Source organism: Anguilla rostrata, chromosome 18 (assembly GCF_018555375.3).
Source record: "Anguilla rostrata isolate EN2019 chromosome 18, ASM1855537v3, whole genome shotgun sequence".
In the NCBI taxonomy this organism is placed as follows: domain Eukaryota; kingdom Metazoa; phylum Chordata; class Actinopteri; order Anguilliformes; family Anguillidae; genus Anguilla; species Anguilla rostrata.
This window is the reverse complement of record NC_057950.1, coordinates 12,830,097-12,902,185: the sequence shown is the minus strand read 5'-3', so window position 1 is coordinate 12,902,185 and position 72,089 is coordinate 12,830,097. Positions and strand designations below refer to the sequence as shown.

Genomic DNA, 72,089 nt, shown 5'->3' with positions numbered 1-72,089 from the left:
GTGCATCTCTAGCAGAGGTTTAGGTTGTGACATCAAGAAGGTGGAACTTAATGGAAAAGCTTGCCAGCTTATGTATAGAGGACTCTTGGGGTGTTCAATCCAGGCTTGACAAAGTGCTGCATACCCTCTAAGCCATTTTGTAAACGACTAGCCTAGATGGGCTAAACTTTCTGGTCTTCACCTGTAATGCTAGCATGTTGTATGCATGCAGTAAAGACAGCCAGTGAGTAGATGCCAGGAATTTTGTATTGGTGTGGGTGACACTTACGTCGCCTCGATGACCACTGCCACTCCAGCCGGCTGCAGTGCCTCGCAGATGGCGTGTGCAATCTGCTTCGTCAGCCGTTCCTGGACTGCGGGGGTAAGACAGAGCCTCTTACTGGGAGGGAGGGGGAACAGCGCTTCCACTAACATAGCAGCACGCTGGCTACAGAAAGACACGAGAGACCAGGGCACTGGCATAGCAAGGAACACAGTGGGGCTAAGCCAGAAACACTGGGGTTCTGTCTTCATAACAGGAGAAAATAACGGAGAAAAGGACTTCTGATCAGACTCCATAAGCCCGGGAGGGGTAGTGCATGATGGGAGGAATTCTGCGGGTGGGGTCTCACTCACCTTGGAGTCTCCGGCTGAAGATTTCAACAATTCTGAAAACAAATAGTGAAATGACAGAAATGAATATGAGGGAATTTACATCCAGGCACAAATCCCACAGCCAAATGGTCGTACATGGTACACGATAACATTTAACTAATTAAGAAGCTCTCCATTAATACTGATATCCATGAAGGCTTGAGGCAAGTGTGCTGCCCCCGGTGAACTTCATAGCAAATCGATGATGTATTCGTGCTTGGGTAAATTCCAGTACACTCTGCCGCCAGTCATTTCAGGTGAATATCACCCAGGCCCCAAACAGAGGATGAAGGCAAACACAGGCCAGGGCTCTCGTGATCTGATCTGGACTCAGGCCATGTGTCTCTAGAGCTGGGTACTTCACAGAACAGGCCTTAGTCACAGTCACCACATTTGGGAGACTCAGCACTACGTAGGTGCGCAGTGTTTCGGGAGGGGCGTGTTCGTGCATGTGCACGTGCTGGCACGTTCAGAACTGCAGAGAGGCCCCTGGGACGCACCCCACTCCGCCCTCCTGACTGCGCCCAGTGAGGAGAGAACGGGGCGTTCACACACACACTGTCCACGCAGAGCGGTGCCCGGGGATTTCCTCAGCTCTGAGAACGGACTCTGCCTGCGTTCACACGTGCACCCAGGATGCTCAGCCAGGTTTACCCCTAAGCTTCCTGTCAATGGGCCGAAATAACAGAAGAACGCAGCCATTCGAGAGTAACTCGTCCGCTGCCCCTCTCTCACTTTCTCACACGCACCGCTAGTGCCCCGACCCGGCAGACGGGACCGAGGGGGGTCAAATGAGTTTCTGTGCTGCCTGTGATCACAGTCCATTCTCTCACTGTGTGTGTGTGTGTCTGTGTGAGTGCGTGAGTGAGAAAAAGAGACTATGTGTACTCACCTTGCCAGTTTGCTCAAGCCGACCACTTTTTTACTTGGAAGATATCCTATGTGCACCTGTGTATTACAGAGAGCGCAGTGTAGGTCATAATGTACTAAAAACTAAAAGGAATGAGATAAATAGAATCTAAACACACACGGAAAGCATTTGACAACTGCACACTGGAGACAATTCAGTAATGGAATACTCAATTACAATATACAGCATATGCCAATATTTCAATATTCAGCACTTTATGCAGTAACACCTGTGCCCAGAACACCTCAAAAACCACCAGACACTGCGGCGGCCCCCCAGGACTGGAGTTTGACTTCTCTGCTCTAATATGACCCTTCAGGGTCAGCTCGACTTGGATCCAAACCCTTAGTCACAGTCTTAGTTCAGTAGGGTCCTGAATGCCCATCACCCTCTAGGACTCCCAAGCACCTCTTGCTCACTATTACTGGAACAAAGGTCATGATGTACAAAGAGGCTTTGGCTTGCCTTTGTAAGCCCTGATCCAGGCGGATCACATAAAAGCCGATCAATCAAAAACTCCAAACTCAGCTGGAACCCAAGTTTTAGGTATCAGGTGGGGAGCAATCTTCATGTGTCACATGCTCTCGTCTAGGTCATATCCAAGCTGGTAACACCTAATCATCTCACAACTCCTCCATAATGCTAAAGAAAGGACAACATTGGAGGAACACTGTATGTTAGCTGGTATGGTGCACTCTTCCTGGGCCTGGTGTGTAAGATTTCAGATTATGCCCATATGTTGTGAGGCTTCCTCCTCTAAATTCTTGTTTCTCTCACACCTAAGTCTTGTATTGTTGTGTTCCCTCTTATGCCAGTGAGACTGCGTACATGCCCCCGTATTTCACTCAACCCCCGCCACCTACCTTTCCAAAGAACGGCACCAGGTGATGTTCACAGAGCGAGAACATGTCGATGTCTTTCACAATCACCATCTCATCGTGGTCCTCATCAAAGATGGCATTGTTCAGGATATCTAAGAAAGGACATTTACAGAGCAGAGACGTGAGTGTTTTTTGAGTGTTTAATTACCATTAAGTGTGCTAATAAGCATCTGCTTGAGTACCTAAAGTCTCAACTTCATATTGGACATTTGTATGAAGAAAGAACTGCAAGTAACATTTCGCTGAGCTCAGATCACTAAGCAGTTCAGAGTACTGTATTGTTGGTAACAGAACAAAGTTTGGCCAGTATACAGCACGGGTAATACAGGGTCAGCACCATAGCCTAATCATGGGTGGGTTGATTGGTTGATATTTTCAAAGATTACATAAAATGTTAATCACCGATTCCCATTTCTCCTCCGAATTAACATGCTATTATGACTGCTTCCGTTTCAACAGTGTATTTCCTATTACACTAATAATCTACAGGGAGAAACAAGTGTACTGTACATAGGCTAACATCACGAGCCTTGTGATGTTGTTTGAACAAAAGAATGTTAATCCTAAAGATACCTACCGTATAGCCTACAGAAGGTAAATAAAATGAGAACTACAACTAGGTCCAAACTCAAAAGCAAACCACATTATTAAGCATTTACCTAGGCTATGGTTTCTTTACTGTATGCTGCAACTTGTACATACACGGTAAAATGTCCAGTGTTAACTGAACTCTTACAGATCGCATACGAGTCCAATAAGGACCATATATAGGCTACACTGTTAGAGTTGATTAAACACTGAACATTTTACTGTGTAGGCTACATGATGGTATCATGCAAGATTGGCATAAAGCACACAGTTCACGCTGGTACACAGTCCTCACTCCACTGGGGTCTTATTTGTTTAAGGGGAATTTATGACCGTGTCATTGATTATACACAGTCAGTCCAAAAGCCGAGATAAGAGCAGTTCTTTTGCCGCGAAAAACACTGACCGTGGTGCTCATTTTACACAGATTTTCCAAGAAAATTTTTTGGAAAAAATTGTTTGAACAAAAAAACGGGATGAGAGCAATTTAGACGGTGAATCATGGAGTTAGTCTAATACCAAAGTAAATATATGACCAAAAATGAAAAAATGCATGTATAAATTAATAGAAATATATATAAAAGAATTATATTTCTGGAGTAACTCATTTCTTATTTCGCGCCATGTTTCCCTCCCACCTCTTCCATCTGCTATAATCAGGGAAAATCAAATCAAATCGATCATTGAGACAATAATGATTGAATGTCGATAAATAAGTGACAAATTGAAGCGATTATGTTATGGTCTAAAAGCCAGTTGGACTGCGTACTCACCGTAAACGGTCTCGTGGTAACCCTTTGTGAGAAACTGCATGGCTTTTGCGGCACGGAGCGGCGTCCTGATCAGCCCTTGGCGGTCGGTGTTCTCCCCCAGTCCCCGAAGGATGCTGGTATAGGCAGCTTCCAGCGCCGGTAGGTTGGACTCGTCCTCCAACTCCTTTCGGGATTTCTCCTCGTTGCATTGTAGCGCAGCCTTCTTCGCTTCGATAGAGAGCTCACTGAACCCGTTATGACACAGAAACTCACTGACAATCTTATCATTGCGCATTCCGTTCATTTCTGCAGCTTTCGTATATTCCATTTAACAAATCAATGGATGCTTCGCGTGCAACTTGCCTGTTTAATTTAAGATGTTCTTTAAAACGCTTCAATATCAATATCAGTTTCTGGGATATTTTATCAACTTTTTATGTTGTTCCAACGCTGTTTACCGAGTGTCGCCAGCAAGCACACTGCTGGTTCCATCCCGCGAGCATTATTTATAGGGCTGGATAATACTCACCATAGCGAATGTGCTTTAATAATGTCGTCACGTTGGGCGTCACGTAAAAACATTTAGAAGTGTGACCACGTGCAGTTGCACATAATTCATCACGACCGCTCTGTTTCCATACAGCAGAAAAGGCTATGCGGCACCACAAGGGAAATTGTGATCTGATAATTGATTGTGGCGATTCTCTGTGAAAAGGGCTGAGAGACCATAGGGGAGAGTGAAGTCCCGGCAGCTTCTTTAAGACTGGTGAGATAAAGCACATGACTGGCGTAAATACCTGGATCGGTTCGGCGCCTTTAGTATGGAAAAATAGACACTCAGGTTATATTGCCTATATGTATTTTAACCTTTGGCCTTCTTCAGCGTTTCTTCTTTCTTAGTGGGAGTGTAACACATGAAGACAACTTCCTCAATTATTAATCAAACAATTAAACAAACAATTACACAATTATACGGAGTCATATATGCAAACCTGAGAGTACATAAAAACAGTCCATTGCAGTAACATTTTCTATAAGTACATTATCATTAATAAGTTATACAAGAAGTTGGACAGTGTTAACTTAACCTTTAAACTTATGGGATACTCTGTTTGTGAATAATATCCAATACACCCCTCTTTGCAGAAGTTTTTATTTTTATTTTATTTTATTTTATTTTATTATCTCTGTCACCATCTCCTCCTCAATGGCATCACCGATTCAGTATCTTGACATCTCAGCATCTCCTGTGCACCCTGTGCTCTCATGATTGCGTCATGTTTAAAGCACTGTTTTTTTTTTTTAATTTGTAGGATAGTTTCATTGTTTAATTGATAATTGTAGATCCTGGTTGTCCAATATTGGTCACTCCCACTATGGAGGAAGATACAGTGAAAACCAAGGGCTGGCACATGCACATTTTTTTTCTTTACTGCCGTGCAATTAAAGACTGACATAAAATACAATTCAATGCAAAAGTATCGGGATGGTGACAGAAATTTTGTTGTATTGTCTGTACTTCTGCTCATTGAATCAGTAAAAAACAATAAATATGAAGATATCCATATCGGGTGATCCATGTTGCTAAAAGAGAAGATACAGACTCATGTTTATCCTCAGTAGTCAACAGTCCAAAACAAGGACTCAACTAAAAGTTCAAGAGTGCAAATTTTTATTTTTGTAGCCTAAAGAATGTTCTTTACAGAAAGAACGATCAATACATTCCCAATGCTTTTTGAACAAATGCTACCTATGACCCGAACAAACTGTGAATTTAAATTTGGGGTTTGAGCATATACAATTCTGAATTACATTTTACAAACCGGTCAAGCATGGGGAATGACTTTGCAGGCTCCTGTACAGAATATCTTTTGTATTGAGGATGCCACTCTTTCATGGAGACATTCGGCAGGAAGGTGAACTGGTCCATTCAGCCCTTGCCTGTAATCTCACTCTCTCTACGGTGGCTCAGGGAGACAGAAGCCAGTGGTGGGGAGACAAAGACCGACCTGTTCATTTAGGAAGCTCGGCTCCATCCAGTCAGATAAAATGGCGCCACGGAGCAAAGCCATTTTCTCTGCTGTATCTGTCACATGACCATCAGGAGGCCAGGGCATTGCCAACATGTGGAAGCGTTGTGGTGCTGCATCCTACTTTCGTAGTTCTGAGAAGCCAGTTGTTTCATTCGGGGAGACAAGTGCGAGACCTTTTCTTAAAACGCTTTCCCACTTCCATTTCATTTTCTTTATTCAGAAAATGATCAAGTATAACATTTTCTCAAAACATCAGCAATGCCTTTTTTTCAAATCTACCTAACTGTATTCTCTAAACATGAATTCCATATTTTATTGTCAGAAAGAATACGTCTGCAATTAGGGATGCAAATAAACATTTTACTTCCATGTATATTTAACAATTTGCTGGATATTTAGTGTTCCCCATTGGATATATAGTTTGTAATTAATTTGGGTCTTAACCACCCTATAGCACCTATAGTTTACCTGCAAAGACACTGGAAAGGGACTGTGGATGGCAAGCTGTCAGAGATTCTGTGTGAAATGTTGTAAAGAAATTAACCTCCAGCAAGTTTACAAGCAGTACCAAGTTGAAACTGATAAATTAATTATCATTAAAATATAAAGTTAAAATTGGTACTATTATGCAGCACAAATGTTACATCCTATTCATGCAAATAAAAGTAGAACGATGTAACTAAATCACACAAGTTACAAAGTTCAAAAGGTGGGAACAGAGTGACATGTCAATTGGCCATGCACACTGTGCGGAAGCTTTTGATGACAGTACTCCGCACACAATGCCTGTTTCCCCTCACCCTCACCCCAGCGATACAGAGGAACATTATTTGTGAGGAGTGCAGATGGATTAGCATTTCACACCAATCAGGGCCTTAAATAACAGGATCCTTATAAAACTGTCCCTCATGAACTAAGCTTCTCAAACAAAAAACAATACAAAGAGCAAACATGCAACACCGTATGAAAGAATGATGACATTTCATTTGATGAAGAATACAGTAATCGGGACAAAATGGTCAGCCACAGCCATGAAGTCAGCCGTAATTACTTCATGGTAAAAATAGGTGGTAGATGTGTCGATTGTGGTAATCATGTCCTGCGTAATGTTAACTTGTAGATTAAACATTTTTCATTTGTACAATTTTTGTATCTCAGTTTTTACATCTGAAAGTGGTTGAATTTGTGTCTTCATATCTTAGACTTTTTGCTTTCACCTGCCGCAGATCTGATATGGCGTAGCGATTTAAAACAGTGGAACATCATGTTGGGTAATACTGGCCCGGAGCTACCATGTGTTCCGCATGTTCATCTAGTGCCATAGCTCCTCTGAGCCAGAGCACAAGGAGCACGGCCTCGCCAGTGAACGGTCACCCCCTCAGCGAAGAGAAACAGATCACTGTCCACAAATGGCGCGTGTGACAGCTCAATAATTTCCCCCCCTTCGGGCTCTGAGCGCCATACACATGTGTATCTGTTTATCTAAGGCTCTGTAGCGTTCACACACCCATGACGCAGTGACCCTCTGCAGCCGTCGCCTGCGTCACTGCGGGACTGGGGTCGCGAAGCCCACTCCTTCCCGCCCCCCGCCCCTCCAAACCTGCACGGCCCCCCTGTGAAGAGCCAGCTGGGCAGAGCGACGTGAGTCAGTCCTGCTAAATATAAACGAAGCCGCGCCTGTCGGAGCAAACAGCCATTGTCTTTAGTCTGGCAGAAGAGGCATTTCCTTTGTGCGGAGCGTCAGCGTTGCCATGGCAGCTGATGACACAAGGCAGACCTGTCACTCGTCTCCGTGTCCTTTTTTGTACGTGCGGGCTGGCACTGTGGAAAGGTAAAGAAATGGCATTTCCTCTCCGCTCTCACATCGAGAACCACGCAGGCACAGATCCTGAGCCGCCGCAAGGTCAATTCACTTTTTCCACTTTAAAGAACGGACTGTTCGGGAGCACCACTGCTGCACTCAGCTGATGGAGGAACGGCAGTGAGGCAGGCCATGGCTCATTGGAGAGATAACCGTCGGTGGACGGTGTGCGTCCTGACCATTGGGCCTTCCCTGCGGTCAGCAGCCATGTGTCATGACACAAAATCTTACGTGAAATGCACACAGAAATGCACATCTGGTAAATAATTTTATGAGATCAGATGCCATCTGTGATGCATGACAAATCTATAATACTACAATGGCTATGATTTCCTTCCTATATAATACCACTTCTACTACCACTAATACTAGTTATCAATACTACAACGTTTCAAAATAGTTTTCTAGTTTATCATAGATCTTGTAGAAGATCTTTCCGATGCTTGTTGTTAAGTGAGACTAAAACAGTATTGTAACCAGAAATGAAACCTGGTTTCTTGCAAGCTTTCTTGAAACTGACTGAAAGATTGCCTATCAGCACAGTCCTGGAAGTCCGAGTCAATGTTCTGCACAAACAGGAGGAGGGAGATGTGACTGGAGATTTGTGGGCTAACTCCTTCCCAGAGATTCGGAATGCCTGATGTAACTCGAAATTCACTGATTGGAAAAATCAGCTGAATGAATGAAGAGTGGAGATAGCATCACTCAGGGCCTGAGAGAATGCTAGTGATATTCATGTTCCTTCGGTACACATCTGTACCAAACTGCATGGCCTTTTCTTTTAGTGTTATGAAATGTAATGTAGCCAGCCTGGACTATAGGAACAATAAGCACCCCAGCTGTCAAGTGCTCCGCCACCTGCCATCAAAGGACAGATGGTGGAGCATAAAGGCATGGCCAACCAGATTCCACGACAGCTTCTTCCCCTCCCCTGGTGGTGTGCATACTGAGCAACAATCAGTAGTCCCCCATCAGTAACCTCACCCCCCAGCGCCATCACCTACCCCACTCCCCCCCACTACCTACCCAACCACTACCACCCCCTGGATTTTCTCACCTTCCCCCCAAATCCACCCTGAACGATTCACACCTCCACCACCCCTGGACTCTCTCATCTTCCACTCACATTCTCACATTTGCCTTGGTAATTCGTGGCACCACCACATCCCCCTTGCCTACTGACCTGCGGATGAACCAACTTTTTCGTCTGTCGTTTTACATCAGCCACTAGTGTGCATGCTTCTTCTGATATGTGTAATTCTCTGGGAAAATGTGTTCAGTGCGCCCTCTGGTGGTTGTAGTATAACTATGCAAAAAGGGGGAAAAAGCATGTTTGAAGGCCTTACCCCCTGCCAGTCACTCTTTCTGCAGCAGATATAGATGCATTTTGGTTAACTGGTGCTCTGAGGTAATCCTGTACCCATCATGGCTTTCCACAAGTGAAATGCAACACAAAAAGTTATTGATTCATCACCATCATCATCACCATCATTATCGTCATCATCATAAATATCATAATCATCACTGTTATCATTATCATCATCAACATCATTGTTCTTGCTGTCAGCATTGCATTTATCATCATCATCATTATGATCATTAGTAATTTTAGCAGTAGCAGAAGCAGTCAGGGAATGGTAGTAAAATAATTAGCAATTGTATAATAATTATTAATGCTTTCAGGAAATAAATTGGGCAGAGGAACCTTTCTGACCATTCTCGATTGGCTTCTTTGTATGTACCCTACCTAACTGATGCTGTATCAATGATGTAATCACTATCCAATTGTGATTACAGCATGTGTCCTCTAGGTGTCCTCCTTATAACATGTTCATTGAGACGGGGTACATTTGTGTGCTATGGACCAGGAGGAGTCCTATCTAAATGTGAATTATTTGGTCCTAGTCAAAACACACCAAGCACATCAGCAGTCATCTGAATCAAGTCTTAAAATGAATGTCAGCAAAGAGCACTGTAGGTAGAAGATTGGTTAGGATATCACAACCATACCCTTTGTAGAGGAACTTCTCAGAACTTCTCAATTTTTCTAAATATTCAGTTGAGTTAACAAATAGCAGAATATGTGCTTTATATTAAGTTGTGTTTTGTGAAATAACCGGGAAAAGGACTTCTGCAATGATGTCATTTCTGAGAGAAGAAAAGGAAGAGAGAGAGAGCTGCAGTTTTGAAACTTGGGGAAAGAATGAAAAGGCTATAAGAAGGTAGAAAGGCAATAGTATGACCTATCTGGTACAGTGTAATGTCATTATACTTAGCAGCACAGTGGATAATAAAGCCAACCAGAATCAGGACCATGTCCCATCCTCCCTCCCCTTGCCACAGCAGTGAATGTGTAGAGACCTGATAACATCACTGGCAGGTCTTTTTATGTGATTTGGCATGGCGTGGGAACAGTACGACGGCGGGTGCTGTGCGGTGCCAGTAGAATTGTTGGTTCCTGGTCAAGGAAGCTTAATACCACACATGGCTACGCTGTCTGTGACTGTCCTGCCACAACCCTGCCTTGCGACAGATGCAGAGCCCCCAAAACTGGCACCTCTCACCCGAAAGGGTCTTTCGCTCATCTCGGATTGGATGGCCGTTGCAGACATGAATGGCCACAGTGTCCACTGACTCTGCCCCAACTCTTCAATGATTGGTTAAACGTTGGTACACCAGGTGATAATTGGATGCAATTTAAAAGGTAACTAAATTAGCAAAGCCTGCACTCTTCTCCCAGAGAAACAGAGGGAAGAGAGAACCACCGTACAGTAAGGGGCATAACCGTGTTTGAATTGGATTGAATTGTTCCGATGGTGGCTTTCAGCAGTGGTCTTAGTCTTTCCTATTCACTTGAGAGGGCAGGTCGGTGATTGAAAGCACTTGATATGAATCTGAATACTAATGCAATAAGAGCCGAGGGCTATATTTGTGCATACAGTGCATAAAAGAGAGGCTAAAATAGCATTCACATTTCATTTAAAAAGAAGGGTAAAATGTTGGTACACAATGAATGGAAAACCCCTTCTTTGAACGCAGATGAGAACATGGTGTCAAGAATGTAACTCACTAGGTGGAAAGGCTTGACAGGAAGTCACATTGCACACAATGGGGGACCACCCGCCATCCTGGGAGCAAGAGGGAGTGGGGAAGTGCCACAGTGTCCCTGAATCAGCCATCAGTCTCTATCTCATAGGTACAGGTGCGTGGGTGTCACAATACTGCTTTCATGCATTTAACTTGCATCACACGCTTGCCATTGTGGTGGGAAATGGTGGCGTTTAAAAATGGGTGTTGTGTTACATAAGAGCCCTGAGGGAATAAAGACCTCTTGTCTCCTGCTAGGCATTCATGAGTGTAATCTTAAGTAATTGATGTCAATAAATCTCTCTGTCAGTCAAGTGGGTTAAGCTTGGCCTCAGCATAAAGACATGTCAGTGGCTCTGAAAATTCCAGGCAAATAACTCTGCTGCTTTCGCTTAAAATGAAGACCTTTTTAAAATGAAGAGTGAGGCAGGAAATAAAAATACCAAACAGGAGGAGGAGGAGGAGTAGAGAGAAAGAGAGAGAGGGAGAGAGGATTACTTCAGGAAGTCCTCCACACCACTGAACCCTTGTGACATTTAGAACAATATGGAGATCCAAGGTTGCGAAGCACAAAGCACTGACCTCTGACCCCATCAGCTTGCACCAATGAGGTCAAATGGTTGGCTGCTTATTGCAGTTTCAGCCTGAGTGGAGCTCTGTGACGATGATGACAGTGAACAAGAAGACCCCTGATAATGATGACACTGAGTGTGATGGTGATCATGATCGCACTTACTCTAATAACACGAGGCACTTGTGTTTACAGGGAGACGCAAAGTCTGGAGGCTAAGAGGAGAAACACTGACAGAAAGAAAAAATAGAAAGTGATGAAAGCGGGCAAAAAAAGAACAGAGAAAAAGAAAGCATCCATCTCTCCATTTATCTGTCATTTTTGAGCTCTGTGAACATGAGTCATAAAATTATCCTGTAAATTGAATTTGCAATTTGCCCGGCCCACACCATCATCTCCAATGTGTCTCACGGCTTTTCCTCCAGCTCATTCCGGCCAGCTCGTAATTTCATATATTTTGATCTTGTGTGCTACTCATGTCACATTAATTGAATCAATGATGTTCTCTGAGATTTATTGTACTTTTTGCCGAGACTGCTAGTGTTTTCCCCTGAGTTTGACCTTATTGCTCAAATCACCACCGTAACAGAAGCTGCACAGATACAGAACATCGGACATTTCATTGTCCAGAGAGCCACATATCCACTGCCCCCGTGGTTTCAGTGCATTGCAAAATTCGTACTGAGGACCACTGTCATTTTAACATCAGACAAGGCCTGCATTAGCAACTCGACTCATGATAATGTTGTCCCAACGTTGTTTCACTGCACAGGAATGTGCAAGTGGCTCACAATGTCACATCTGAATGCTTCACCTGCTCGTGTGAAGGAACTGAAATTAGCTTGAAGGCATCTCACTGGTTAAGGAGAAGAAGACTGATGGAAAGGCAGGCAGAGAGAGAGAGAGAGAGAGAGAGAGAGCGAGTGGGTGGCTGCGTCTTATGGCTGAAATGTATCACTATGACCTGGGGTAAAACCAGAATGAGCTGGGAAAGAGGCGGAGAGGGAGAAGGCTATTTATTAGTGACGATGATGAATACAGTCATTGTGAAGGCCATGCATGGGCCAGCAGCGCTGCGCCGGCAGGGCGAGAAAGCCCCCCCACGGGTCAAACAGCCCCGGCCTTTGTGACGGCTCCCTGCATTCCTGACGCATGACCCGGCTGTCTGTCTGAGTGGGACATGGCGCATGGGACAGCGGCTCGCTATCATGGGGGGGGGTCTCTGCCAGATTCGCGACTGGGTGCACTGTGCCACGCCGTCCAACAAACCAAGATGGCGGGACCCTGCTCTCTCTGTCCCTTCACCAGAAGCTCAGGAGACCGCAGTTCAGAACCAAAGATACCTTCTCAATGAAAGGGTCACTGGAGCTTAAATTGTTATGAAATTAATTCTGATGCAGATGTTCTTAATGGAGGTTCTTAATTTCTGTAGGAATAGGTTTTCCAGTTCTACTGTGAATAATACATTTGGTATTTCAGAAATCTGATCTGTCACAGTGGTATCCTAACCCTCAAATTACAGCCAATTGCAGACCATCACCATGTGTAGATCTGTATTAGATTTGTTTCTGTGCTGTGTGTCAAACCATACCTGCTACACTACTGCAGAGATTCAAGTGAAACCAGGAGGACTCATTTTTGTGTTGAGTAACTGCGTGACGTAGTGGAACATGTGTATATGAATCCTGGCTGTTCGGACTAGACCCTGCATAAATGGAAATGGACAGCCACTTGTACAGGCGTAAGAGGGACGCACAACAATATCTGGGTCGTATAAACATTGGTTGAAAATATCTTAAAACTGATTTACAGACATCTGATGATAATCTAAAATTATGGCCAGTATGAAGAGCTAAAATGATGATAAAACCAGATACATGCACCAGAGAAGTGATGCACCACTGACGCTGTAAATCACAAGTGTCCAATATTACCTGAAAAGGGACGACGTGGGTGTAGGTTTTTGTTTTAGCCCAGTAAAAAGACACCTGATTATACTTATCAAGGTCTTGATTGAAGGCCAGGATTAGTTAATTAATTAAATCACTGACCTTTTTTGTATAAGATGGGACAACCCTGCTCAAGACACATGCTCTCTCGTTAATGATAAAGTAAGCAAGTTGAGACATTTTGTCGCACAAATAAAATTTGTTGAAGTCATTTCTTTGATGCATGTGGAAACTTGTTTGCAGTTTGCATTGATGCGATAATGTTTAACAATGATGTCAGTTTGTAACCAATAAAATATTTATTACTTAAATCAGCTCTGTAATTCCATATTGTGCTCCCTGAAGAATAAGTATGATGAACTTCTAGATAAAAAGCATCTGTAAACAAATAAATAATATTGCACAAATATATCTTTTTTTAATTAAAAACAGTGGCATCCTCTGCTTCAACTGTTTGAGAATTCTATATATTTTTATTTATCATTTGTTCTGTACTTGTGTTTTTTTTTCTTTTTTGTGCGTTGGCTAATTTAGAATATAAAACCCATTAGAGAGGTCAGCGGGTGTAGATTGCTACATATATTATCCCACTCCAGACATGTTGATGGCCACATTATAATTTGCTTACACAGAAAATGCTTTCAACAGCTGCCAGCCCTGTAAAGATGATACAAACAATGTGATCCTTTGTACAACAAAACGTTGTAACAAAAATGAATATAACTTGGGCTGGATATCAAACACTATTCAAAGGCTCCTTTTTGTAATTGTTATTTTTAAGAACTTTTCTGGGAACTGTTTCTACAGGAAAAGTCACTGGTGGATTGAGGGATTTTGGAACATATGGAAGAGCTCACTGTTCTGAAAACAGAACACTTTTCGGTGTAATTCAGACAAAAGCTCCCATCCGCTAATTTTTTTGTCTCAAAGTTACACATCGACTGTTATGTGCCTGTGACTATTTGGTTTTTGTATGTGTTTGGCATGGCAAACTTGCGGCAGATTCTAAGCATATTGCCTGGAAAACCAGGAGCGCAGTGGGGGCGTGAAACAGTATTTGCAGCCCTTACCAAATGTACATCACCTGACACACATGTATTTTAACACATTATTTTATAGTAATCAAAAGCGCTACTGAGCCCTTGAGAAAGTATGTATATTTAAATGCATATAATCTGAAACTGTGTTTGATTGAATGAGCCAAGCACTCTAATAGGATAGCATAGCTCCTGTGAGGGCAAAAATTAGTATGTTCAACTGAGCTCAGTTTCTGAGATAAAGTATATTTAATTACAACTTCAAAGATGATGACGAGGTGAGGAGCTGGTGTTCTTTTCCACAGAATGCCCAGGGTGCCTTTACAGATGGGGCTGTGTAACAAACAGGATGGCGCGATTGAGACTGAATGAGATACGGTGTGATAAAATGCGATATGGTGAGTCAATCGCACTGAATAATCCTGTCTGACTGCTGAGCAGGTGATGTATTGATGACAGCAGCTGAAACCCCCCTCTTCCAGCTACCGTTCCTGAGCTTTTCTGCTGTCTTTGTGTAATTTAGTCCCAGTTCTGCATAAGGGCTGAGTCTTGGATTATGGCTGCAATGTATCACTATGACCTGGGGTAAAAACAGAAAAATGTGCAGGCAAAGAGAGGGAGATGGGGAAGACTATTTATTAGTGACATATGTATATATGTGCATACATATATATATATATAAAGAGAGAGAGAGATATAACACTGCATTCCAGTTTTATTTTGAAATAGAACCCATATGCTACTGCTATCCTTTTTTCTCCACCACGCTATTAATTTCTATTCCAACAAGTGGTTTTACAGTTTCTTGATTTTGAATTGCTTTGCTATCTCAGATGTTCATGATAGACCATTCTTTTCATAACCGCCATGCCCCGTCATCGTTTAAAATAACCTTTTTTATGGTAAAATTGACAGATATTCACATGAAGTCACATTGTTGATGAGTAATCTCTTACTTCGCTGCTATATAATTCATTCTGGCAGTGAATTATGACCAATTGTGCAATAACCACTGGCTGAAGACATCCCTTAATTAGTGGTCCGGTCTGCAATGTGAAATCAGCACAGCACAAAACTCAGATATGCAGCTATTTGTAGCACATTTAAATGACCGAGAAACACAACTCAAAGGCTTATTTTTAAGGCAGTTTCTTGTAAGGGACCTCAACTCCCTATGTTGTACGAATTACACCATTAGTTCTGGCACATTTTGTTTTAAAATGAAAAATGGTAAGACCAAGGTAGGCATCCAGTATGTAGCCTACAAAGACCAGAATCGTGGTAATTCACTCGAGCATCAGCGAGCTCAATGCAGCTGCTGTAACAGACCAATTCGCCCGGCTACATCATCATTTCCTCTGCGTGCAAGTAGGTATCCAGGACCCGCCCACGGATACCTTTCAGTACAGTACTACGTTGTCTTCGATTTAGGCCCCTGCTGCATTCACTAAACTTTTTTAAATCATCCTTTGCATTGCGCTCTTAACTCCGCACGCAAGCCCCATTTTCACTGTTCCACGTTTCCAAGTGGTTGCCAACTAACCGTTCAATTTTTCTATTGGACATCTTTCCCGTCCGTCACACAGGTCTACTGGTCCAAGTCTTTCCCCATCCGCAGCTCCCGTCGGAAACTCAGCCTTGCATTGCTTTTCCCATTGGAGTCTCCTGTTGCCAGTCAATCCACGCCTGCGTTTCAGCTCTCCGCCTCCACAATTCTTCTCTCGGCTTCGCTTGGCGACCGTCATATTGGCTGTCAGGAAGAAGGAAAGACCACGGCGAAAGCGGACCGGTGGTCGAGCAAGGGGGACGCGATTCATTTTCCTTAAGTAACAGAAAAAAATTCCATCTCGGTTACGACGGAGCTGTCTAGATAATATGTGTTAAAAACCGGCCACAGGAATGAGAAGAATCGCTGTAGTTTCCCTTGTTTTATTCGCCACCGCGAATCGCCAGGGGGATATGTGCTCGAGTTCTTTTAGCCATTTTTTGCAGACAAAAGAGAGCGGTTAAAAAGGAAGACAAAAGAGTGAAAAGGTAAGTTGCAGACCTTTTTAGTCTAAATGTATTGCCGGTCACTGTTTTTGATTAGTGCCCTAAATAAGGTTGCGTTACCTAGCTATTTCACATGGTTCTCTCCACGTAATTTCGGAGCCGAATTGGCCAACTTGCTTGTTAGCTTGCTCGCTAACCATAACCTCACGCTTGGAAACTCGGAAAAATTTCAGCTTTATGCGAGCTTGTAGTATGACCAGTAAACTGATAAATTGGCAACAATATACTTATATAGTCAGTTTAATTTAATTTTCCTGTGGCCCAGCGACTTTCTTTTTATTGCAGGCTTAATATTCTTTAGTTAGCTACTAGCTAACTGGGAATTGTATCCCATACACTCCTGGGAAAGGCCGCTTATTCTCTGTGTCGGATGTTGCTGGCATCCTTGGCTTGGCTAAGTGGTCTAGGACTGTAGACTATTTGCTGCGATTCTTTAGAAATTCTGTAGAAATTTAGTGTTAAACTTAAATTGCTAAATATTACGAGAATGCACATTCTTTTGGCACCGTTGGCTATATTGTATAACTACCATTTAGCCAAACTATCGGTGTAGTGGTCGTCAGGTAACCCGCTAACTTGGTTATCGTAGACTAAATTTGGAGCGTTAGCTAGGTTGATGCTAATAGAACTGTCAATCTAAGCCGATCACCCTGTGTCTTTGCTTGTTTGGCAGTTGGCTAGACTATTGTAGCGAAATTCAACATCTGCAAGCATTAAAGGCAACATTAGTTGTATGATTTATTTGGGTGGATAAGCAGCAAACCGCTTGCTAGGTAGCTACCAAAGTTGACTAAGCTAGGGTCTTTGCATCTGAATGGTTTTGATTTGATATCATGCAGCTAGCCAGATGGGTTGTGTGTCATAGTAACGTTAATAAATAGCTAGCATATATGGCCTATGTTGCATTAACTTGCTTGCTACATGTGGTAGCTAGCTGGGGGAGGGCTGTGTAATATTTGTAATATTTTTGGGGTATTCTGTTGGGTGGCTTGCTACTGGCAATGCTCAGCAGCCAGGCCTGAGTTCATTGCCTGCCTAAATTTAAGAAGCTACATTTATTTAGTAGGGAGAGGACTATATCGAATCGGCTAGCAAGGCCTAGCCAGAATATAGTAAAAAAGTCGGAGCTTAGTTGGACATGTAGCTGGATAACTCAACTGTACCTAACCGATAGCAAATTTGGACCGGGTACATTTCTGTCTTGCGTAATCTGTGCATTTGTAAATTTGGATGAGCGCGTATGTGCATTTCTGTTCTGTAGCCAGCGCGCTACGGCGTTGCGTGGTTTTTGGGCCAGGTGTGAGTGACAAAAGTGAACGGGAGGCTGCTCTGGTGCCCTCGCCTCTGGAGTGGAGGCAAGTGGTTTTCGAATAAGAAAAAACCTGCATGGTAATTCTGGGAACCGGCGTCATTGTGGGGGTTTTGCATGCCAAAGAGTCCGACAGCTTTAATGGGGTAACGTTATGCCGCCTGTGTCTGCGAGGGAATCAAAACCTGGTGCCACACCGCCCATCTCTCTGAGAGAGAGACACTGCAAATATCTCATTTACTCCCGGCAGGGCAGAGACAAAACTTCCTCCCCTGGTCTTGTTCATTTTCAAGCTACGTCTGAGATCATTACCGTCCCCAGGGAAGGGGTGTGTTGCATTGTGTAGGAATGGGATAATTGCACTATCAGACTCAAGGCTTCAATTTTTACCATCGTTCCATTGTCTTACTTTACTGACATTTAGCAGTCTTAGAAAGCACCCCGAGAGAGATTTCCTGTTCGTGCTCCTCGTATTTATTTGCGGTGCTCTCAGACGTCAGATCTTGAACGTGGGGGTTTCATTTTAAAGCTACCACATCACCAAAGGACCCAAAACCACTCAGAATTTGCAGAGTTGGCGAGTACAGTTGGCTCTTGCAAGTGTTCAGACCTGCTTTCGAACGTCAGTAACCACCCAGTGGTAAATGTGTCAGGTCGAGGAGTTGCGTTATTAAAAAGCTGTAGCTGTTCAACTTATCAGGATGAGTCACGTGTTTTTGGCGAAAGCGATGCCATGCGGCTTCCCCACAGTCCGGAGGGAACGCTGACCATGGCGATGCCTGTAATGGCCAGGAGACTGGTGGGGCGGCACTTTACTGACCACAGCACTGTCTGTGGTGGGAGGGTATCACTTACCTGTAACAGCCATATCCCCTCCCTCATCACGTGGTAGTGACTCTTCTGAAGGGTTGAGTACCTGCAACCTCCTGTTGCACAGACCTCATGCAGACTAACTGCTCATCTCAGCCGGTGGATTACAGTACAGAGTACTGGCTGGCCAGACGCATTTCTGGTCATCCTCCCACTGGTGCACCCCGTCCTGAACAGAGGACGTTGCAGCCATGAGCCGTATGCACTGCCGTATGACAGTGGATTTTAAGTGCCTTTATATGTAGTGTATGTGAGTGAATGTGACAGAGATGTGCGTCGGCTCTCTCGCCTATATATAAGAACAGTTATTATTTATAGGAAATATGAATGTGTACGACGTGTATGTGCTACAGTATGTAAATGTATGAAAATGTTGCATGTGTACAGACGTGTGCACTGAGGTGTGTATGCGAGTGGATCTTTTTATATACGAGCGCCACATCTGCTTGATTATTTGGGGAAGCGTTTTTGGAATGTGCCCGGAGTTCCTTTGATGCCTAATCAGAAAGGAGCCGTCCGTAATGAGGGCACGGCTCGGCACTGCCCTGCAGTCGCAGAAACAAAGTCAGCGGGGGGGCGATGAACTAACCCAGCCTCGTGCCACACTGGCAGCGTGGTGCCACGCTAACCATTTGGTCTGTTGAAGATGGCACCCTGGGTTCCTTCTTTGGGGGAGGGGTGGGAGTGGGGGAGGTTTTCCCAGATGCCATTTCATTGGACATAATGAGTATTTGTACAGCAGCTTCTTAAGTGCTTGCCCTGTAACCCTCTGTAGTGAAAACCTTTTCTCTGGGTTTAGTTTTATATGCCTGGCTTCAGATTTGCTAAACATCTTTTTGGGGTTAAAATGCACGTGGAACCTTCAAAATCTGCTATAACGTGCATGTCCGGTTTTATTTAAGTGGTGCATCTGCATGGCGAATTGTCCCATTCTCAGCACCAGAGATTATAAATTCCAGTCGAAAGAGGTTTTTTTTATTTCCTGAATGGCCCTCATGGAGGAGTCCCTGGGATAAGTGTGAAAAAAAAAAAACCTACCGGTTACCAGGTTACTGGAGACAGTGGATTGGATAAAAGATGAATAGGAGCACGTGCCATTTCAGCATAATATGGTCTCGCCATAGCACACGCTTGTGTTTGGTTTCTTGCTCATTCAAATGTGTAGTTGGAGCTTTCCCCACCATGGTCCAGACCTTTTTGTGTACTGTCCCTTATTCTGAAAATGATGAGCATTACCCTGCACACTCAATACAAGGTTTTAATATCATTAGAAATAACTGCACAATGTTGTGGTTATGTCCCTAAATAGATTAACTTTTTTTAAAACTTTGAGTGCTTACTAAAATTTACTTGTAGACAATTCCCCATTAGACAAACAGCTTGTGCTCATTCTTTCACAATTGTTATGGTAATTTGTGGCATTCCTGATGAGCACAACCACAACTGACCTGGAAGCGTGTCAAGTTCAGCGCCCCAGTTCATCGAGTTCGGATGTTGCATGGTGACAATGATCACAGACTTGACTACAGATTTGGTCATTTCTTTCTGGGAGTAGCCCAAGATCCTTGTTGAAGAAAGATACTGAAACAAAGATGTTACTGAGCAAATCAAGTCCTGGATGCTATGAAATGATTGTTTCCTCATCTCACCTTGAACATCCTAATTGAATTTAATTAAGGTTTGAGGGCATGGTACGCAGGGGTTGACCCTTAGTTTAGCTTCTGAGAGGATTTATGGTCATTGTGCTCTAGTTGTGAAATGAGCAATCTTTTGGGTTTAGGATGGCCCATGCCATTTTCCCTGTCAATGCGACACCATCTTCTGTGTTGATTGGTCCTTGCGTTCTTCTCCTGGAGGATGTTCCTATTGTGTTCTGGAGAATGGTGCAGACGGTGAGGTCAGCGGCCTACAGACTGAGTGCAGCGCTGCCGATCAGGGAAGTCCTCGCCAAACTCAAGTGTCTGCCTAGTCCAGGGGTGCATTCCAGTCGCATTTTTTTTACCTCCTTGCTTTCTTTATTTGCATCCTTTCCTTGCTCCTTGCTCCACCCATCGGAGGATGGAAGGAAAGGACGCAAGGACGGAGGAAATAGTGAAATGGAATACACCCCCGATTGACATTTCCCCTCTAAACCTTGTGCCTAGTCTTTTAAAGGTTATTTTGGGAGTGGTAGGTAATTTTTTGCATTGCACCCTACATTGTACTGATCATCTGGGAATTTCCACTAGAAATGGTCCATGTTTGCTGCTGGTCTTGATTTGTTCTCTGTGGTCCGAGCTACATACCTAACATTGAGGGGTGTGAAGGTTAATGATGTTGAATATCATTTATTTTTTACTTTGAAACACCACCTTTGTCTCATGTGATCAGTTTTATGCTACCTTTCACAATTTGATACTTAATAAACTTTGTACTTTTTTGTTGAGAAATAAACAGACTTATTTTGGAATAAGTTGTGTACCTGTTTAATTAAAAAAAGTTTTTTTTAAAGAGGATATAGCCTATTTTTTAAATGGATTACACTATGTTTTGAATCGAGTTCCTCTTTAAATGCACCCCACAAATTAGAAATGCTTTCCATTCCACTAGCAAATGAGTACATGCAGTGACCATTAAGGATATAGCCCAGAAGTGTTTTTTCCTTGAAAGAGTAGTATGTACTTTAGAGGGCACTGAGGCAGAATGAAAATTAATTACAAGCCTACATTTCAGCAACAGGAGGATTTTGGTTTTCTAATAAAAATTAAGATTGTTCAAGATGCCAATGCTATTTTTTAGTGATGAACAGGGGGATACACTTTGTACGTTTTGAGATTCAAGTATTCATTCACACTCTGCCGGTACATATGGATATTGGTTTTAAATGCAATTTTTAGTTTAGTTATTTCAAATGAAATTTAGCGCAGCCAGAGTTGAAATCGGAGTGTTTCTCATTTGTTGACAAGGTATGTAATAGTATTTAATGTGGCATGTTTAAAAACTTATAAAAACCTCCTTATGAACTGAGTGTGGTCTTGTGCCCAAAAATCGGCACTAACCAATGCATATTGTTCAGCAAATGTTATTGCACATAACTATTCTATAATGTCAGTGTATGTAACTGGTACACTAGTTGGGTGGGGGCTACTTGGGTGCCACATGGCATGTTTAAAAGTGCTTTCAGCCCTGAGCTCTGTTGAGTATCCAGGTGGGTAGAAGATACTGGTCTGCAGTGTCCTGCCAGGCTTCCGTACTGCCCACACTCCTTTACCATTGGGAGTCATTGTTGCATTTTGTTCAGTTTTTTACGCTCTGCATGGGAGTTTGTACAAGCAGTATTGTTTTGCTAAATGGGGCTGACAGAAAGGCTTCTTTCTGGCATTCCCGAAATTCTTCTTAAAACGCATCTCCTCTGCAGTCGAAAGGACCCCCCTGTTTCATGGAAGAGGCTCACCAGCAGAGCGATTATGTGGATGGAAGGTCATATGGCCTAATCTTGATTCAACTGAAAAGTCATTTTTTATGCCACTGAGCTGTTATTTTGGTCCCTGGGCTTACCTAAAACTGACTTTAGAAGTACCATCTAAAGTCACTACTCTGTGATATTTCGATCAGCCCAGTTAAAACATGGACTTCCCTCTCACAATTAAATCAGCGTTGTCCTTCTCATTATTTTCTTGAGCTGTGTGTCCGTAGAATGGTAGCTCTCTTCCTGAGTTCTGATCATAATTAAAAATAATGGCAAGCCAAATTGCTTCATTGCCTGGTGACAGTGTGATTATGTTTTTTTTTTCCTCCATATTTCTCAGGTAACTTGTTGCTGTGATACTTGTATGTGGAAAGTGCCATATGTCATGTTCTGTGTGGTTGCACTTGGATGGGCCCTTCTACAGTGAATGCTGGCTCTTTTATTTGCGTCACTTTGCCCATACAAAGAAGTCGGTGGCCTCTAAGACTTTGTTTCAATATAAAGATAATCTACATCTTAACCGTGCTCCTATGAAGACATTTTTACAGATTGTTTAGAATAAAAGCTGATATTTTGGACTTCTTCATTGTCCTCTTTGGGCCTGAGGTTCAGACAAAATGGAGGATGTCAAAACAATCATCAAATGGTTGTGGTGGAACAGTCTGTAAAAGCACGAGATATAACGATCAATTTAATTTGAACTGGTCACCATTTCCTCTGCAGCTATGCAGGGCTTAAATTAATTTAGCCTCTCCCCGCTGAAACATTGGGTCCTTCATACCCATGGTCTGTACTGGGGCGGCACTGTAGCCACACCGTAAATACTGAAATGTGATCTTTGTCACACATTAGCTTTAGGCTTGGACGAGCTGCAGGGCTTACCCGGTGACCCATTCGTTTGCAAACCCGAGTACAGCAGCTGTGCTGGAATGCTTCATCTGTAGAGACTGTTTCAGGGCAGGAGGTAGAGAGTTGGGTTCTTGTGAGTTGGCAATGTCTCCTTCACTCGTGGATAATTCGGGCAGTAAAAGATCTGTTTACGTCACCGTCACAAAATTGTCTGTTATTCTTCTTGTCACATGTTCCCATGAACCGTTTCCTAGCGGAATTTAGTAGAAAGTTTTCCTTTCTACTGAGGTTAATTTAGAAAGGGGGGAAAAAAACTTCTGTTTGCTTTGAAAGTATTTCACACAAAAAAGGAGCCAGCTGTTGAACCAGAAAAGCGAAAGCCTCAGAATTTTGGTTACAGCTGAGTTTCTTAACCTCCCCTGTTCCTCCTCTGCAGGGGAAAAAGCAAATCTTAGGAGACGGTCCATATGTTCGCTCATATGCCAGGAGGAAATGGCCAAGCCTGAAAGGTGAAAGCTCATCTTAATGTCCTGCCAAGGTTCAGGCTTCTGCTTTTCTACTAATGTGGAATAACAGATGGAATTTCAGGATTGCCCTTTGGTAGCAGTGGAAGGCAATATGTTCATATAACAACCATTTAATTCCAGTTACATTTTCATCTTGCATTACTGAAAATACATCACTGAACATATTGAATAAATTCTCCTGTTAGATGATGAGGAACACTTTCAAACTTAAAAATGACTAAATTCCAGTGGCTCATTAAAGGGGATGTTCACATCTGCTGTATGCATGAACATTTGTCATGAGAGAAGTAGGCCACCCCTTTAAGGAGAAAGAAATGAATAAACAAAAATGTTTTAGTCTGTTCATTCCGTTTTAAAAGCATGCTTAAATATTGTCATGTAAGAAGAAAAAATAAATGATCTAATTATTGTAGACTATATCTAATATTTAATCGGGAACCAAATAGTTTTTCTGGTGACATGGATGAAACATGTTCATGGATTGGTTATAGTGCTGGCTGTATATCACCGTTAGTCTTAAAATCCCCTTTACATGAAAGTATTCTAAATTTGGGCTTAAAGGCAGGAATTCCGCACCACTGTTATGGAATACAGTGATTTGTGAAGATACCAAGGCATGGGGTATGGCTTTGCTTTGGCTGGGAATGGTAACACCCCTGCAATAAATCTAGGAGACAGTTAAAATGATTTCGGTTTGTAATTGAGCTAAAATACGATCTTGAGTGAAAAAAATCCTACCTGCTATTACTGCTACCTTTTCTGCGGAGAGGGCCGTGGTTAACTAAATACTGGGGTTTGGCGGCGTCGGGCTATCGAGGGTACCATTTACGCGGGATTAGTCGTGTGTGACGATGCACGGGGGAGCATGCCCCAACGACTGTATGTAAGTTTCTTACAGTTTTAGCGCTGACTGTTGGTTAGCTGACCAGCTTGGTTGACGTATAACTAGGCCACGTGCAGAAGGACCCCTTTCAGCCATATAATGAATCACGGCTGCATCAGTTGAAAATGTACGTAATTCTACGCCACAACAGCATTACGTCGCTTAGAGTACGCTGCTGTCGGTCTAGCTTGCGGTCGCCACCATTGTAATGTTCAGGCTGTCAGCTGAGCACTGGTTTAACCCATCTCAGAACGAGGCCGCTAACATTAGCTTCCTGCTTACGCTTGGAGTCTCAGTAATTCCACTCCACTTGCGGTCCATTGGACCTCCTACTGGTTTAGCTTTATCACTGATGCAATGTACTGTAGGTAGGTAGTTTTCAAATCTGCGGCAAGGCGTAAAAGCAGCATTTTCTGCTGTAGCTACCGTTAACATGGCTGATGCTAGCCAGCTCCATTTCACTGTAGCCAGTAGATTCAGTTGGCTGATAGTCTGTCCATTGTCTTTTGTGCGCAGTAAAATGTCCAGTGTCAATTCAAACTCTTAACAGTGTTAATTAAACTCTTAGAAGATTACGTTTGGTCCAACTCTGGAATGTGGGACCAAATGTTATATCCATTAAGATTTGAGTGAACACTGGAAATATTACTGTGTTTATGGCTATACAACGCTGTCTGTTCAGAGGAAAGTTAATGCTAGCTAGCTGCACAGAAACTAGTTTGACAAAGTTGCTACAACACCTGCGGGACTCATGGCAGTGCTCGGTCGGGTAGGCCTTACTAGTCTCTGCTGCAGGTTTGGAAAGAAGAGTGTGAGGTTCAGTGGGAAACCCATACAAACTGAGTCGGTGGAGGTGAGGATGAAGAGCAATGCGTTATAGTTGATGATTCTGAATTTGAGTGCGAGCAGCAGTCTAACATTAGCTGCCTGCAGTGCTTACGAGCTACACTGGTCTCCTGTTGATGACCTAACCGGTCACATTTTTTTCCACTGTCCCTGCTACCACCGCCTTTTTAATCTCCTGAATGAGAGCGAGGAAGGAAAAGTGCGCGAGTTACTGCCAAGATACACCCCTGTTTAATATCGCGAGCTACCCCAATCACATTTTTCGCATTTTTTTCTTTGAAGAAAAGAGCCAAAATCACAACTTGAGTTCCTCTTTAAAAAATGTACGGGATTCTTAATAAGATGTAGTACTTTACTAATCTTTAAATGTCTAAAAACTGAACACCTAGTCTGTGTGCTTCTCAGTTCATATCACTCCCTCAACTTGTACAGGAGAAAAATGTTTTATAATGAGAAATGAGGGCATGAACTAAATTTTTACGATTGTCAGTTGAATCCCCCACCACTATAAACTCTCTTTTGCTCTATATATGGAAAAATTTATAAATTTAGCTATACTACTAATTCTATTTTAGGTTATTCAGGGCTACGTGTTTGGCTCCTTGCTTTAGGCCATGATTAGGTTGTGTTGTGTTCAGCAGTTGAGAAGGCAGAGACCTGACTAACACCTCTGTGGTTAACACTCTGTCTCTCCGACGGTTTAGGTGTGGCTGTGGTTTTCACAAGTGAGGGGATGATCTGAGAAATTGGACTTCACCCCCCCCCCCCCCACGCCTTGAGTATTGTTCCACCCCCTTTACCGCTCCGTCCCTCTTGCACCATCACATGATTATTTTCGCTTCGCTGCCCTCCTGATGGGGAACTTGAACGGACCGTCTCGTAAAGTGCGCTCCGCTCGCGGGTTTGGGCTGCACGCGGGCTCGCGGGCAGAGGGGGCCGGCGCTGACCTGCGTTTCACCCCTCTGCTGATCGCAGCCGAGCAGCTAGCGGGGCTGATCGTATCTCTGCAGATACCTTCAGACGTGCGCTTTCAGGTGTGGCTGGGAAGCGTGCCGCAGAAATGAAGCGCGAGCCCCTCCAAGCGAAGCGGCGCTGTGAACGTGCGGCTGTGCGCTGCTGGGCTGGGTGCGAACCCGCAGCCGCTTTCTGTGAGAGCGGGTCGAAGGGCCCGTCTGTCCACACCCAGGCCAACGGTGCCGCTGAACCGGAGTTACCTTCGCTGGTTTGCTGGTGTGATGTTTCTGACTTCCGGTTGGAGCTCCTGAGCCGCAACGCATGAGGATGCCGTGTGTATATTTGCGATGTGTGCAGCTGTGGTCGGTGCTTTTGTGATGCCTTTAGGACTATTGTGTGGTTATGTCATTGCCGGGGTTATTGTACGTTCATATTTTATGCCGCGCTAAATGGCAATGCAGGTTAATTGTCATGAAAACTGGCTTCCATCAGTTCCGGCTCGGATGCTTAGGCCTTGTGATCTGTCTGTCTGTCTGTCTGTCTGTCTCTGACTGTCTCCCTCGCTCCCTCCCCGCCTCCCAGACTAATGCTGAAAGGATTGAACACAATGCCAAAGGCGCAGGCCAGGGGGTTAGGAAGTGTGAGATTTCGCAGCCTTCCACGGGGCACGGCCATGCCCTGACCCCCAGCCCCCCAGAGAGCACTGGCATTCCTCAGTCTGCAGCTCCGATTGTTCCGCCGCGTAATTGGCTTAATAATTCCCTCCCCCTCGTGTGTACTGGAGCAATCTGGCTGGTGGAGGATGTGGTGAGCTCCACCCCTATACGTTCAATGGTTTGAGATTATTAAATGCACTATATGATGTATTATGCATATCATTTTATAATCTCATTCATTGTAGAATGATACTTGATGCCTTTGAAGATAAGCAGCTGGTTGTGCTTGCATTTGGGTTGAAAAGGTAACAAGGGGACAGTTGTAATGTTGTGTGCTGTTGGAGCATGGGCTTTCAGACTCAATTCCAGGGGACCCATGCATATGCTGGTTTTTGTTCGTAATTGCAGCCTCTAAATAGTAATGGGCTGTTAATTGTCCTTAATTAGACACTTAATATCTGCTGGTGATTTGCCCTCTTGAGGTCACGTTACTACGTGCTTTTGTAGGTCCTGAGGCGTAGATGTTCCACATTCATGTCCCTGGACTTTGAATCAGTTGAAGATGGATGCTTTAATCTTCTGCCATGTGCTTTATGGCAAATGATTCCTTTGAAAGACGCTTCGATTTGATTTTAGACTGGCAGGTGAAATTAACGGGGCTCTGGTTGCTGAAAGTGTGGCCCCATGGTCACTAAAACGGAAAAAAGAACCAAAAGAGTTCAACCGTGCGAACAGCAATGAGCCAAACCTCCATTTTGTCAGTGAAGTGAACGTACAGAATGAAGTTAGAATTCAAACGCGCTTTCAGCGGCCTAACTTGATCAAGATATTGGCCGTGACAGAAACGAGCATGGTTTGGCAACCCCCAGGAGTTGCAGAACCTCTGTGTTAGAGTATGGTGTCAGTAAAATGTAATCTAATCTGTGCTGGCAGGTTGCTGCTCTGTGCTGCGAAATGCATGACCGGTGGTCCTCTGCATTGACACACCAGCTGCGGGTCTTTAAGTAGACTAACCCATCTGCCCACACGTTAGAGCTGACACACACACACACACACACACACATGGGCTGACTCCATAAAGGCTCATTTATGCCCTGTCTTTCGTTGTGAAACTCCAGAGTCCACCTTTATTTAAATGTGGCTGTCTCTAGAGCACATGTTTGCTTTTGTCTTGGGTATCGTCAAGCTCCATGGAAAGTATGATCACAAGTGACGGGTGGAAGTCCTATTTCAGCGTACTCCAATTGTCTGTTGTGACTTAGTCTCGTTTGTTTTATGTTTTTTTTTTTTTTTTGCCTGTTGGTTTGTTCTGCTCCACAAAATATTTTTGCTCCTGTGACCTACTTAAGTTTCTAAGTGGTTATAACAATAAGGACAAGTAAATGACGGTTGTGTTTATCGTTAGCATAGTTTTTCTATGGTGTTTAGCTAACGACTTGGCGTGCAGTGCAGTACAACACACGAGAAGCGAAAAGACAGACCACACATTATTTATATTCTTGTGACTATTACTTCTTTAAAGTAGTTGTGACACGGTGCAGATGCCATCCTGGCGTGGTACGCCTCCCCGCCCCCCTGTGCCCGCCCGCGTGCGGGTTTTCCTCTTTCTCAAAGACCGTAAGTCATCGCAGACAGACATTCAGCTGGAAACTTGTGATTAAGTTACAGTTCTTTTTCTTATTCACAGAAGAGAGAATGTAAACAGGCTGTGGACCGCATCACGGCACAGTCCACTGTGGGCATTCAGGCCCTCAGGCCCGAGTCTCATTGGCTGTTCTCCGGAGCCCCAGGGGGCGGGGTTTTTAACAGGCCAGGGTTTACATTAATGTATTTGACCGAATGCCAGCCTTTGATAGGTTACTTGTTTTGAAGGCGGGGTTTCACTTCAGTTCCAAAGAGCATTTAATGTAGGGCTGCAACAATCAATCAGGCCGATTGATTTAATCAGCTGCCAAAAAATATAATCGGTTTGAGTTTTGTCGCTGTGGATTTTCCCTGTAATGGCGTAAGATCATTTCACCAATGAACGAGCGCTTCTTATCGCTGTGGGGAAATGTCTGTGATCGCGCAGCGGTCGCAGATAAACGGCTGTCCTTCTCAGAGCATGATTATTTGCTTCAGTGTTTTTGGGGGGTTGGGTTGGGCTGTGCTTATGAAATGACCCAGCAGCAGAGACGCCGGTCAGTGCTGAGAGGTGATGAAATTCTGGCAGGCATCGTGAGGGACGCTCGACCGGGCACGGGTCAGGTAGGCCGCGGTGTGGCTGGTCTGCACGCAGCACCAGACCCCCCCGCCAAAGTACAGGGGAGGGTACTGAAGGGGCAGAGAGTCTGCGCTGGTCTGATGTTTCCAAAACAGCCATTGGGCAAAGTATTCTTTCTTTAAGTTTTTAATTAATTTTTTTTTTGAGAGGGCCTAGATTTCCTTCCTTTTATTGCAATGTTTTCAGTGTTCAGCTCTGTCCTTAGCGGTACCGCGGCCGCCCCCCAGCCCCCCAGCCCCCGCCCCTGCCGGCGTCTTCCCCCCCCCAGCACCGCGTGCTCTGTGGCTCTACGTGCCGTTTCCAGTGCTCCAGCCGATGAGGTCGCTGCCACCGCTGCCCTTTCTTTGTGTGTGCTCCTTATCTGCCGATCCGGCGTAGCGGTAGGCCCTGCACACAGAGAGAAACCCCCCCCCATTCACCCCCCCGGGGGCCGCAGGGAGTAGAACTGAGGAAAGGATACCCCTCCCTCTCTCTTTTGTTGAGCTCGAGCTTTTTTAAAATTGAAGACACAGGGAGGAAAATGAGAAAATGGTGGCGGCGGCGACGTGTGGTTAGCCCTCCTGTGAAGAAATACGGCCAATGTGCTGTGGATATGTCTGCCACATTGCTGGGGGGGGGTGGGTGCTGGAGGATTTGGTGGTTTAAATGATATTAATAAAGCCGTAATCGTACTTTCATACGTCCGTTCTGTTCGGTGGAAAAGGGCGCTGTAGAGTGAACGCAGTTGTCCTGTCCGTTGGGCGCCGGCGTCAGTACCCTGCTCTGGACAGGCCGTTCTGAAGCATGGAGCCAGCGCACGTGCGCGCAGGAAAATCCGTCCAACTCGCCGATGTGGACAATTGTTGCACTATAAATAAACTGCCGGTTTAACCTCTCGCCCGGGATCGCTGCACCACTCCATTGATCCGCTGCTGCTTTGCCCAAAGCCGTTGGCCGAACATGGGAGTGAGTCCTTGGACGCGATTGCGTGGGTTTAATAAGACTTGGAGTCGCTTGCATGTCCCTGTTTAACGGCGCTGGAGTCTAAGCTATATTTGGGCTGTTCCTCCAGAATGCCATGGGGACCTGCGAGTGCTGCCTTATGAGCTAGCAGCCGGAGTGTGCTTTAAAATTCCAGCGGAAGAACTGCCCTGGATGTTCTTGCACTCGACGATGGCAGCCCCCCACCCCTCACCCCCACATGTGCTGGTTCATATAGTTCTTTTTCTTGAGAGTGTTTTGCGATGCTTTAAGTTAATTGCAAATAATGAAAGGCGTGGTTGAAGCACTGCGGTTAGTTTGGCCTCTGTCTCAGTCCATCTGTCATTTTGCAGTCCTTGTAGCTGACAGCCTTTAATTCCTCTCTCTCTCTTTCTCACCCTGTGCCTCTCTCCCCTAGGTTGAAAAATTTAGGAGCTCATTTGATGCATCCCAATTAGGAGATGTACTCCCAAGTGATTCTTCCAGTTAGCACACATCACTTTGCAGGAACAAATGCTAAAATGGGGCTGTAGAGCCCATAAGGTGATGTGTGTAAGCACGGAGTGGGGGGAGTAGGCTAGGAGTGGTGTTGTGGTTATCGGTTCTGATGAGTTACAGCTTTTCCTTTATTTATTTGCTTCTTTTACAATATTTATTTCTTTCAGTGGGTCTTTTAAAAACAGTTCCTTAAAATTTGTTTTTTTTTCATTCTAAATAAATCGATACACTGTTTTTTCATGACTGAATTACTGATTGTTCAGGATACATTGTAACTTTTTTCTGAAGCCTTAGAAGGAAATGTAACTGTGAAACTGCATGCACGTAGATTTAGATGCTTATTTCTCTAGCAAAGTAGATCCTGATTCTGTGATATTCACAAATACAATCTCCGCAATAGAATGCTTATCTAAAAGGGCCTGTGAGCCCCTTCATTTATGGAGAGACTCTTAAATGCTAAAAGCTCTGAAAGTAACCAATTAGTCTTGTTTTTCATTTGTCTTGAGTTACTGTTCATAATAATAATATTATTATTATTATTATTATTATTATTAATAATAGATATCCCAGCATTGTCCTTTTAACATACCCGAGGCATCTTTAAGAGATTAAGTACGTGTCTTAAACAGGTTTATATAACTAGGTAAATGGGGTAGAGCAGCTGGTTTTGTAAGAACGTGTCCTCTGTCAGGTGGGTGTGTGGCTGAGGGCAGCGATGTGGATCATGTCAGTAACTCCTCTCATCGCGTCTCAACGGTTACTGGGAGGCTGTTAAACCGCAGAGGAGCTGCAGGTGGTACTTTCTCTTTCTGCCATCCGCCGCAAGGGGTGGGAGATTGCGGAAGGGCGCTTCCTGTTTGGAGAGGAAGTGGTGCCGCCACTTGGAGAGAATGGGAGGAACAGTTGCGGGTTTCTCTAGAACAATGGCGCTGGACCCTGTGTGCGTACGTGGGCCCGTGCGTTTCAGGGCTCTCTCTTCCCCTCAGCAGAGTGATGGGGCCCTTGCAGAGGTGTCTTGGAGCAGAAACTAGCTGGGTTTGACTGGACCTGTGAGATCGGTGGGCGAAGGGATGGAAGCTGTGGGAGTTGTGCTGGCTCAGGCTTTAGGACTCATTTAGGGAGTATTGCTGAGGCAGGAGGGCAGTTTCCATAGTTTTGCTGTTCTTTGGAGAGCAGTAGTTAAACTATATGAAAATGGATCATTGATGAACCAGCTGAGAGGCCTGGTCCGGCTCTCTAACCTTTATACTGATTTCATGAAGCAGGGTCAGTGCCAGACAGGGGATTCGCCCAGGATTACACTGGGGTTTCACATGAGGTATGGAGCCTGCCGAGTGTGTGCAAGGAAAGTGTGTGTGTGTGTGTGTGTGTGTGTGTGTGTGTGTAATTGTGTGAGAGAGTGTGTGTGCGCACCCACATGCCTGTGACTTTCCTATATTTTTTGAGCTGGTGGTCACCTAAGCCTGGGATTGGAGTCGCAGTCTCACTTGGGTGCGTGCACGGACACGCACACACACACACACACACACACACACACACACACGCATGCTGGAATGGAACACTGTGCCCGTCTGCACTCAGGGTTCCAGGCCTTTGGCCCGGGAGGCAGTAACTCTATATGGATGTGCTGAGTGATGTCACTCATTACTCAGCACAGGGCAAGGTGAGGGCTTTCGTTTCTATAGCAACGTAACCGCGATTGTGCGAATGATGTGCGTGCTTGGTACTGCTTCATAATTTTCTTCACAGTTTCTACTCTGCTGTTGAAAGCATAGGCTGTTTTGTAACAGTATTCAAACTAGCTCTGCCTTGTGACTATTCCCAGAAGGTGAGCTTATTCTAGTGCAGTCTACTGTGCACATTACATCTACATTGAAAATAAAATTAATTTTGAAATAATAAAAGTAAAAATAAATAAAATAAGGTGTGGGGGGTGTGCTGGTTTCCTTGGGGTGTTTTCCTGCTAGTTCAGCCCCCCAAGATGCCCGAAGGAGATGCATTTGTTAGGGTTCATTGAGATGGCTACATCCCTTCCACTAAATAGATTCACGAGTTTGCACACAACAAAAGAGAAAATGAGTGGGGTGAATAAGCGATCAAGATAATAATGCGTCCTAAAGCCCCTCCCACCCTATCCCTGTCTAGAGCCCCCCCCCACAGTCCTCCAGCGAGGACCCGCCCTGCTGCTGGCGTAGTCCCAGTTTTGCCATTTCCTGCCTCAGCCTAATAAGGAGCAGGCACTTCCTGTTCTGAACAGCAGGGATCTTTCACACACCCCCCCCATCCCTGGCTTTGAGTCATTTCAACATGGAGTACATCTTTTTTTAATTCTCATTTTTATGCAACAAATTAAAAGCTGCAGCCGCGTGCCATTTTGCTGTAGAGACCTACCGCGTGTTCTGGAGTTAAAGTTGCTTGAGTAATTGCTGCTAGTGCTCTCAGCGACTCTGGCATCCGCGATGAGGCTGCAGTGGGCTGTGTTACCGCGGCTACTGACCGCGCACATACTGTTCCCCACGTTACCGCGGCTACTGACCGCGCACATACTGTTCCCCACGTTACCGCGGCTACTGACCGCGTGCGTACTACTCCCCGCGTTACCACGGCTACTGACCGCGCACATACTGTTCCCCACGTTACCGCGGCTACTGACCGCGTGCATACTGTTCCCCACGTTACCGCGGCTACTGACCGTGCGCGTACTACTCCCCGCGTTACCGCGGCTACTGACCGCGCGCGTACCGCTCCCCGCGGTGGCGGACATGTCGTCCCTGGGAGTCCGCTCGGCGCGTTGTCGCTCAGTTCCCTGCCCTCTTTAAGAACAGATGCCCGCTGTTCCCGGCCTGACTACCCGGCAGCCCTGAGGAGGAGCACCTTTTCCGCACGGCTCTAAGTGATCTGGGTGTGGAATGAGCAGGGCGAGGCCCGGCTCCTTGGGTTGTTATTTTAATTTTATTTTTTCTACGTGGAGCTGAGGGAGGTTTGGATGGCACGTCCTCCGTGCCCCTGGTTCCCGATGGCACCATTATGTGATTTGCTTATCCCATAAAGCTGTGTGGATTTTACTGCCCTTTCTAATTTGGTGACCTAGTTGGCAATCGGTGAAGGTTTTTTTTGGGGGGGGTTTTTGAAAAAGAAAAAGACTTTGAGCGTAAACATGACAGTCGCAATATTTCACACGAGACTGGATTATGACAACAACCATAGCAGCAACACCGGGAAATGCTAAATGAAGGCAAACAAGCATGAGAGGAAAGAATTCACATGCAGAAATTAAAAGTTTTTTTTAAGACTGTGCCTATGGTAAGCCTGTAACGCTCTCATCCTGTAGCACACTCATCCTGTAGCACACTCGTCCTGTAGCACACTCGTCCTGTAGCACACTCGTCCTGTAGCACACTCGTCCTGTAACACACTCGTTCTGTAGCACACTCATCCTGTAACACACTCGTCCTGTAACACACTCGTCCTGTAGCACACTCGTCCTGTAGCACACTCGTCCTGTAACACACTCGTCCTGTAGCACACTCGTCCTGTAACACACTCGTCCTGTAGCACACTCGTCCTGTAGCACACTCGTCCTGTAACACACTCGTCCTGTAACACACTCGTCCTGTAACACACTCGTCCTGTAACACACTCGTCCTGTAGCACACTCGTCCTGTAACACACTCGTCCTGTAACACACTCGTCCTGTAACACACTCGTCCTGTAGCACACTCGTCCTGTAGCACACTCGTCCTGTAACACACTCGTCCTGTAGCACACTTGTCCTGTAACACACTTGTCCTGTAGCACACTCGTTCTGTAACACACTCGCCCTGTAACACACTCGTCTGTACACACTCGTCTGTAACACACTCGTCCTGTAACACACTCGTCCTGTAACACACTGTCCTGTAACACACTCGTCCTGTAACACACTCGTCCTGTAGCACACTCGTCCTGTACACACTCGTCCTGTACACACTCTAGTCCTGTAACACACTCGTCCTGTACACACTCGTCCTGTACACACTCGTCCTGTAACACACTCGTTCTGTACACACACTCGTCCTGTAACACATGTCTGTACACACTCGTCTGTAACACACTCGTCCTGTAACACACTCGTCCTGTAACACACACGTCCTGTAACACACTCGTCCTGTAACACACTCGTCCTGTAACACACTCGTTCTGTAGCACACTCATCCTGTAGCACACTCGTCCTGTAACACACTCGTTCTGTAGCACACTCGTCCTGTAACACACTCGTTCTGTAGCACACTCATCCTGTAGCACACTCATCCTGTAACACACTTGTCCTGTAACACACTCGTCCTGTAGCACACTCATCCTGTAGCACACTCATCCTGTAGCACACTCGTCCTGTAGCACACTCATCCTGTAGCACACTCGTCCTGTAGCACACTCGTCTGTAGCACACTCGTCCTGTAGCACACTCGTCCTGTAACACACTCGTCCTGTAGCACACTCGTCCTGTAGCACACTCGTCCTGTAGCACACTCGTCCTGTAGCACACTCGTCCTGTAGCACACTCGTCCTGTAGCACACTCGTCCTGTAGCACACTCGTCCTGTAACACACTCGTCCTGTAGCACACTCGTCCTGTAGCACACTCGTCCTGTAGCACACTCGTCCTGTAACACACTCGTCCTGTAGCACACTCGTCCTGTAGCACACTCGTCCTGTAGCACACTCGTCCTGTAGCACACTCGTCCTGTACACACTCGTCCTGTAGCACACTCGTCCGCTGTAGCACACTCGTCCTGTAGCACACTCGTCCTGTACACACTCGTCCTGTAACACACTCTCCTGTAGCACACTCGTCCTGTAGCACACTCGTCCTGTAGCACACTCGTCCTGTAGCACACTCGTCCTGTAGCACACTCGTCCTGTAGCACACTCGTCCTGTAACACACTCGTCCTGTAGCACACTCGTCCTGTAACACACTCGTCCTGTAACACACTCGTCCTGTAACACACTCGTCCTGTAGCACACTCGTCCTGTAGCACACTCGTCCTGTAGCACACTCATCCTGTAGCACACTCGTCCTGTAACACACTCGTCCTGTAGCACACTCGTCCTGTAGCACACTCGTCCTGTAGCACACTCGTCCTGTAACATCCTTACCACTGTCTGTAGCACACTCGTCCTGGTCAACACACTCGTCCTGTAACACACTCGTCCTGTAGCACACTCGTCCTGTAACACACTCGTTCTGTAGCACACTCATCCTGTAGCACACTCATCCTGTAGCACACTCATCCTGTAGCACACACGTCCTGTAACACACTCATCCTGTAGCACACTCGTTCTGTAACACACTCATCCTGTAACACACTCGTCCTGTAACACACTCGTCCTGTAGCACACTCATCCTGTAGCACACTCATCCTGTAGCACACTCATCCTGTAGCACACACGTCCTGTAACACACTCATCCTGTAGCACACTCGTTCTGTAACACACTCATCCTGTAGCACACTCGTCCTGTAACACACACGTCCTGTAACGCACTCGTTCTGTAGCACACTCGTCCTGTAGCACACTCGTCCTGTAGCGCACTCGTCCTGTAGCGCACTCGTCCTGTAACACACTCGTCCTGTAACACACTCGTCCTGTAGCACACTCGTCCTGTAACACACTCATCCTGTAGCACACTCGTCCTGTAACACACTCGTCTGTACACACTCGTCCTGTAACACACTCGTCCTGTAGCACACTCTCCTGTAGCACACTCGTCCTGTACACACACCTCCTGTACACACTCATCCTGTACACACTCGTTCTGTAACAACACGTCCTGTAACACACTCGTCCTGTAACACACCGTCCTGTAACGCACTCGTTCTGTAGCACACTCGTCCTGTAGCACACTCGTCCTGTAGCGCACTCGTCCTGTAGCGCACTCGTCCTGTAACACACTCGTCCTGTAACACACTCGTCCTGTAGCACACTCGTCCTGTAGCACACTCGTCCTGTAACACACTCATCCTGTAGCACACTCGTCCTGTAACACACTCGTTCTGTAACACACTCGTCCTGTAACACACTCGTCCTGTAGCACACTCATCCTGTAGCACACTCATCCTGTAGCACACTCGTCCTGTAGCACACTCGTCCTGTAGCACACTCGTCCTGTAGCACACTCATCCTGTAGCACACTCGTCCTGTAGCACACTCATCCTGTAGCACACTCGTTCTGTAACACACTCGTCCTGTAGCACACTCGTCCTGTAACACACACGTCCTGTAACACACTCGTCCTGTAACACACTCGTCCTGTAACACACACGTCCTGTAACACACTCGTCCTGTAACACACACGTCCTGTAACGCACTCGTTCTGTAGCACACTCGTCCTGTAGCACACTCGTCCTGTACACACTCGTCCTGTAACACACTCGTCCTGTAGCACACTCGTCCTGTAACACACTCGTCCTGTAGCACACTCGTCCTGTAACACACTCGTTCTGTAACACACTCGTTCTGTAACACACTCGTCCTTTAGCACAGCACACTGCTCCCAGGCAGCCAGCGTCGACGCAAACGCTGAGGTATTTATTTTCTCAGAGAGCGCGGCCGGATGACTAATGCTGCATGAAAATCACAGGGTGTGGAGGCGTCAGCCCGGCCTCCCTGTGGCCCCCGCAGGCTTCCTCTCGTGGCTTACCCCCCTCAGACCCTCTACGGTGGGACCGGGGAGGACTCGCTTTTTTCGGGAATAACTACCAGCTGTGAAGTTGTCGAGGAACTAAGCTCAGCCAGTAAAGATTGTCTCTGGTCCTGTGTGTCAGGCCTCCTCTCAGAATTGTAGTTTCAGAATGCCTCTCCGGTCCACATCCTGGAACCCAGGTTGGTTGCTCTCACGTGCATTGCATTAGAGTTCCAGAGACACGACTGCATTTTATTTACAAATCCTTTTTCAAGGAATGGGAGCACAAAAGGGACTGTGCTCCCCGGTGAATAAAAGTTCCCAGAAGTTTTGCACTCGTCACCTAAGGCCTGAAGTTGCTCATTTTGGCACGTTCCGCATAACTAGCTTTGCAAGCCAGCAGTCGGGGAGGAATACTTTTCTTTGCCCGACAGACTGCCTTGCTAGGCGATATTGCTGTTGCTGGATGCCTGACTTTAGCTAGCAGACAAAGCTGTGTCTTATGACCTGATGTTGGCATGTAAATTTCTAGTTTGTTTTACCATAGTAAACGTGCAGCTCTGAGTTCCCACCATGGCTTTGGACAGTATAGCTGGCTGTGTGTCTGCCAACAGAGCTTGATCCACTGCAAACATTTCTCTATTTGTTTTTGGTCTGGGAACTAGATGACCCTCTGATTCCTTCCAGGATACCTGCTATCTGAATTGTAGGTCCCCAGTTACTTTTTTTTTGTTCTATTTTAAAGCCAGAATTTAACTGAACTGTCAGAAATTGACTGCCTGGTCAGTGGAATTCCTGCAGGGATTTCTTTATGGCAGGTCAAAAAAATAAATCACAGATCTGTGACTTCTCCATCAGGTTTAATACAAACACGCGCACACACACACACGCGCGCGCCCACACACCTACACACACACTGACTCACACACTGACTCACACACACAGACTCACACACACACACACACACACACACACTGACTCACACACTCACGCACACACACACACACACACACACACAGGTATCGTTTCAGTCAGAGAGAATAGAAGTGTGTGTCCCCGCTTGCTTGGCTTCCTAGTAAAGAGGCTGGGAACGGGAAGAGTGCTGGATCAGGCTCAGTGCTGGCACTGTGTTCCAGTGCATACCAGGAGCTCAGCTGGGAGCTCATCCATGGGTCCAGTTTTAGCCCCGGCCCTGCGTCCCTGCCAGTCTGCCTGGATACACATCACCCTCTCTGCCCCCTCCCCCAATTACCACTGACAAACGGAGGAGATGCGCACACATACACACTCACACACACTCGCTCCTGTACACACACACACGCACATACACACTCACACACACGCACATACGCACACACACTCTCTCCCGTAAAAACGCACTCTCACACACACACACACGTACACTCTCACGCACACGTGCATACACACTCAGACACTCGCTCCTGTTCACACACCCACACACACACACATGCACATGCTCTCACACTCTCGGTCCCGTACGCACATGGACATTCTCACACGCACAAACTCTCATACACACGCACACACTCACGCACTCTTACACACGCGCACAGACACGCACGCTACGCACGCACACACAAACGTGTTACATACATACGTACACACACACACCAAAACTCGCATTACGCAAGCGCACACTCTCACACACACACGCACGTACAGACAAACATTCAAACTCACACAAGCTCACATTCTCTCATGCACACACACACACATGCACATGTAAACAGTCACACATGCACACCACATGCATGCAAAGAAAGGAAGAGACCAGGAATTTATACACATGCACTAGCAGACCCAGTACACACACATACACACACACACACGGTCTCATTAACACAGGATATTGGCTCATAAATCATCAAAGAAATGAAAAATGCATGTTGTCATAACTGATTCCCTATTCATGAATATCATTTTGTCAGCCTCTTTTTTTTCCCAGGACCTGGAATGGGGTTTTTTTTATTTGCTTTGCTGATAACCAGAGCTGACTCTCCAGAAGCCACGGCCACGGGGTACCTGGGTGTTCCTCACATTTCCCTCTATTGTGCCTGAAGTTAATTGGCTATGCTGATATGAATGAGAAGGCATTTTTAAGTATCGTTAAATCGTTTCTGATTGACCTTGATATTCATTCTGGAATTTAAAGTCTTGCCTCCTTGAGCTAGTCTGTGGTCACTGGTCAGGAATTGGCTGCAGCATTGGCTTGCCAGCGCTTGGAGTTCATGTTAATTTGTGGGATTTCTTGATGCATTTACTAGGAAGATGAGGATTAGTTTCTTGTTAGCTGTTTTGTTATCGACATTCACGTTATTTGGAACAAGCTATTGCGCATTGAAGTTTTTGTAACTTGCGTATATCCAATGGGGTGGTATTACTTATAAATAAATAAATATAAATAAATAGGCGGAAAATAAGCCTGCTGCAACAGGAACAAGGGCAGGAAGTTTAAAATAAATAAATTAATAAATAGTCAGGCCATCAATGACACCTGCTGCCAGTGTGACATCATAGTGTGACATCATAGTACCCTAATCCCCATCAGACTGGCCCTGGGCCTCTTTCTCACTCGTTCTCTCTCTCTCTCTCTCTGTCTCCCCAGGTCTCGGGCCCTGGTAGATGGAGAGAGTTGGCAGGATGTGGAGCACGCTGAAGAGCCGGTGTCAGACCCTGTTCCACTCGGAGGGCGGCGGGCGTGGCGAGGGCGCCATGGAGGTGCCCGACGTGCGCTGCGTGGTGGACCCCGCCCGGGGCATTCGCCTGGGCGAGCCCCTGGGCTCCAGGGCCACCAGCCCCGCCCGCAGCCTCTCGCCCCTCCCCCTGGTGGCCGACGCCCCCCCGCAGGCCCTGGGGAGGCGGGGCCACAACTGCGTGACGGACATCCCGCAGATCGTGGAGATCACGATCGACAAGGACAGCGAGGACGCGCGGGGGCCCGGGGCGGCCCCCCTGGCCCGCCGCGACTCGTACTCCCGCCACGCGCCCTGGGGGGGCAAGAAGAAGCACTCGTGCTCCACCAAGACGCAGAGCTCGCTGGAGACGGACAAGCGGCTGGGGCGCACGCGCGGGGGGCTGCCCCGCAGGGAGCGGCGCTACGGGCCCGGCCCCGCCCACGAGGCGGAGCCCTGCGCCGGGCGCTCGCTGCGCCAGCGCATCCACGACACGGTGGGGCTGTGCCTGCCGCTGCGGCCCCGGCCCCGCCCCTCCAAGGCGCTCTTCGCCTCCAAGCGCAAGATCCACCTGACGGAGCTGATGCTGGAGACCTGCCCCTTCCCGCCCGGCTCGGACCTGGCGCACAAGTGGCACCTGATCAAGCAGCACACGGCGCCGGTCAGCCCGCAGTCCTCCGGCACGCTGCTGGACGCCTTCGACCCCGCCCGGCCCTCGCCCGAGGACGAGGAGGAGCGGCTCCGCGAGCGGCGGCGGCTCAGCATCGAGGAGGGCGTGGACCCGCCGCCCAACGCCCAGATCCACTCCTTCGAGGCCACGGCGCAGGTCACCTCCCTGTACAAACTGGGACCAAAGATGGCCCCCGGGATGGGCGAGGGGTCCGGGGAGGGGAAGGGCGGGGCCGGGGGCGGGCTGGGCGGCGGGGGGGGCGCGGCGGGGGGGGCGGTGGCCCTGGCGGCGGCGGTGGCGGCGGCGGCCCCGCTCCCCGCAGACTGCGACTCGGAGGAGGACTCCACCACGCTGTGCCTGCAGTCGCGGCGGCCCAAGCAGCGGCACACGTCCGGCGACGGCCACGCCGCCCGGCAGGGCCCCTGGAAGGTGCACACGCAGATCGACTACATCCACTGCCTGGTGCCCGACCTGCTGCAGATCAGCGGGCTGCCCTGCTACTGGGGCGTGATGGACCGCTACGAGGCGGAGGCGCTGCTGGAGGGCAAGCCCGAGGGCACCTTCCTGCTCCGCGACTCCGCCCAGGAGGACTACCTCTTCTCCGTCAGCTTCCGGCGCTACAACCGCTCGCTGCACGCGCGCATCGAGCAGTGGAACCACAACTTCAGCTTCGACGCGCACGACCCCTGCGTGTTCCACGCGTCCACCGTCACCGGCCTGCTGGAGCACTACAAGGACCCCAGCTCCTGCATGTTCTTCGAGCCGCTGCTGACCGCACCGCTGCACCGCACCTTCCCCTTCAGCCTGCAGCACCTGGCGCGGGCCGCCATCTGCCGCCGCACCACCTACGACGGCATCGGCGGGCTGCCGCTGCCCTCCGCCCTGCAGGACTTCCTCAAAGAGTATCACTACAAGCAGAAAGTGCGCGTGCGCTGGCTGGAGAGGGAGCCCCTCAAGATCAAATAGAGACGGGGGGGTCGATCTGCTGGCGGTCAGGAGGACTACGAAGCAAAGCAAAAACTCACAAGTGTGCATACCTGTTCATCACCTGCAGACTGCTCTGTACGGGCATTTTCGGGGGGGGTGGGGTGGGTCGGGGGGACGGGTGGACGAGAGAGGGGTGTTATGTGGAGCTGTGGGGAATTTTTTGCGGGGAGGGTGGGTTGGGCTCGGGTGGGGAGGGTACAAACTAGACAAATACGTTATAATCTCTTATCATTTTAGTTATTACTTACATCACACGGAGTACATATAAGCATATATACCGTATACGCTCTCTGGCAAGCACACGTTTCTTCTGTGTCCAGCTCGTTTTAAGAGCGGATCGCCATTGGCGACCTGCGCTCCGTCTCCCATAGCTTCTGCCTGCCTAACTCCCAGCATGCTCCTCTTCACTGCTTGGGCTCCAGTAATAATAATACAGACATACACTTACACTTATTTTCAGTGTTTTTTTTTGTCCTGTGTTGTACAGTTTGGGTGTTATTCATCCGGTTTTTTCTGTACCCACTCTTGGATAAAGCAACTATGAGGCTCCAATTGGTTTCAGAAATTTTAAAGTGTTTTTAAAATTTTTTTTTTTTATTAAACATTGAGACGATGTTGAGTACTTGTAGGAGAGCAAATGGGGCATTTATAAATTCTTAACATTTGTGTGCTTTTTTTTTCTTTTCTTTTTGTGTCCCTGGGCCGTGGCTGTTTTCGGACCTGCGCCAGGCGCGGGCTCTGTGCTATGAGCTGTGCCGGTGGACAGACAGGACGCGGAAACAGCCGAGGGTCTGGTTTGGAGTCGTCGAGGCGCAGCACAGGCCGCTCTCTTAAAGCCGGGCTTTGGGGAGCAGGAGGAGGCGGGGTCAGGCACAGTAATACACACTGTTGGCTACAGGGCCCTGCTACTTCCTGCTTCCTGCCAGTTCCAGGAAGTAAAGCTGACACCGGCTTGGTCAGATTGATCGACATTGTACGGCATGTCTTACCTGTTTTTTTGAACTCGTTAGCATGCAGCTGATTTTTTCCGTAGCTCCCGCTGATTACGTGGGAGGGTTGGGAGCAGACTCGCTTTCAAACCCTTTGAAGTGCTGACTAAGGGCAACGTGCAGCCTTCCACACAGGGACCACCATCAGTAGGCCCGCACACACACACACAGATGCACGCATGCACGCGCACACACACACACACACAACACACACAGACACACACACGCACAGACACACACACACACACGCACACACGCGCACACACACACACACACACACAGACGCACACATGCACGCACACACACACACACACACACACACACACACACGCACACACACACGCACACACGCGCACACACACACACGGAGAGGGCCCGCTGTTTCTGAACCACAGTGCACTACAGGGACAGCCCAAAGTCAGTCAGTTCTGCTGTGTCAGCTTTGCAGCTCATTCTGCCTGCTTTCTGGATATCTGGCCCTCGGTTTGAGGCATTAAATGCTAAGAGAGACTGGCCGTGTTGCGCCAGAGTCCTCTGCTTCTGCTTAGCTGCAGGCAATGTACATAACGTACCGGCATCTGTGAGGCAGGACTCCTTTAGCCTGGTTAAAAACTAAAAGGAACGAAGGCGAATGCGTCTGTTTTACTCATTAAAAATAGGAAATATTCATTACTATAGTAATGACTGTGTAACTGTAGTTGTAGGAGAAAAAGATCATTCATTTCAAGATCATATCCCCCTGACAGTCTTTTATCAAGCCTTCCATCACAGGTTTCTCTTCCTTCATGCTGGACATGATTCTTTTTGTCCCCCCCCCCCCCAAAATGTCCTTTTTTGTCAAAAGCACCTTGTCCAGAAAAAACGTGTATTTTTTTTTTTTTTTTTTTACCGAGTTGTCTTTTTCTCTGTCTGTGCGTACTGCTTGCAGTTTTTTTGGAAAGATGGATCGCCCGCTTCCTGTTTGGCTTTCGGGAAGAAGGGCTGGAATGGTATGCAGCAAAATGGAGCACCATAGTTGCTTTAAAAAAAAAAAACAATAAAAACCGATTCGGAGCACAGTTTCTCTCACAGTAAGAGCGGTCTTGCCAAATTATATCCAACTTGTGTTTCAGCACTAACACACAAAGCCCACAGTCCAGCATGACGTCAGACTGTGTATCAGGAAACGGAACCCGCGGAAACCACGTGCCTTGATAACTGATTTTATTTGACTTCCTCTGGTGCAGAGAGTATGAATATCGTCTTATGGGATGCATGAGGCGCCGTGTCCGTAATAAGGTGCAGAAAAGTCTCTATCACATTCTATAGGACCTTGAAGAAGTGAAGAGGCACGCGGATATTTTTTTAAAGAAAGAACATTTAAGTGCGCGGCTCTTTAAGGTTCATGGTGCACATACTTTTTTGTGGCTGTCGGCGAGGAAGTTGCAGCGGTGCTATTTTTGGGGGGTCTCTCAGAAGTCAAAATCCCCCCCTTGAGCCAGAAATGGTTGGTCAAACCCTTAGATCCCTTAGGTTTTCACAACGTATTTCTCACACACAACTCTCCTCCCAGTGGGGCCTTCTGTGGAGAAGCTGAATGATGGCGGTGGCCCTGGGGGGGGGGGGGGGGGCGGGGGTGGGGGGGGGGGGGGGGTTGGTAGTTAGGTCCCTTGTTTTATCAGCCCCGGTCTCCACATCCTCTTAGAATATGATTTTTGTTGTTCAGCCTTGCCCCCTGAAACTCTCTTCAGCATATAAGCAATTTGTGTGATTTCAGATTAGGTCAGTCGCGTTCAGACGATTTCAAGAGAGCGTGTTACACGGAAAACGGTTTACTATTGGGACCTCTGTACTGCACGCACGGAGGGTTTGGGGGGTGCTGACTGCTCACGTGGGTGGGCTCAGCACCTGCTTCATAATGTCCTGTTTTTCTCTGTATCTGTTCGCAGTTAAGTAGTTTTACAGTAGGTTCCGTTTTCCTCTGATTTGGAAAATGGTGACAGTTAAAAAACAAAAAAACAAAAAAGAAACTCGTTTGCTGTATCTAATACTAAGATATTAGATTTCCTGCTCGATTGCATCACCGCAGTTAGAGAAGCAGACGGGCGTGGATACGGAGAGATTTTTGGTCCAGGGGGGAGAGCGGAGGGAATGTCCTCTGGGACGTCCTGTGATGTTCACCCCCCTCGGCCCGGTCTCTGAGGCGAGAGGCCAAAAGCTAGCATGTGAAAACTCACCTGTGCACTAATAAAACGAAACTTGAATAGCATGGGGCAACTTAATCCATCCAGTCAGGATGGACAGAGGAACATCCCTTGATGTACACCCCCACTTTTTCCTAAGATATAGCTAATGATTCTAGTGCTTTTGATCAGTAATCATGTCGAGTGCAGGACTGACTATAATCGTTTTTGGAGTCTTGTTTTTGGCGGTTTTCCAGGGGTCCTTCCCCGGGTCTCCAGTCACAGGTCAAAGGTCACACCGTCGTGTCAGCAGGGGGGTTCTGGTGCCGGATTGAGTTGCTGTCTGTGTCCCGGTGGTCGTGGAGAGGAATGAAACCGAACTGGTGCAATGTAACGTGCGCGTGCGCTCCTGCGTGCGCTCTCTGAATTCAAGTGACCAAAGGCTGTGTTCATGACGGCTGTCGCCCGCAATCCTGCGAGCCCGTTTGGAGGGACGACATCCTCTTCCTCACGCCTCCGTCTCGCGGCTCGCCACCCATAAGCTATCCAGGGAGCTGAATCGTGTTCGGATTTCTGTGTGTGTGTGTGTGCGTGTGTGTGTGTGTGCGTGCGTGTATTGTAATGGTAACATTTCAAAATTTTATCTAATCATTTCAGCCTGACAGAGCTCCGCCCACCGAGGTTGCGGTGGTGCGGATTGGCCGATTGGCTCTGCGTGAAGCGGCCTGGCCCAATGGGTGCTGAGAAGTGCCTCTTTTTCGCGTCCCTCCCCGCCACCTCCCGCCATCCCGGCTGCTGCCCCCTACCGTGATTACAGCACTCTGCTTCATGCCCATTCAGCCTTGGTGCTCAGTAAGAAACAATTGCTCCTATTTGAATTTTTTTTTTGCGGGAGAGGGATGAGGGGGAGGGGAGGATGGCTGCCGCGCTCGATTACATCGCTCGGCGCCACCCTGAGGGTGGGAGAGCCGGGGTCAGTACGCCTAAAACACGTCTGTGCCATGGCCTCAGTCTGTGAACTCGGTCAGTGAACACCTCAAGTTGGACTAGAACGGCTCTGAGGCACCTGTTGAAGGCACGTTCTGTGCTGTCCGTTGGCTCTGAGGCACCTGTTGAAGGCACGTTCTGTGCTGTCCGTTGGCTCTGAGGCACCTGTTGAAGGCACGTTCTGTGCTGTCCGTTGGCTCTGAGGCACCTGTTGAAGGCACGCTCTGTGCTGTCCATTGGCTCTGAGGCACCTGTTGAAGGCACGTTCTGTGCTGTCCGTTGGCTCTGAGGCACCTGTTGAAGGCACGTTCAGCGCTGTCTGTTTGCACAGATGTGGAAATGCGCTGTATTTGATGTAATGGTGGGGGAGGTGTGATGATGACATCACTGCTGTGTGCGGTATAGAGGCTGCAGGCTCGTGCTCACGCACACCCGCATCGGCCTCGCGCTCTGGTCTGGCCTCGCTCGCGGTGCGTTTGAGTTCAGTTGTGAACGCGCACACGTGTGCACGAGCACACACACTCACGCTTACAAACGCGCACACGCTCACACACCTTAGGACAGGAAGCCTTTTCCTTGGGCGCGTTGGTCACTTCCTGCCAGCAGCCGCACCTGTGACCGCTCCTGCGTCCCACGCCACTTCGCCACGGCCACCCCCCTTTCCCAACACCCCCCGCACCCCCCGGGCGGTAATCGGACTGCTAAATTTACCCCGCTGGTCTAAATTTAGCCCGGCACTGAAAGGGCCTGCTCTGTTTGGGGCTTTTTTTAGCGTGATGTGTCTGCTGGTCCAATCTGGGCGCACACAGATCTCTCTCTCTCTCTCTCTCTCTCTCTCTCTCTCTCTCTCTCTCTCTCTCTCTCTCTCTCTCTCTCTCTCTCTCTCTCTCTCTCTCTCTCCCTCCCTCTCTCCCTCTCACCTCCTCAGCAACCTGTTGTTTTTTTTTCTAAAAGTTGAGTTTACAGAAAAGGTAACTGTTAGGCATTGTTGATTCCTCTCCGTTAAATGGCCGTTTGGTTTGGGGATACGGGGGACAGGGATCCACAGAAAACCAGAGCTGTGCTTCTCTCTGTTGAAACGTAACATCCGACTTCCAAAACGTGCTATTGAGAACAGCACTTTGGGGCAGTGTGTGCACACGTGTGTGTGGGTGGGGGAGATGGGAGATGTTGTTTAAAAATGAATTAATGGCACTTTAATTGTGTTTTTTTAGGGGGGGGGGGTCATGCCGTTGGTCCTGGAGAATTTCAGCTTTTCCCTTTTTTATTGGTGGTGACACAGTGTAGTACCCATCATGCATCAGCTCTGACTGGCTGATTGGAGTGCTCGCTGTGCTGTTATGAGGTTTGCACAAACACCTGTGCGGGGGCAGAGGGGTGCACGTAGGGGGGTGGGGGGGGTGCATGCATTCGCCGTTATGACACCTGTGACCAGTATCTAAACCATCCTCAAACGTCCTCACACACACTCATCCAGTTGCCGTTTCCCGTTTTTCAAAATGGGGGAAAAAGAAGGAAAAATGTATTTATTCTGGGTATGCGATCCAGGAGGTTCTTGGTCAGTTCTGAAGGGGGAGGTTTTTTTGACATCCTGACCCGAAGGTGAACTGAAAGGGGGGAGCGACGGAGGAGTGCGCCAGAGTGGAGGGCACTACGCTGTCGTTCCGTTCCCCTCTGGGGTGAGAACCGGGCCGCGGTTCGGCCATCGCCCCGCCGTCTGGAACCAGGGCAGCCCAAACTCCGCCCACACCCATCTCCAGCTGCGGCTGAACCTCTCAGTAGAAACCCCGCCATTTCCCTTTGAAATGTCTTTAAGTGATCATTTCTGTGTTAACCCATGACCTGTTCTCACCTATGTCTGTAGTTATTAGGGGAAAGCGTGTAACTAGAATATTTGCCTCCAGTGAGGGGGCCACTTGGGATCTGGAGTTTGGTCCTCCCTGGTACAGACTTGACCCACACAACTTGGAAATGCATTTCTGTTCAGTATGTTTAAATATGCTTATTTAGGAGGGTGTAATATGCAAACAGAGAAAAAAAAATGTAAAAAAAAAAAAGATTTTTTGTTTTTTCTTTGATTTTTATTTTGTTACTTTGAAAAAGAAAGTTCTTCTCCCTGATATGCAATAGAGTGTAACGTAACCACGGTTGCGATCCTCTGTCACTTTAAATGCTGTATGTGCACAATTGTGGATGTGGGCGCCATGGCAACAGGAATTGACAATGATGGGAACTAATGCAGGGCAGTCTCCAGCACCGGTGTCTCCCAAGCGTCGTATTTGTTTCGATTGTCGGGGCGAGCCCCTCGAACCCGAGGCTCTGTTCCCTCGGGCACGGGGGGCTCGCACGACTCAAACTAATCTCGCTCTGTCTCTCTCTCCTCTGTCCCTTTTTTTAAACTGTTTATTTTTTTTAAACACTGCCGCCAGTTTGGAAGGATTTGGAAAGTATTACTTTTTCAAAAGTATGATTTGATAATCATGTACACAGTTCTCTCTTGGTGCCCATCTGTGTATCTACCCCACTTCTCTGCTAGTTACTTAAGTTGATATAATTTTTTTTCCGTTGTCGTTGCAGTATATCTTTTTTTTTTTTTTTTTCATTTGCAGAACCATATGATGCGACACACTTTGTGTTCACGTGTAGCTGTCACTCTCGGTGCTTGGCTAATGCTTCATTGTCTTAATATTCCAAATAAAACCATTGTAAGTGTAATCCCCTGGGATCCGTGAGTCATTTTCGTGGGCTTTGCGGGACGGTCCCGATCCGCGCTGCGTGAAAGGTCGCCCCGCCTCCTTTAAAAGGCCACGCTGGCTGTATTGATTGAATGTGTTTCCCGTTAGATCCCAGAGCATTAGGACTGGATGAAAGGTTCATAAATCCCTCTCCCCCTGAAGCGTGTCGCTGATTATTATGACCGCTGACATCATCTGGTACGGGCGAGGGGGGGATGGAAAGGTGACAAAGGATTCGGAGCCTTGGTGAGAAATGAAAAACCCGTTTGATTCATCCACCTTCGAAAGAATGCTGCCTCTTTATAGAAATTCCTCTTCCCTTTTTTTGTGTGTGTGTATGTGTGTGTGTGTGTGCTCGTGTGCATGCATGCGTGTGTGTGTGTGTGCGTGTGTGCTAGCGTGTGTTTTGCATGTGGGTATGTGCCTGTGCATTCGTCTATACGCTGCGTGTGCTTTCTCTGTGCCGACCTGTCTCTCAGTCCTCTTGTCGGAGGGCGGGGACCGGTTGGCATGTGGGAACCTGGACTGAGCCCAACCGCGGTCCTGCGGCATGCGCGCCCCCCCCCGAGCGGCCTGGGGCTCTGGCTGCTCGTGTGGTCCTCTTTCACAGAGGCTGCTCTCTGACAACGTGAGCAGCCCAGGGCCATGCTTGCACCCCAGACCGCTGCAGGCGGCTTGGAACTCCACAGTTTAGTATTTGTTCCTTTGAAATGAAGTAAAAATAGCATGTGGGTTATCGGTTTCATGTTAGCTGCCCGAGGCTTATAAATAATTGAGGCTCTCCACACACAGACAGAGAGAGAGAGAGAGAGAGAGAGAGAGAGAGGTGTGCTCAAGGCTGGAATCAATCTGTAGGGTGTGACACGTTTGCTTGTCTTGAAATGCCAAAGCAGCACTAGAGCGTGTGCGCATGTGGCCCTTCCTCCCCTTGCATCCACACGTTTCTTTGGAGGTCTCTCTGCCTGCTTCGCACCTTTTCGGTGGTCTCTCTGGTTCACTCTTGGGTCTCTCTGGTTCGTTTGGTGGTCTCTCTGTCCTTGCGATCCACTTGTTTGGTGGTCTCCCTGCTCACTTGCGTTCGCACGCTTGTTTGGTGGTCTCTCTGGTCGCTTGCGTTCGCACTTTCGTTTGGAGGTCTCTCTGCTCACTTGCGTTCGCACGCTCGTTTGGCGGTAAAAACACAAGCAGGTTATGAAACCCTCTTGGCCCACGCACATGCAAACACACACACATTCACACACACACTTAGTGGTGAAAATGGGGAATGGATATTGCAATCAGGCTTTCTTACCAAACCCATACTACCCAGAATTGCTTAGGAGTAGGTCACTGACATGTCGTGTTCCAAAACTCTGTTATGCAACTGAACATTGATTGAGCTTCCGCGGATGTGCCAGCGCATGCTTTGGAGGGCATAAAGTCATTGTGCGCATTACTGCGTGCTGTACCCCTGCGTGTTCTCAGAAGTTCTCGCCATGTGACACACACACAGATTCTGCTGAAGAAAAGAAAAAAAGAAAAAGTGGTCATTGTGGAATTGCTGCAGATGTTATGAGTCAACAGGGGTTTGGTTTTATCAACATACCTGACAAAAATATTTATGGCTACTGACAAATGTCAAGAAGCTTAATGCATGCGTGTGTTACATGTTATATACTCTCATATATTTGTGTATGCGTGTGTGTAAAACACACACTCACTGATCAGTTGATTAGCTACACATGCTCGTTAATGCAAATAACCTGCTCCTCCAATCAGTGAATCATGTGGCTGCAGCTCAATTTATAACCTGTAGACATGGTGAAGAGGTTTAGTTGTTGTTCGACCAAATATTAGAATGATCTAAGCCTGGTCCCAAGCCTCTTTGACCGTGGTAGGATTTTCACACGCTGTACTAGAGTTGATAGAACTGCGGTAAGCAAAAAACACCCAGTTAGCAGTTCTGTGGAAACACCTTGTTATTGAAAGAGGTCAGAGGAAAATTGCCAGAGTCGTTCAAGCTAACAGAAAGGCCAAAAATGCTCAAATAACCACCGGATACAACAGTGGTGTGCAGAAGGGCATCTCTGACTGTACAACGTATCCAACCTGTCTGGGCTACAACAGCAGAAGACCACGTCGTGTTCCTCTCTTGTCAGGTAAGAACAGGATGGTGAGTATTCAGTGGGCGTGTGATCACCAAAACTGGATGGTTAGTTATTGGGAAAATGTTGCCTGCGCTGACAAATATTGATTTTTGCTGTGTCGGTTAGAATTTAGCATAAACAGTATGAACCCTTGGATCCATCCTGCCCTTTGTCAACGGTGCAGGCTGCTTGTGGTGGTGTAATGGTGTGGGTAACGTGTTCTTGGCACACACTAGGCTCCAACTGAGCGTCATTTGAATGCTACGGCATATTTAAGCATTGTTGCTGACCATGTGTATCTCTAGCACACAGTCCACATTGTGTGGGTACTCCCAGCAGGATAATGCACCACATCACAAAGCAACCACCATCTCAAGCTGGTTCCACGAACACGACTGTGACTTCAGTTCACTCCAATGGACTACACAATCCCCAGACCTCAATCCAATAGAGACACCTCTGTGTGGCCAAAGAATCAGCAGGACCTGTGTGATGCTTTTGAGTAAGCATGAACCAAATCCCTTCGTAATATTTTCAGCACCGTTTTGAATTCTTGCCATGGAGAATTCAAGCTGTTCAGGAGGCAAAAACACGTTTCCATGTTTCAAAATGGAGGGGGACTACGCTGCAGGTGCTACGCGTTTCACCTGATATGGATATAAATGCACCTTTCTGCCCTGTAACCTCATGTTCATCGTTTCATTTCAAATCCGGGGTGCTGGAATACAGAGCCAAAGCAACACAAATTGTATCACTGTCCAAATACTTGTGGACTGCTCTGTATAATATATATTAACATTTCTGTGAAATATAATTGCATTACCTCATATACGTAAGACTTGCACCTAAATTGAAATAATTGGTTTCTGCCAATTTTAATCTATCAAATTATAGCGCAACACACCTTTTGGGATGTACACAAACACATAGTGCTAACTAGAGTTCTGCGCAACCCTGAAAAGGCCAGCACTACACTGTACAGACAACAGTGGAAAAACACTTTTAAAGTAAAGATTCAAGTGTATTCAATTCAATTTTACTTGTAGGGCACGTTTTACAGAGAACTGTCACAAAGACACTTTACTGAGTAGCAAGGCAAGAGACTGAGCAAAAAGAGCAAGCAGAGCAAACACCAGGCCTGAACCCCCAAAATAGCAGGTACATAAGGTAAAAAACTAGTGGGGCGAAAACCCTCAAACGGTGGCGAGAAAAAACTCCCCAATGGGAAGAAATCTCAAGTGTAGAAGATCTGAGTACAGCCTGGCGGTGGACTGCCAGACATGGGGAAAACCCCTGTAAGCTTCCCGGGAAGAACAGGCTGTGCTCGCACTGAAGCCCGTAACAGGCTGGAACAGAGCCGCGCTTCACCACAAAATGCACGGATCAACCCTGAACTCCTCCTCCGAGAGGGATCGGGCCGAGCGGCACTGGCAACCGAGGGTGTTGTGACCGTCCGCAACACGAGGAGCAGCAGGTGGAGTAAACACACACAACCAGTAAACTTTTCTTTTCGCTTGAACTGCTTTGCTGTTTGGAAAGTACTTTATTTAGCCCAAGTTTCCTTTTTCAGTCAGTATTTGCTTGTGCAGTACGGGTTGTATATGTTTATCAAACAAAATGAATACGCGTTTTAGGATAATATTGTCTGAGTAAAGTAAATTAAGAGGAAATGCTTTTGGAGAATGTTTTTTTTGCCTATTGGTCAGTGCACTGCCCTGAGCACAGACCTCATGGCTTTGGAGAAAGAAAAAAAAAAAGATATATACGCTCCTTTATTTTAAACTCTCTTCCAGCGTAACCTGGTCATTTGTCACTTTAAATGCTGCTCTATCCTTCTTTCACTCTGCCTTCTGCATTTGGTGTCCATTTTTAACTCTGATACTGCTTAAATGAGGCGAAAGCAAGTGCCCTCTTCAGCCCCCTCTCTCCTGCACCCCCCTTTACCCAGTGGCCCGTGGCCCCGCTGGACCAGGCAGGAGGGCCCCTCCCCATCTCTAACGGCAGGCTGCACACGCTACAGCACCGGCACTTCAGCCCGTTCCTGTAGCTCTGCACTCCTGCCTGCCCCGGTCCCCTGCTGTGATTGGTCGGTACGCGCTTCTCAAAGACCAATGAGCAGCGAGCGCCTTTTCCGCTGCTTTTCCGCGGCAGCGGACGGGACGCGCGAGCAGCGCGGAGCTGGCGAGACGAGGCCGTGCGTATCCTGCAGCTCCCCGGCCGCCGCTGGCAGGCAGCGGGGCGGGGGCGGGGGCGGGAAGAGCCGAGGGGCCCGGGGAGAGGAGGGGGAGAGGGGAGGGGAGGGGGGAGTGAGGGGGAGAGCGAGGAGAGAGAGAGAGAGAGAGAGGGAGAGAGTGAGGAGGGAGAGCGAGAGCGCGGCTGCCCCGCCAGTTTTGGGCCTGGTCCAAGTCTGTGGCGGCAAAGAGAGCGCTGACCTCCCCCTCACCTCTCCTCTGCTCACACACACATGCATATTTCATACCAGAAATACGCCCCTGACAATATTCTACACCCGTTCCGGAGATCACCTCCGAACGGCTGGCGACTGCGGCTGGCCGCGGGGCTGGAGTTCGCTGCTCTGCCCGGAGCCTGGAGCCTGGAGCCCGGAGCCTGGAGCCTGGAGCCTGGAGCCTGGAGCCTGGAGCCCGGAGCCCAGAGCCCAGAGACACACGGACCAGCGCGGAGAACAGAGCCATGCAGAGGCCATCTGGAGGCCCAGGGCTCCTCGGCCCTGATCCTGGGGGGCCGCAGGGTGCTGTGCTTTCTGTTTTGGGGGGAGAGGGGAAGAGTGAAATAGAAACACAGTCACTAGTGACGCAGCCCCGCTCAGGAAGCAAAAAATGTTTCTTTTTTTTTTTTTTTTTTTTCTTAAAGCTTCTGTGAAGGTGATTTATGTGATGGACCCTGGTTTGATTCAGGTTCAAAACGCTGGGCTATCTGGAGGGACTTGGCACTGTCAAGGCCAGATGATAATTCCACTTGGATGAAAGACCAGGCCCAGTCATTAAGTCTCAGCCCCGTACGGGCCAGAGCTGTTCGGCGTTTCCTTCGCTGACGGCGTTATTGAAACCCTGCGGGTGCGCGGAGGCCGAGCCTCGCAGGAAGAAGCGCTCTGCGCTGCGAGCGTCGCGGCGATGGACGAGCCGTCTGATCCAGCAGAGCGGCTCCGATCTGCCCTTTTGATACAGTCCCGGCGGTAATTTGGGAAACGTCCCCAGAGGGAGCGAAAGTTGTGCTTTACTGCTCGATCAGCACTTTCAGACATGGCGTCGGCCATGTTAAGATCCCAGAATTGCTCCAGAGGGGGAGAGCAGGAGATTTTTTTTTTTTGCTGGTGTGGTTACAGAGGAGGTGATCTGCGTGTGCTGTCAAAGCAACACCGCAGAGTCATATTTTTGTCACTGCTTGTTTCTTTTCTCCTCTAGTTGGAGCAGAATACGTATAGCCATAATTTAAAGTGCGTTCTGAGCCCATGAAACTTCCTTCGGCCCCCCCAGAGCAGGCCCCCTCTGCATCCGGGCATCTAGATGGGTCACGGCTGGCCGGGAGGGAGGACTCTGAGCCCGACGGGGAGATTCTGAATCCTCCCTCTGTCACCCCTTCCTCCCCCGTATTCCAAATTCCCTTTTCAGTCGTTTTTTTGACAGTGCCTTCTTTGTCATTTCTGTTATACCCTTGGCCAGTCCAGCTAAATTTAGCATCTCATTCAGCCCCAGTATTTTGCAGTTGGTGCTTAACTCAAACTATTGTATGGCTTACATTTACTTGCAGCGATTAGTTACACAATGTTATCAGCACACTCTGATGAAAGCTAGCTCTGCCCCTTTTGTGTGAAGTCTTTTTAACTTTCCTTTTTTGTACTTTTTTTGGCCATGATTCTTGATGCTTTACAGATTCCTCACTCAGTTTAAGGAAACTCTCAGGCCATTGGCTCCTGGGTGCGTTACACACACTCTCTCTCTCAGGCCATTGGCTCCTGGGTGCGTTACACACACTCTCTCTCTCAGGCCATTGGCTCCTGGGTGCGTTACACACTCTCTCAGGCCATTGGGTCCTGGCTGCGTTACACACACTCTCTCTCTCAGGCCATTGGCTCCTGGGTGCGTTACACACACTCTCTCTCTCAGGCCATTGGCTCCTGGGTGCGTTACACACACTCTCTCTCTCAGGCCATTGGCTCCTGGGTGCGTTACACACACTCTCTCTCTCAGGCCATTGGCTCCTGGGTGCGTTACACACACACTCTCTCTCTCTCAGGCCATTGGCTCCTGGGTGCGTTACACACACTCTCTCTCTCTCAGGCCATTGGCTCCTGGGTGCGTTCACACACTCTCTCTCTCAGGCTTTGGCTACCTGTGGTCTTACGCCACTCTCCTCTCTCGGCCATTGGCTCCTGGTGCGTACCACCTCTCTCTCTCAGGCCATTGCTCCTGGTGGCTTCACCACACCTCTCTCTCTTCAGGCCATTGGCTCCTGGGTGCGTTACACACACACTCTCTCTCTCTCAGGCCATTGGCTCCTGGGTGCGTTACACACACTCTCTCTCTCTCAGGCCATTGGCTCCTGGGTGCGTTACACACTCTCTCTCTCTCAGGCCATTAGCTCCTGGGTGTGTTACACTCTCTCTCTCTCAGGCCATTGGCTCCTGGGTGCGTTACACTCTCTCTCTCTCTCAGGCCATTGGCTCCTGGGTGCGTTACATCGCGCTCCCAGGGCCGAGTGCAGCTGTGCGCCCTGACGGCGCGTGTCCGCGTGCGGACGGGATGGTCTGGCCTCACCTTCGCTCCGACCCTCCGAACGTGGGGCCCCCCGGCAGAGCTTCCCTGGCAGAGCTTCCCCCGGCCTGTCCTCAGTCATCGTGGCGTGTGTTTGTGTGAGGAGGCTCGGTGTGGCCGGCAGGATGTATAAGTGCAGAAACAGCTGTGAACCTGAAGTGTTTTTCAGTCATAATCCTCTCTCAGGCTTTGCTCCCGTACTTCTTTCTCTCCTTCTAAATCTTGCACTCCCCCTAGTTAACCCCCCCCCCACCACTTCTCTTTATTTAGTTTATCCCATTTCTGCTAAATCTAAAACTCTCTCTCACACTCTGTCCTTTTGTCTCTCTCACATTCTCTCTCTCTCTCTCCTTTTGTCTCTCTTGCTCTCTCTTTTTCCCTCGTTTGCACTTCTCCAACCCCATCCCCTCTCTGGTCACCTCGGTCTCAATTCCCCACACCCCCTCGCCCACGGTGGGTTCCCCAGCCTCCGGGTCTCCTGTTTGTGGGAAGTCGTTTGGGGGCATCTGGGCAAGGCCTCCAGCCCCCCCCTCACCCCTCCCCCCTGGCAGACAGACCGGAAAATGTGAGCAGGCAGCTTGCCATGCAGTTCAGTCCAGTTCTCATCCACCAGTTCCTTTATTTGCCCACTTCTCTGTGTGTTCCCTGCATACATGCACGCACGTTTTCTTTTTAAAATCTCCTCCTCCTTTTTTAGGCTTTGAGTGAAATGGGTCTGCCTTGAAGAGTCTGGACTGAAGCTATGTATGCCCAGGCAGTTGGCTGTTGGGTCTGGAATAATCAGGGCTGTGTTTAAAATAGCACCACTGCAGCCCCAGCCGCCCCCCATACCCCTCCTCTCTCTCTCTCTCTCTTGCTTTCTGCCTCTCCCTCTCCCCTCTCCCTCTCTTCTCTTTACCTCTTTTTCTATCTATCTCTATCTCTCTGCCCCTGGTACTGCGCAGTATCAGTGCTTGGCTGCCCTTCTTGTAAACTTGCAGCTCAGGAGCCCCGCGCAATCGTACCTCTCCCCCCAACCCCCCCCCCCCCCCCCCAACCTCCAAAGATCTCTGGAAAGTTTCCTTCTCTCAGCGTGCTGCAGTTGGAATCTCACTGATTATTTGTATTAATGTGAATTTAGACAAATTCCTTCCTCTCCTTTCTTTCTTCCTCCACTCGCTGTTCCTCTCCCTTGGTATTTGTGTTTAGGAACGGCTCCATCCTCTGTTTCCCCTTGAGGCCAAGTTCATGTGTTGGATTTTTCGGGCTGGTGCTCAGCTTGAAAGGACGGGGTCTGTAGAGGTTTGCGTCCTCTGGTGGAACACTTTGGGTCCTGTGGTAGAGCAGTTTGGCTCCTGTGGTGGAGCAGTTTCTGCTCTGTTGTGGTGCAGTTCAGGTTCAGTGGGAGCAGTCTGGGCTCTGGTGGAGTACTTTGAGCCCTGGGGTGGAGGCATTTGGGCCTCATGGTGGAGCAGTTCAGGTTCAGTGGTGGAGCAGTTTGAGCTCTGTGGTGGAGTACTTTGACCCCATGGTGGAGGCGTTTGGACCCCAGGATGGAGCAGTTCATGTTCAGCCATTGGGCCCAGCTGTAGAGCTTTATTGGAGTATACTGGGTCCTTTGTTCGAGAGGGTTGATTTCAGGAGTCTGAGAAGCCTGTGAATGGTCAGCCTAATGTCCCTGTGCTGTTGCAGGTCTGAGCCCCTGCAATGGCGCTGTGCTGTAACCCTGTGTGGGAATGGCTCATAACCGTCTATTGTCCGCATCACAGTCACTTCCTCTCCCTAGCTCATACTCAGTGATGATCTGTTCATTTTCCTTATCCTCCCTCTCCTTCCAGTCTCTTTCTCTCTCCCCCTCTCCTTCCAGTCTCTCTCTCTCTCTCCCCCCCTCTCCTTCTCTCTCTCTCTCTTTCTCCCTCTCCTTCTATCTCTCTCTCTCTCTCTCTCTCTCTCTCTCTCCTTCTGTCTCTTTCTCTCTCTCTCTCTCTCCCTCCTCTCTCTCTCTCTCTCTCTCTCTCTCTCTCTCTCTCAGAAGGACTAATGCAGCTGGGTGGTGCTAACACACTGCAGGCGTGACACATTGCAGATGTTCCCATTGCGGATCTCTGAGCTCCTGTGAGGGCACAGTTGGCCAATGAGATGTCAGGCCCCACCTTGTCACCAAACTGCTTTGTCATTGCAGATCTTCAGATGCTTTTTACCCCAGTCAAGGTTGCCTAGTTACACTGTGAAACACAATGCCCTTATACTTTGTCTGATGAAGACCCATGTAGCCTTGGTTCAATCCAACAGCAATTACACCCTTTTGTGTTTATTTATTTTAGCAAGTGACCAGTCGTGACGGGTCTTGTTCCCTTACTTTTTACTTCCTCTCATCTGGAGTCAGGGAGATAAATTTCTCACCTCTCCCCTTTTCTCTTCTGTTCCTTTTTCAAGTGCTTTATTGTCACATTGCAAAAAGGTGATGGCAAAGCAGTCAAGAGCTAAAATGACAGTTTATGAACGTTTAGATATACAAGAGGCAACAATGATAGAACAAATTCCAAAATAATATGAACTTCAAACCTCCAAAATTGAGACATTGATATTGAAGTTTGTCAGATGTATGTCTTGTTTTTTTTAAATATGATTTTGACATGAGCTGCAATTAACATCATCGCCATCATTTTATTTGACCTGCCGCTTATTTAATCATTTGATTTGACTGAATGCAGTGTACCATGCTGCCCCTTACACTCTATATGTATACAGAACGACTTGTGTAAGGCTGGCAACTCTCACAGAATGGTGACCCTGACACTTGGCTGTGTGCTTTCTGTCCTGGAAGGAGGCCCTGTTGAAATCACTCTTGAAACCCTCTAACCCTGCCTAAAAGCTTCTAAAATTTTTACTGGAGAGGGTTTCTGAATATTCGGCAGCTGCAGTTACACATTTGAACAGTGATGCTGTACAGTGTAGTTCGCTAATGTGTCTGAACCAGAGAGATGTTGACCCAGAGTGGCTGTTTTCTTGATGATGGTTTTCCATTTATTTCCTTCTGCAAAATGTACACAGGTTGTCAGTCTTTGGCTTCATAAGCCTTCCTGAGTGGCTGCCTCAGGATCACATGTCCTCCTGAACTTGTGAGAGGGACGACTGTGTCCTGCTCAGAGGCCGAGTGCGGAGGAGATTCCGGCGATGCAGCCGAGAGCTTTGGAATGTGTACGCCTGGCCTTCGCCAAAGCAACGTCCAACCTGAGTCCGGCCATGCAGCAGGTAACTGCACCGTAGCCTGCACTGTGGATCAGCTGCAGTGGCACAGGGACCTGGGATCAGTGATCTGCGCGGTTTCTCAGCCGACTGTATGAGGGCCTTCTCAGGAGCACAGGTCTGAGACGTCTGTGGGCTTGCGACCGGTCAGCAGTGACAGAGGAACTGCGGTTTGGGTGAGCTTGAGGACAGTGGAAGTGGAAGTGAGAATGGTTATGAGAGGCTTCTACCTCCTCTCTCTATGTCCCCCCCCCACTCTCCACCCCACACCTCCCCCCCTCTGTCCGCTGTAAGCCCTTTCCCAGAATGGTGAATCAGAGAGGCTGACCACAGACCAGCCCAGACCCTTGTTATTTCAACCTTTGATTCTACTGTTAAAAAAGAGGGAGAGAGGCAGGAGGAGGTGGAGGAGGAAGAGGGAGGGGGCACTAAGACCACAGCTCACTTATCACTGGGGAGTGATACAGTGAGTCACACGGAGCGCACTATGCTGGGTGGAGGGAGTAGGAGGCAGAGGTTGGGGTGTCAGGGGAAGGGGGGTGGGGTATGGATGTGGGGAATGTACAAGATTTCAACATCCAAGGCAGAAAATACTTCTCTTACTCAGATCAGTGGCCCTGAACCACAAGCACCCCCCCCCCCCACACACACACCCCCCCAAACACACACACACACACACATTACATTACATTACAGGCATTTGGCAGACGCTCTTATCCAGATCGACGTACAACAAAGTGTATAACCATAACCAGGAACAAGTGTGTCGAAAACCCTAGAGAGAAGTACCGTTTCAAGTGCAGGGAACAACCGCATAGTTCAACTTGGACCCTGAAGGATAAACTGATTAATACCAACACAAACGAGAACAGCAACAACGCAGTCTATGCAAAAATACAAGCAGTAGATAAGACGAGTGAATTAACTAAGTCACCTACGAAACAGCTACCTAGTTACAACCCTAAGCTTACAGTTAATTTAGAGATTACAGGGAGGTGGGGAGAGGTGGGGAGAGGTGCAGCCTGAAGAGGTGAGTCTTCAGTTGTCGCTTGAAGTGAGTCAGTGTCTCAGCTGTTTTGACCTCCACGGGGAGGTCATTCCTCCATCGTGGGGCCAGGACAGACAGGAGAACACACATGCACACACATACAGGCACATATGCCACACCCACACACATACACACACACACACACACACACACACATACACACATGCACAGACATAACACCACTGCACACACACACATGTATACACAGTGCATAGGCACGATTTTACCCCTTCACACACACACATCCTTCCCCCCCACACATACACAGACATATGCACACACAAAACCCCCCTACACTCACTCACACACGCAACCCCCCCCAAACCCCCGAACACATACACACACACTTCACAATGTATGCAGGCACACACACTCACAACCTGAGCACCACTTCAGTTGCCCCATCCCCTCCGTCCCGAAGAAGGATTTGATATGAAAGAGATAAATAACGTTGAGCCACAGACTTGCATGTGGGAGTCACTGGGTTCAAGGAAAATGTGGGCCTATGACTGCACTAGACTGTACGTTCCTACATGCGTTACCCAGAGGGCCCCAGGGCCCATGTTCCTAACGAGGCAGCAGCAACAGCTGCCTGCAGGCCAGTGGAGAAAGAGAAAGTGCCCCCCTCTCCTTCTCCCCAGCGTACCCAGCCCTGACCCACAGGGGCCATACAGAGTGAACTCGCTGCCCTTGGTGCCCCCGAACCCCCCTCTCCACAGCCACACAGTCGCACAGTTTTCCCACTGCCAAGTGTCGGTGCCAGAGTGAATGTTATGTCTATATGCTGAGTTGCATGAATGAACACAAACACGCAATATACAATCATTCTGTTTTCGGAATGGATTACAGCCCTTTTCCGGAAGTGGGTTTCTTAACCAAAGATTTATGTGTGTGTGTGCGTGTGTGTATACTGTATGTATATATGTATATATATATATGTATGTATGTCTGTATGTATGTGTGTGTGTGTGTGCATTCTATTTTTACTTTTTTTAAAACTTTGAGTATCAAATAACTATGTATGCTATATTTTAGAAATGTTGCCTCTGTCCCTCAAATTCTACTAAAACACCACAAACGATGTAAAGGGAAATAGGATCGCTAGGATCGAAAAAACATGAACCTGAAAATGACAAGTGGTCATGAATGTCTTCATTTCTCTCTGCTCCCGAGCCAGCTGTGTTTGGCATGTTTTTCACTAACTGCTCCTATCCCACAATCCATTGCAAGGATCGGTGACTATATAGCAGCCCAGTTATCGCAATGTATATCTGTTCAGTCTCAAATGGTGCAGTTAACATTTCTGTTTTACTAGAAATGCACTGCGGCTGGCGACGTTATCCTATGCAGTTTGTCCGGTATTGATGTCCTCATTTTGAAGTCACTTTTTATTATCGGTGACTCTTTCTGTGGGAGTTAAGAGGTCAGTGCCTCTGGGAAGCGTGTGTTACAGAAGGCAAAGCGTCGCGTTGTAATGGAAACAAATGGCTCAGCTGACTGTAGATTCTGGCATGTTGAAAAGATAGCAGGCAGCTGGGCTTTGATTCGATTCATATGAGAACTGTTTCACATTTGCCCCGTTCAGTGTGTGCAAATAGTTCAATTCCCGCCTCTCTCCCCTTCCTGAATTGTAGCTCATTTGGAATTAATTCCAATGTAATGAGTGTGCTCAGAAAATGCTGTGTGCTTTGCTTTGAGGGTAGATGTTCGCATGCAAACCCCAGGACAGACCCTAGTCTGTTTCAGGTCAAACCCTCACTAGGGAGTTGCACCCCTCTCTGTCCCTTTGAACCCCTGACTCATGCTCTATAGCACAGTATGGTGGAGATGCAGGGGAGGATGTTGAATTGGGAGCCCTTCTGTTAAGCACAGATGAATGCAAAGAAACTGACTGTGAACGTTGCAGTAACGTTGTGTGAACGTTATGTATTGCCTGGACATGATATGCCAGAGCGAGAGGGCATGTCTCTGCTGAAAACGTGTCACATATTGGATCCTGACCCTTCCCGTTTTTGACATCATAGCTATCTGAAATCCTGCGCTGGCCTGTCTGTATGGTTTTTTACGGAGGTTGTTGGGTAGAGAAACGTTGCAGACACTGGGGGCACATGATTGGTGAAAACCATCTCTCTTTGCCAGTGAATGTAATTCAAATCAGGCAGCACATGCTTTAAAGACTCAGGGCCAGTCATAAAAAGTAGGCTGAAGGCATAAATCCTCACTCTCATTTAAAGAGATCCACCAAAAAAGAAAAGTAAATTTATGAGTTCCCTTATAAAAGATTAATGCATTTCTTTGAGTCTCCTTTTTTAAATGCTGCGCATTAATATTGAGTAATCTCATAGAAAGTCACCCACGGAGAAGGATGGTGGAAAAGCCCCTGACTATTTCAGGAATTCAACTCTCCCCCCCCACACACAAATTGCATCCCCATCCTCCCCCCCCGCCCCCACCCTTCTTTTTCTGGTTCTGAGAACCCGATTCCATTTTTTTCCAGTGAAGAACCAAGGAGTGCAAAGTATTGTGTAGCCAATCAGATGTAGGAGGTGATTGGGTGTCCAGATGCAGAGGAGACAGATTTGTTGGAATTTGACCGGGACACCGGGGCCCACACACAGCTATAATTTCAAAAAGGGCCATTGGTTCTTTAATAATGACCTCAGTGAGTCAGTTTGAGCCAGAAGATGCCACCTTTTACCATGCAGTGCCCTCATCACCAACTTTGCATCTCCCTGCAGAACACGGCATTGACATGGCACCTCAAAGCATGGACAGCCAGTAGCAGGATACCCCCACCCCCCCTGGAGAGCCCAGCGTTGGGCTACACTTCTAAACCACATTATTTCAGCCCTTCTTCTGAGGAACCCCTCGCAGTAGCAGAAAGCAAGCACAGGGTACACCCCCAGGTAAACCAGGCTATCCGCATGCTAACTGCTGCTACAGCTGTCATGTGTGAATCATGAATTTCCAGCAATTCAGTCTTGTGTTTTGGAGACTATTTATTTCCTTCTTTATTTATATGCTTGGACTGTTTTTAGGACCCCGTCCCTGCGGTTTAAGGTCCCTTAGTGGTGCACACACTGCAGTTACTCACTGCCAGATGAAAGGCTGCTGGGTCGTTTTCCGTTTACAAGCTCTCTGCATTATTCAAAATATATATTTTCAGATTTGGAAAAAAAAAATGCTGGCTGCAGGGTGGAGTTTGAGTGCCATTGTGATGGATGGGATGATGTTTTTCTTTCTCCGGTAAGAGGGCGCGGGGGCCCTTCCTCCAAACTCAGGCTGCGTTCGGCCCTCAAGCCTTCAACAGTAAGTGACCGAGCCCCGTGCAGAGGCTGGAAATAATGCCTGTTGTAAGGGCAGAATGAGAGTGAGAAGTTTGGGGAAGAACTGCAAATATTGTTTCAGTTAAACCACAGGTCCACCACGGCCCTGTTCGTAAAAAATAAAATAAAAGTAAAAACAAACTGCAGTTCTGATCATCAGAGGCAGGGGAGAAACTCTCACATATAAGAGCTGGATCTCTCACTAAGAAAATGAGAGCATAACATACCTCTGTACCTGTAACCAGGCAGGCTTGGTATGTTGAAGAAAAGCAGGAAACGCTGGAAAGGAGAAGGAGACAAAAATAGACTAAGGGCCCAGAAAATGGAGCGTACAAAATTGTCACTGGAGTTTGTTTTGTTCCACGCAAGGTCTCTGTCAAATTTAGCAGGCTACAATCAGGTTTGTTTCTAACTTTTTCATTGTAATAAATCGTAAAACTGGTAGAGAAATTCTGGCACTCCTCCCTCCCCCTCCCCCTCCCCCTCCCCCTCCCTCTCCCTCTCTCCCTCTCTCCCTCTCCCTCTCCCTCCTTCTCTTCCCCTCTCCCTCTCCCATTTTCTCCCTCCCTCCCTCTCTCCCTTCCCTCCGTCCTCTGTCTCTCTCTCCTTCTCTCCCCCCTTCTCCCTCCCTCCCTCTCTCCCTCCTTCCCTCCCCCTGTCCTCTGCCTCTCTCTCCCTCTCTCTCTCTCTCCCTCCCTCCCCTCTCCCCCTCTCCCCCCCCCCCCCGTGCTCTGCCTCTGATTCCCTGGCAGGCTGAGGCGCTCTGGCACTGCACTGAGCCGCACTGTGCTAAGAATGGAGCTCTCTGCCGGCTCACGCAATGTGGTCTGCTGAAATTTCCTGCAATAAAAGCCTGATTGGGAAGACACCCATTACAAGTGTGAGGAAAGAACACAGAGCGTGCCAGCCAACATCACAGAGGGCGGGAGGGAGGGAGAGAGGGAGGGAAGGAGAGAGAGAGAGAGAGAGAGAGAAGGAGGGAGGGAGCGATACTCCTCCAGTGACCATTATTTATTCCCTCACGCTGCCTCGAACCGCTCTCGGGGTTGAGTTCCTTGCCATGTTCTCTCTTTTTTTTTTTTTTTCAAAACTTGTTTTCATTTTAACATATGGCAGAGGCGGCCAGTCCTCGAGCTGCTTCTCCAAAACCAAGAGCTATTTCCTGATTCACTCCCAGTTTTATATAATTATTCCGCAACCCTGTTTTCTCTTTTCCTTCTGCTCCTTCTTTTGCAGCGCGCTGTTTTTGTTTTAACATGACATCATGGTCTCTCTGGAGGAGCTCTCGGAGTTTTGGTGGCCTGGCTGGAGCTCTTCGGGTCGAGGGTGAACTGGAAGTCAGGAAGCGCGCAGCTGGAAAACAGAATGTTCTTCAGCAGAGGCTTGCATGGAACGGCCATCGTTTTTTACGAAGCTCTCGGTGTCCTTCTGGAACTTTTTAAAACATTTTTTTCTTACATTGAAGTACCTGATTGGACACCCTGTCTTTCCATGGTGACAATAGGCAAATGCAAAGTAAAAATAAAATGTATGAATGCATGACAACGGCTGCTTTAGGTGGGGGGCCCGACCCACCAGATCCCACACGCCTCTTGCAAAAGCGCAGAGCCAGCTCTCCCAAAGATAACAACTTGAATAGACAAAAAAAGATTAATTCCAAATTTTGATTAACAAAACCACAAAACTACTGAGCAGCCAGCAATGAGATTCAAACTAGGTTATTTCAGTTCAGTTGGCCTTTCTCAGAACTCTGTTTTAAATATTTTTAGTAATAAACATATGAAGTCAGTCCTTTTTTCTGTCTGAAGCAGTACCTTTGTGCAAGTTACCTTTGGCCATTTTTTTTTACTTGCAATTAATAAGGAAGTATGGTGATGAAAATTGAAGAATGCCTGCATTCCTGGAACCAATATAATTGCCATTTATTGCTTTTTGAAAGCTGTAAACAAGGTAGTGAGAGAGGACAGGTCAGGATAGAATTATTCAACTTAATTAGGTTGTTATGTGAAGCATGGTGCTCCCCTATCAATGGTCTCTACTGTATACCAGTAAGTGGAAAGATCCCCAGGCCAGGCACAATTAAAAACAAGTAAAATTCAATCAGTCTGAAGTGCTGACCTAGACTTGAGAATCTTAGTTAGAAACGCAAGAGTCAAATTCATGGTTTGAGCTCAGCTTCAAAAACCTCACCCTGAGCTCTACTGAGCTTATTCTCATTCATCAGCAGCTGAAGAAAATGAATATTTTGTGTAGGAAACTTTGGCAACAGACCCCACCGCAGCAAAGCTTCACAAGTGGTGAGGAAGAGGTCAGGTTTCCAGGGCGATGCCGACGGCTGGATGGAAGAAAAATGAAAAAGTTAGAACCCAAATCCTCAGACGTTCCTCACCAGATCATTGGGTATTCGCTGACCTGCACATGACATTCCATCCCAGCAGTCAGCAATCTCTCTGAGAGAGAGAGAGAAAGAGAGATGAAAAGCAGGGAGAGGAGGACATGTTGGAAACTGGGCTGACAGGGTAGAACACTCTGTCTTTTATAATTTGGAAGGAGAGAGTCAGCTTTGGGCTATTGTAGCCATGACTGCAGCTGCCCTCTTGGGTTTGGGTCCCACTTGCCACAAAAACACACACACACACACACACACACACACACACACACAAATGCACACACTCACGCACACACACCATACACACAAACACACATAATACTTGCACAGTTGCACTTTTTCCTATTGTGAGAAAGCTAGTGAGGGAGAGAGAGAGAGAAGGGGGTTAAGAATGAGAGGGAGAAATAAGTGGAGAGAGGGGGGTGGTTGGAAATTGGAACAAGAGATGGGGGAGAAAGACACAGCTTGCCAAGTACTGGGGGCAATGTGTTGTGGTTGGCTCCTGTCCAGATCAGTCAGCCCTTGTGAGACACATTGTTAGGTGCTCACCCTTTGTGTTTGTGGAACAGTAATGAGGAAGAAACCATGCTATCATCATGTAACTTCAGAAGGATTTTTCCTTGTTTTCCTAGTACATTAATTGTTTGTGTTTCAAACGCATTTGTGCGGAAAAGGCTCAAGTATAGAAATGTGGTGTATGTTCCTATTTATTTATATTTTGTGAAACCTAAACTGTACAACAGAAACAACAAGGAATTGTTTTGATTTGCTTAATGATAAAATGTCAAAAGCTTTTGCTATGACAAGGTCAAATGAAGGCTATTCTGTGATACAGAATGATTAAAATTTAGACTTGGCGAGCCATCAGATGCTATGAGCAATCCTTGACTGCTATTGTGTAGTTATTCATTAGCATCATTATTTACGTAACAGTCTGATATTCAGAACAATGTAGTCATGGCAAGGTACATTAAATGTGTCACATAATCCACACAAACCGCAACATTGACATGGTACATGGCGAATTGAAAACAGTGCTAAAATATTAGTATAATGTTTAATTTTACAGTCTGCTAAGTACTCAAGTACTACCAGGTAAATACTTGGTAAAAAGCACATAATTGGGTAATTACCATTGGTAGAATAAGGTAAATACTAAGAAACTGAAATACTTAGAACCCTTATCTCAATTGCCTTTATTATATATCAATTCAAGTGACTGCCTTGTAGTTATTAATGGTTTCCACTCAGGCTATAACAACGCTAAACCACAAGCACTCTTGAATTGATATTTTGTAAGTGTTTCTTAGTATTTCAGTTTTAGTTTCTTAGGGTTTACCTTTTTAATTTTTTATTTTTAACCAGTGATATTATACCATTATGTGCTATTCTTACCACATATTTACCCAGTAAATGCCTACTACTTAGGGGACGGTAAAAGGAAGCATCACCTAAATATTTGTATTCATGTACCATAGTACTTGTTTCATCTCATGCATAAAGGAAAATTATTCATAAAAGCAGCATATCTAGCTCATCTTATTAATGAGCAAATGCATTAGAGCCCGATGAAGCTTTTTACAGTGTATTATTACAATCTCCTTAAAGTGACTAATGTACTTACAGTGATCTTAAAACACAAACAAGTTTGGAGACAGGTATGGGAGAAAAAGTTAAGACATTATAACACCTTAAACTGGTACAGCACATATTTTAAGGCTGTATATATTTCCCCAGTTCGCAGGGGGCTTTTATTGTGGACTATAACCATAATCATAGCTATTCACATATTTTAGGGGTGCTTGTTTCTGTCAACTCGATGCCTGACACAAAGTGCTTCATTGTCTCCATATACCTTATGCTTTGATATCATTACCTAGCTGAAAGCTCACATTGTGGCTGCAGATCTTGAGCTGGACTTGATTTGTGAATATTTGCCATGTATGTTCCAAACTGGGGAGGGGTGGCGGGTGTGGGGATCGTTGAACGGAATGGGCATAACCCTGACCTTTTTCTAAATGCATTGTTTTTTACTTTCCGCCATTTCTCCAAAGCCGTCCTCCGCTGTGGAGATTTCTGCCCTGTGTTTGTCCCTGTTCCAGCAGGGCAGGGTGTGGTCACGCTAGCTTAGAATTATGGGGGGTGGTGGTGTGGGGGGGACCTCTGCACAAGCCTCAGGAAGTTTTCCTCATCAATCTGCTGACTGACAAGTGTCCACGCAGAGCTCGCCTGCAGAGCCAGGCACGCAACGCAAGCTGGGCCCTCCCCTCACACTGCGCACACACCCTGCAGGCCGCAACCAGAACTGACAAATCCTACTTTAGGATGCCATATAAATAAATCATGTCCAATGGCTTCCACCCCCCCCCCCCCCCCCCATCAAACAGCGGTCTGCATATGTTGTGGTGCTGTGTCATTTCATCCAAGTGCCTCGTTCTATTGGACGGCTGCAGAGGGGGTTTTGGAGGGGTTGGGAGATGGGCGGGGCCTCCGTTTTTTGCTCAGCTTCCTGTTAGGGCTGTGGGCCAAGCAGCTGGGCCCGCAGTAAGTGTCAGGGTCAGGATGTTCCTGCCGTTAGAACACCAGCCCTGTTTCCCCAGCCCCGCCCTCCCCGAAAGTTGTGTGTGTTGTGCACAGCCTCAAGCTTCTCATCTGACCACATGACGATTTTGATTTGAGGTTCTGGAGCACATTTTGTCTTTCTCTTGTTGTCTCCATCTCTTGTGGTTGGGCCTGTGTGGTTATGAGTATGTGTGTTTGTGTTTGTGTGTGTGTGTGTGTGTGTGTGTGTGTGTGAGCGAGAGAGCGAGAGAGAGAGAGAGATTCCATCTTCCCATCTCTGCATTAACTGGAGTGCATTATGGGATGGCCCTGGCTCAGACTCCACAGTCATCACTGGAACAGCTGCTGATGTCATCATGTGGACTCGAGGGACATGACCACTCTCATGTCTTTCTGAAGGTTCCATGTAGAAAACGCTAATCCCAGCGCTGGGAATCACAGCTCATGTTATGCTTTACGGGCCTCTGAATGCTCTTTCCTGCCCTCGCAGCAGGTGGAACTAATGGGCTATCTTTGCCAAAAATTGGACTGAATGTCTAAGTTTTTCTTGGTTCCCAATTCACTTGCTATTCAGAGGCTATTCAAGACATAATTGGCCCTTAAAATTGACCACTTTAGACTTACTCCATTCTCAACCAACAGTATGTAGAAACTGTGTGTGTGTGTGTGTGTGTGTGTGTGTGTATGCGCGTGTTCGTGTGTGTGTGTGTGCATTCATATGTGTGTGTGTATGTGGGCATGAGTGTGTACATTCCTGCATTTGTTTGTGTGTGTGTGTGTGTGTGTGTGTGTGTGTGTGTGCGTGTGCGAGTAGGTGTGCGTGTGCATGTGTGTTTTTGGGGTATTGTATTCCTGTTCCTTGTGCTGATGGCACTTCTGTCTGGCTGTCTCACTGAGGGTTTCCCACTCACTGGAGCTCTGGTCCACAGCTGTGCCCTGGACATGCAAACCTTAAAATAACCATCCTCTCCCACCTGTCTCCCATCCCACCCCCCTCCTCTGCCTAAAACAGAGAGGGGTAAACACTGCCCCCCGGTGGAGGAGAACAAATACCACTCCACGGTGCTACAGCAATCCAGTTAAAATCCTGGAGAGCTGCAGGATTCGCTGACTTGTTTTGTTACTCAGCACCTAGTTGACCAATTTAAGGTCACAGCTGGTCACTTCTGTACCATATAGTTTTTTATGCATTTTTAGTGACAGCTCCTTTGAAAATATAAATAATCTAAATTAAAAAGTAGAAAAATATGAAGAGTTTTTTAGGATCCTAACACAACATTCCATTGTTTTAAGATTCCGCAAAGCCGAGACATGGCATCATCACTTCTTATTGGACCACAATAGTGCTGCAGGAACATTGCAATGGTCACATGACTGTACATGTGTGCAAACCTCATTCCACCCTATCCTTGTACACTCTACCAGGCCATCCAAACCAATGACAAATCATTTCATATCTGTCCTTTCTTGCTCTTCTTCCTTGTATGCTTCCCCTGATAAAAGGTCTGCATTTGAATCTCTGGCTCTTCATTTGTGGAATGAAAGCTTTGGGTTGAGTAACTATTAGTTGAGCATTGTTTGTTTCAGTGCGCTAATGTGAATGTACCATATTTATCCTTCTGCTCATACGAACAGGCCCACATAACCTCATCCGACCCCTCATAGCAACATTTTGTTTCTATGGAGAATCCTTCTGCTATATAAATGTAAAATCAAAGCTTGCTTTCAGAAACCCCCATATACTGGTCTCATGGCTATTCTTTGCAGTCAACAATGGACGGATCCATGTCCTTGCTCACCCCTTGCATTGTCCTTTAGGGCGCCCCCTTCAGGTCAGGTTAGCTCAGATTATAGGAATTGGGAATGCAGTTTTGGCAATGGGTCCAACCCTTCTTTGTGCTGGAGAGGACAATGGCTGAAGGAATGTGGTGCAGAAGATGCTGTGAATGCTTGTTCTTTTTCTTCTGACCCTAGGATGAGCCACCCACTCCCAAGTCAGCCATCCCTGGACTAGTGAATGTACATGGCGCTGATCTGGATAATTTGCCGCTCCTCTCTTACTGCGTGTAGAAGTGGAGAACACTGAAGATACTTGGCTTGATTACCAACTGGAAACGCAGTAGGTTCTGGGAATGCTGGTGGGTTTGCACAGGTTCCGTCTCCTGTTCGGTCCCCTGCCTGGTTTCTTTTCTTCTCCGCTCCTTCTTGTCCTCGGAATGTACAGTACGTGTCTTTACATCATCGTGGCCCTTTGTCCTCTAGTGTGTCAGCTTAAAACAGGGTTCCAACTTTCCTCTGGAGAGCGATTCACACGCTTCCTCAAAGCCGCTCATTCTGCCGGGCTGTGACCCATCGGCTGCCAGCATGCTGACACGCACACGCAAAGTGACTGCAGTGCTGGGAGAGGCTTGTGCGCTGATGCACTCAAATGCTGTTTTGTAACTATTTTGCATAAATAGGCAGGATGCAAATGATGAAAGTCTAGGTGATATGCAAACCACCGTGACAGGGACCCCTTCAGTTTCTGCAGCAGTCAGGTGGAACTGTATCTGTAACACACCGCTGGGTTAGACTGGTCCACACACATCTTTATCTTCTGGTCTGATACGCAGGAGCAGGAAGACCCTCATGTTTATGCTTTGAGATAAAAACAGACCTTGTCTGGCTTGCACACCTTTGGTAACAGTGTTTGGCATTCCATTATTATTAAACAGCCTGTTAATGAAGCCTGTAGTTGGGGTTGGATAAAGATGTCAAATGTTAAACATTTTTAGAAGTGAGGTCCTCAGTCTTAGGGCCTATATTTTTGTGGGTCTTAAGATGGAGCAGTTTTGAAATACCTGTCCTAGGATTCTGGATGTCTAGGGCACAACCCTAGACCAGTAGCCCGGAATGAAAAGGAGTGAAGAAAGTATTGCTCACAGAAAAAAGACAATGGGCACTATTCAATAAAAAATGTCCACCATGATATATTTAATAGATGGGAAAGGAAATGGAAAACAAAAAATGTGACACATCTTCAAGGTGCTGATTAAAAGTGACTTACCGGACATATTCATTCTGACATTTGGCACGCCAACAATTCGACAGTTTCTCAAATAAAAAGTCTGCAGTGTCTGACTTCTCTTATTGGTAGACGCAGCCGGTGGATTCTGGCTGAGAAACCAGAGACATCCCCAGACTCTGGAGAAACAAATCCGGTCCTGTTTGTTTGCCACACGTACCCGCCATACGTCAGATTTTCCTTCCACAGCATTCCCGGAGGGAAGTCAGAGACCTGGGGGGGGGGGGAGAAATCTAAACCTTGGAGGGTATACTCTTCATTCCCAGGATGCATTGCAACAGTTTTAATGCCGGAGAGGCAGCGGGGGTGGTATGGGATTTGTCGGGCTTTGGTGTGGCACACATGAGTGTTTTGCTAGAACAGGTGCCGCAGTCATGTGTGTGAATGCTGAAGTACTCACTCGTGGCATCCATTCACGGAAACCTTCAACAGGAATGAGTTCTAGTGCCTATGTTCTTTTTTCCAAAATTCAGCACCAAAAAAAAAAAATGCTTCCCATCCAACCCTATCCCTGTGCCTCACTTTGGGATGATTCAGGTCACACCAGGTCACCTTTTCCTCAAAGCAATTGAGCTGAAATCATGGAAAAATGTGTCAGAGAGTGCAGCGTGTGCTCCGGGCTCATCTGAACCTACGCCACAGTCACATGGTAAAGACTCATAGCAAAGAGAGATGCTGGTTCATCTTTTTTTTTTACCAGCTAGTGTAATACCCTGAGAAATGATCTGCCCAACCCCTATAATTATTTGTGCTCTAGATTTCCCATTGCCCCCCTAATACCATTTAGCCAAACTTTAAGTGCTAACACTGTGGCCAGCAGAGGATTGGCTCCCTTTCTAGGTTGGGTTCCTCCTGAGAATTCCTGTCCTTGCCATCAAGTTTTTTTCTTGCCACTGTTTGAGCATTTTTTTTTTCCGCTTCAGCGCTGTTTTTTGGGGTGTTCAGTCCCAGTTTTTCCCCAGTTTTCTTGAAAAGCGTCTTTGTGACAGTGTCTCTGTTAAAAGAGCTATACAAATAAAACTGAATTGAATTGAACTGAACTGAACTGAATTCGGGAGCAGCGAAAGTGGGAGCGTTTGAAGAGAGGCGAGGGGGAGCTAGGCCCATTTCCCTGTGTTGTCATGGCGATGAGACAGAGGGAGAGAAAGGACAGACGGACAGAGCTGAAAGAAAGAGAGAGAGAAAGAGGGGAGCGTGGCATCCTGCCGGGGCTTCGGTTTTCAGCCTCAGCTGTTGGCAGGGCCAGAGTTCAAGGACTCACGCGGCAGTGGTC

At 47.3% G+C, this 72,089-nt stretch overlaps 2 protein-coding genes across 2 annotated transcripts in view; one reads left to right on the top strand and one right to left on the bottom strand.

Annotated features, from left to right (window-relative positions):
* gch2 (GTP cyclohydrolase 2) overlaps window positions 1-4,585 on the bottom strand; it is a 6,066-nt gene extending 1,481 nt beyond the window's left edge. The window contains exons 1-5 of the mRNA XM_064318042.1: window positions 3,786-4,585; window positions 2,407-2,516; window positions 1,526-1,581; window positions 616-647; window positions 269-353 (exon numbers count right to left, since the gene is read on the bottom strand). Coding sequence (XP_064174112.1) covers window positions 269-353; window positions 616-647; window positions 1,526-1,581; window positions 2,407-2,516; window positions 3,786-4,092 — 590 coding nt within the window. The 5' untranslated portion in view covers window positions 4,093-4,585. The remainder of the gene's footprint in view (window positions 1-268; window positions 354-615; window positions 648-1,525; window positions 1,582-2,406; window positions 2,517-3,785) is intronic.
* Window positions 4,586-15,874: 11,289 nt separating this feature from the next.
* On the top strand, window positions 15,875-41,509 carry LOC135244938 (suppressor of cytokine signaling 5-like). The gene is made up of 2 exons (XM_064317630.1): window positions 15,875-16,336; window positions 39,705-41,509. Exon 2 carries the CDS (start codon window positions 39,722-39,724, stop codon window positions 41,405-41,407), a length of 1,686 nt encoding a protein of 561 aa, XP_064173700.1. The 5' UTR covers window positions 15,875-16,336; window positions 39,705-39,721; the 3' UTR covers window positions 41,408-41,509.
* Window positions 41,510-72,089: the final 30,580 nt, after the last annotated feature.

Excerpts from the sequence above, each read along its gene's own strand:
- LOC135244938 (XM_064317630.1), top strand. The coding sequence starts at position 39,722 with ATGGAGAGAGTTGGCAGGATGTGGAGCACGCTGAAGAGCCGGTGTCAG.